Source organism: Pelobates fuscus, chromosome 4 (assembly GCF_036172605.1).
Source record: "Pelobates fuscus isolate aPelFus1 chromosome 4, aPelFus1.pri, whole genome shotgun sequence".
NCBI classification, from domain to species: domain Eukaryota; kingdom Metazoa; phylum Chordata; class Amphibia; order Anura; family Pelobatidae; genus Pelobates; species Pelobates fuscus.
In genome coordinates, this window is record NC_086320.1 from 370,411,245 (window position 1) to 370,483,333 (window position 72,089).

The window sequence follows — 72,089 nt, forward strand, 5'->3', positions numbered from 1 at the left end:
ACCGAACTGTCCGCCGGCGAACAGTTCCCGGCGAACTTAGCGTGTTCGCGTTCGCCACCGCGGGCGAACACATGGGCGGTTCGATCCGCCCCCTATTCGTCATCATTGGGCAAACTTTGACCCTGTGCCTCTCGGTCAGCAGACACATTCCAGCCAATCAGCAGCACTCCCTCCCTTCCACACCCTCCAACCTCCCTCCCAGCATCCATTTTCGATTCATTCTGAAGCTGCATGCTTAGTGAGAAGAGGGAAAGTTTAGCTGCTGCTGATTAGATAGGGAAATTGATAGCTAGGCTAGGGTATTCAGTGTCCACTACAATCCTGAAGGACTCATCTAATCTCTGCTGTAAGGACAGCACCCCAAAAAGCCCTTTTTAGGGCTATAACATCAGGCTGCTTTTTTTTTTTTTTTTTCCTGTGTAATGTAATTGCAGGTGCCTGCCTGCCAGCTTCTGTGTGAGGTTCACATTGGATACTGTGCCTACTTGCCCAGTGCCACCACTCATATCTGTTTTAACAATTGGTTAAGCTTTAGATTTAAAATAAATAATTTGTTTTCACTGTAATAGAAGAGCAGTTGCCTGCCTGCCAGCTTCTGTGTCAAGTTGGATGCCTTGCCCATTTGCACAGTCAGTGCCACCACTCATATCTGTTTTAACAATTGGTTAAGCTTTAGATTTTAAATAAATAATTTGTTTTCACTGTAATAGAAGAGCAGTTGCCTGCCTGCCAGCTTCTGTGTCAGGTTGGATGCCTTGCCCATTTGCACAGTCAGTGCCACCACTCATATCTGTTTTAACAATAGCTTAAGCTTTAGATTTTAAAGAAATCATTTTTTTTCACTGTAATAGAAGATCAGTTAGTTGTCTGCAAGCGTCTGGGTGTCAGGCCTACTTCAGCGTGTGCTCTGCAGACCTGTGCCAGCGTGCTTTGACAGTTGCCAATCATATCTGGTGTCTCTTTAGCGTGCTTTTACAAAGAAAAAAGGTTTCCAGTGTAAGCTAATAGCAGCCAGTCAGTGTCCTTCAAGCGGCTCTGTCAGGCCTTCCTTCAGCGTGTGCCCTGCACAACCCTGCCAGCGTACTTTGACAATTGCCACTCATATCTGGTGTCTCTATAGCGTGCTTTTACAAAGAAAAAAGGTTTCCAGTGTAAGCTAATAGCAGCCACTCAGTGTCCTTCAAGCGGCTCTGTCAGGCCTTCCTTCAGCGTGTGCCCTGCACAACCCTGCCAGTGTACTTTGACAATTGCCACTCATATCTGGTGTCTCTATAGTGTGCTTTTTCAAAGAAAAAAGGTTTCCAGTGTAAGCTAATAGCAGCCAGTCAGTGTCCTTCAAGCGGCTCTGTCAGGCCTTCCTTCAGCGTGTGCCCTGCACAACCCTGCCAGCGTACTTTGACAATTGCCACTCATATCTGGTGTCTCTATAGCGTGCTTTTACAACCAAAATTTTGTTTCCACTGTAATAGAAGAGCAGTTGCCTGCCTGCCAGCTTCTGTGTGAGGTTCACAGTGGATACTGTGCCCTCTTGCCCAGTGCCACCACTCATATCTGTTTTTGCAATAGCTTAAGCTTTAGATTTAAAAGAAATATTTTTTTTTCACTGTAATAGAAGAGCAGTTAGTTGTCTGCAAGCGTCTGGGTGTCAGGCCTACTTCAGCGTGTGCTCTGTAGACCTGTTCCAGCGTGCTTTGACAGTTGCCAATCATATTTGGTGTCTCTTTAGCGTGCTTTTACAAAGAAAAAAGGTTTCTAGTGTAAGCTAATAGCAGCCAGTCAGTGTCCTTCAAGCGGCACTGTCAGTCCTTCCTTCAGCGTGTGCTCTCCAGAACTGTTCCAGTGCACATTGCCAATCATATCTGCTGTCTCTATAGCGTGCTTTTAAAACCAAAATTTGTTTTTCACTGTTATAGATTGAATAGCAGTTACTTGTCTTCAAGCGGGTGTCTCAGGCCTACAGTGTGTGCTCTGCAGAACTCTTACAGTTCACATTGCCAATCATATCTGGTCTCACAGTAGCTTGCACTTATAGTACCACTAATGCCAAAAAAAATGACAGGCAGAGGCAGGCCAACCCGCAGGGGCCGTCGTGGTCGTGGTGCTGTGATTCCCTTTTGCCCTAGAATAATGCCCAGTTTTCAGAAGCCACGTACCCTGAACTTGAAAAGTTCTGAGGACATAGTTGACTGGCTAACACAGGACACCCAATCTTGTACAGCCTCCGCTCGGAACATTGACGCACCATCCTCCTCCAGCTTAGCTTCAGGCACCTCTCAAGATACCACTCACCCGCCTGCCGCCACCACCAAAACTAGCACCACAGCCGCTTTACTTGGTATGTCAGAGGAGTTATTCACACACCCGTTTGAAGAAATGAGTGATGCGCAACCATTATTGCTAGAGGATGTAGATAACAGGGATATGTATTAGGCAGGCAGCATTAAACACATGGAGGTACGGTGTGATGATGATGATGTTGTACCCGCTGCTGCTTCCTTTTCTGAGTTGTCAGATACAAGCGAAGCGGTTGATGATGACGATGCGTCCATGGATGTCACGTGGGTGCCCGCTCGGCAAGAAGAAGAACAGGGCGAAAGTTCAGATGGGGAGACAGAGAGGAGGAGGAGACGAGTTGGAAGCAGGGGGGGGTCGTCGCAAGGAGCTAGTGGCACAGTCAGACAGCATGCATTGGCACCCGGGGTCAGCCCGACAGCACGCCAATCAACGCATGCTGTGTCCACCACCAGAATGCCGTCATTGCAGTGCTCAGCAGTGTGGCATTTTTTTTGTGTGTCTGCCTCGGACAACAGCGATGCCATTTGCAACCTGTGCCAAAGGAAACTGAGTCGTGGAAGGTCCAACACCCACCTAGGTACAACTGCTTTGCATAGGCACATGATCTCACATCACAAACGCCTATGGGTTCAACACATGAGTACAAGCAGCACGCCTACTCTAAGCCGCCATCCTCCTCCTGGTCTAGCATCTTCAGCCACGTCAACCACTGCTGTCCTTCTTGCCCCCTCTCAACCATCCGCCACTCCGTCTCCCGCCTTGAGCAGTTCCCGCTCATCTGCCCACAGTCATGTGTCTGTCAAGGACATGTTTGAGCGTAAGAAGCCAATGTCACCAAGTCACCCCCTTGCCCAGCGTCTGACAGCTGGCTTGTCCGAACTATTAGCCCGCCAGCTTTTACCATACAATCTGGTTGAGTCTGAGGCGTTCAAAAAATTTGTAGCTATTGGGACACCGCAGTGGAAGGTACCCGGCCGGAATTTCTTTTCACAAAAGGCAATCCCCAACTTGTACTCGATTGTGCAAAAGGAAGTCATGGCATGTCTGGCACACAGTGTTGGGGCAAGGGTCCATCTGACCACTGATACCTGGTCTGCAAAGCATGGTCAGGGCAGGTATATCACCTACACTGCGCATTGGGTAAACCTGCTGACGGCTGACAAGCAAGGAATGCGTGGCATTGCAGAGGAGTTGGTGACACCGCCACGAATTGCAGGCAGTCCTGCTGCCACCTCCTCTACTCCTCCTACTCCATCCTCTTCCATAACCTCCTCGGCTGAGTCCTCTTGTGCTGCTGCGTCTTGCTCCACATCAACGGCACCCTCCCAGCTCCCCAGGTACTATTCCACATCCCGGATACGGCAGTGTCACGCCGCCTTGGGTTTGACTTGCTTGAAAGCAGAGAGTCACACCAGACAAGCACTCCTGTCCGCCCTGAACGCACAGGTGGAAAAGTGGCTGACTCCGCAGCAACTGGATATCGGCAAAGTGGTGTGTGACAACGGAAAGAATTTGATAGCGGCATTGAAGTTGGGCAAGTTGACACATGTGCCGTGCATGGCACATGTGTGTAATCTGATCGTACAACGCTTTGTGCATAAGTACACAGGCTTACAGGACGTCCTGAAGCAGGTCAGGAAGGTGTGTGGCCATTTCAGGCGTTCCTACACGGCCATGGCTCACTTTGCCGATATCCAGCGGCGAAACAATATGCCAGTGAGGCGCTTGATTTGCGACAGCCCTACACGTTGGAATTCCACACTCCTAATGTTTGACCGCCTGCTCCAACAAGAAAAAGCTGTTAATGAATATTTGTATGACCGGGGTGCTAGGACAGCCTCTGGGAAGCTGGGAATTTTTTTGCCACGTTACTGGACGCTCATGCGCAATGCCTGTAGGCTCATGCGTCCTTTTGAGGAGGTGACAAACCTAGTCAGTCGCAACGAAGGCACCATCAGCGACATCATACCATTTGTTTTCTTCCTGGAGCGTGCCCTGCGAAGAGTGCTAGATCAGGCTGTAGATGAGCGTGAAGAGGAAGAGGAAGAGTTGTGGTCACCATCACCACCAGAAACAGCCTTATCAGCATCGCTTGCTGGACCTGCGGCAACGCTGGAAGAGGATTGTGAGGAAGAGGAGTCAGAGGAGGAGTGTGTATCATGGGCTTTGAGGACAGGTGTCAATCCATACCTGCCAAGTGACCCTATGTAGGGGGAACAGTCCCTATTCTGCTCTGTGTCAGTGTGTATCATGGTCTCTGTGGACGGGGAACAGTCTCTATTCTGCTCTGTGTCAGTGTGTATCATGGTTTCTGTGGATGGTGAACAGTCTCTATTCTGCTCTGTGTCAGTGTGTATCAGGGGCTTTGAGGACAGGTGTCAATCCATACCTGCCAAGTGACCCTATGTAGGGGGGACAGTCTCTATTCTGCTCTGTGTCAGTGTGTATCATGGTCTCTGTGGATGGGGAACAGTCTCTATTCTGCTCTGTGTCAGTATGTATCATGGTCTCTGAGGACAGGTGTCAATCCATATCTGCCAAGTGACCCTATGTAGGGGGAACAGTCTCTATTCCGCTCTGTGTCAGTGTGTATCAGGGATTTGACTATCTTTATTCAGATTCAAAAATTACAATTCCAGGAAAAATGTAACAAACATTTACAAGAACATGTTATGCACATCATAGAAACAACGTGAACCTCTTTAAAGCCACAAACTTAAGACAAAAAGTATGTACACACAATGTGTAAGTGTTTGAAAGAATATTCTGAATCCTTACATGTTTACTTTATCGTTTGTTTGATTTTTGTGAACCATATATAAACTACAAGCAGCGTGAAAACTATAAAAACTCTGGTCTCTGAGGACGGGGAACAGTCTCTATTCTGCTCTGTGTCAGTGTGTATCAGGGCAGGGCTTTGAGGACAGGTGTCAATGTTAGGTGATTTCTGCCCTTTATGGATTAAAAGCAGACTCTGCATCAACTGTGCAATTTTCCATGGGAGTTTTGCCATGGATCCCCCTCCGGCATGCCACAGTCCAGGTGTTAGTCCCATTGAAACAACTTTTCCATCACTATTGTGGCCAGAAAGAGTCCCTGTGGGTTTTAAAATTTGCCTGCCCATTGAAGTCTATGGCGGTTTGCGACAACACTAATACTCAGGGTTATTTACTAAATCAAATTGTCAGTGAATTAGCAGGAAATTCCTGATTTTTCAGCACATTATCTGAGCTATTCTGCTCTAAAATGTCAAATTCTACTGTCATTTTTTTCTGCCAGTTCCCAGTTTAATAATAGACTTTCGTTGTATATTTTATTTATATAGCAATAACAGGTGTACTCAGCACTTTACAGGTTACATTACAGTAGAGGGCAGTACAGTAAGTGCAGTAGGTATACAGTGTATGTATATTTTATTTATATAGCAATAACAGGTGTACTCAGCACTTTACAGGTTACATTACAGTAGAGGGAGGTACAGTAAGTGCAGTAGGTATACAGTGTGTGTATATTATATTTATATAGCGCTAACAGGTGTACTCAGCACTTTACAGGTTACATTACAGTAGAGGGAGATACAGTAAGTGCAGTAGGTATACAGTGTATGTATATTATATTTATATAGCGCTAACAGGTGCACATCAGCACTTTACAGGTTACATTACAGTAGAGGGAGGTACAGTAAGTGCAGTAGGTATACAGTGTGTGTATATTATATTTATATAGCGCTAACAGGTGCACATCAGCACTTTACAGGTTACATTACAGTAGAGGGAGGTACAGTAAGTGCAGTAGGTATTCAGTGTATGCATATTATATTTATATAGCGCTAACAGGTGTACTCAGCACTTTACAGGTTACATTACAGTAGAGGGAGGTACAGTAAGTTCAGTAGGTATACAGTGTATGTATATTTTATTTATATAGCGCAAACAGGTGTACTCAGTACTTTACAGGTTACATTACAGTAGAGGGAGGTACAATAAGTGCAGTAGGTATACAGTGTATGTATATTTTATTTATATAGCACTAACAGGTGTACTCAGCACTTTGCAGGTTACATTACAGTAGAGGGAGGTACAGTAAGTGCAGTAGGTATACAGTGTATGTATATTTTATTTATATAGCACTAACAGGTGTACTTAGCACTTTACAGGTTACATTACAGTAGAGGGAGGTACAGTAAGTGCAGTAGGTATACAGTGTATGTATATTATATTTATATAGTGCTGACAGGTGTACTCTGTACTTTACAGGTTACATTACAGTAGAGGGAGGTACAATAAGTGCAGTAGGTATACAGTGTATGTATATTTTATTTATATAGCACTAACAGGTGTACTCAGCACTTTACAGGTTACATTACAGTAGAGGGAGGTACAGTAAGCGCAGTAGGTATACAGTGTATGTATATTGTATTAATATAGCGCTAACAGGTGTACTCAGTACTTTACAGGTTACATTACAGTAGAGGGAGGTACAGTAAGTGCAGTAGGTATACAGTGTATGTATATTATATTTACATAGCGCTAACAGGTGCACATCAGCACTTTACAGGTTACATTACAGTAGAGGGAGGTACAGTAAGTGCAGTAGGTATACAGTGTATGTATATTGTATTTATATAGTGCTGACAGGTGTACTCAGTAGTTTACAGGTTGCATTACAGTAGAGGGAGGTACAATGAGTGCAGTAGGTATACAGTGTATGTATATTTTATTTATATAGCACTAACAGGTGTACTCAGTACTTTACAGGTTACATTACAGTAGAGGGAGGTACAGTAAGTGCAGTAGGTATACAGTGTATGTATATTATATTTACATAGCGCTAACAGGTGCACATCAGCACTTTACAGGTTACATTACAGTAGAGGGAGGTACAGTAAGTGCAGTAGGTATACAGTGTATGTATATTGTATTTATATAGTGCTGACAGGTGTACTCAGTAGTTTACAGGTTGCATTACAGTAGAGGGAGGTACAATGAGTGCAGTAGGTATACAGTGTATGTATATTTTATTTATATAGCACTAACAGGTGTACTCAGTACTTTACAGGTTACATTACAGTAGAGGGAGGTACAGTAAGTGCAGTAGGTATACAGTGTATGTATATTATATTTACATAGCGCTAACAGGTGCACATCAGCACTTTACAGGTTACATTACAGTAGAGGGAGGTACAGTAAGTGCAGTAGGTATACAGTGTATGTATATTATATTTATATAGTGCTGACAGGTGTACTCAGTACTTTACAGGTTACATTACAGTAGAGGGAGGTATAGTAAGTGCAGTAGGTATACAGTGTATGTATATTATATTTATATAGCGCTAATAGGTGTACTCAGCACTTTACAGGTTACATTACAGTAGAGGGAGTTACAGTAAGTGCAGTAGGTATACAGTGAATGTATATTATATTTATATAGACCTAACAGGTGTACTCAGCACTTTACAGGTTACATTACAGTAGAGGGAGGTACAGTAAGTGCAGTAGGTATACAGTGTATGTATATTATATTTATATAGACCTAAGAGGTGTACTCAGCACTTTACAGGTTACATTACAGTAGAGGGCAGTACAGTAAGTGCAGTAGGTATACAGTGTATGTATATTGTATTTATATAGCGCTAACAGGTGTACTCAGCACTTTACAGGTTACATTACAGTAGAGGGAGGTACAATAAGTGCAGTAGGTATACAGTGTATGTATATTTTATTTATATAGCACTAACAGGTGTACTCAGTACTTTACAGGTTACATTACAGTAGAGGGAGGTACAGTAAGTGCAGTAGGTATACAGTGTATGTATATTATATTTACATAGCGCTAACAGGTGCACATCAGCACTTTACAGGTTACATTACAGTAGAGGAAGGTACAGTAAGTGCAGTAGGTATACAGTGTATGTATATTATATTTATATAGTGCTGACAGGTGTACTCAGTACTTTACAGGTTACATTACAGTAGAGGGCAGTATAGTAAGTGCAGTAGTTATACAGTGTATGTATATTATATTTATATAGCGCTAACAGGTGTACTCAGCACTTTACAGGTTACATTACAGTAGAGGGAGGTACAGTAAGTGCAGTAGGTATACAGTGTATGTATATTTTATTTATATAGCGCTAACAGGTGTACTCAGCACTTTACAGGTTACATTACAGTAGAGGGAGGTACAGTAAGTGCAGTAGGTATACAGTGTATGTATATTTTATTTATATAGCACTAACAGGTGTACTCAGTACTTTACAGGTTACATTACAGTAGAGGGAGGTACAGTAAGTGCAGTAGGTATACAGTGTATGTATATTTTATTTATATAGCGTTAACAGGTGTACTCAGCACTTTACAGGTTACATTACAGTAGAGGGAGGTACAGTAAGTGCAGTAGGTATACAGTGTATGTATATTTTATTTATATAGCGCTAACAGGTGTACTCAGCACTTTACAGGTTACATTACAGTAGAGGGAGGTACAGTAAGTGCAGTAGGTATACAGTGTATGTATATTTTATTTATATAGCGCTAACAGGTGTACTCAGCACTTTACAGGTTACATTACAGTAGAGGGAGGTACAGTAAGTGCAGTAGGTATACAGTGTATGCATATTATATTTACATAGCGCTAACAGGTGTACATCAGCACTTTACAGGTTATATTACAGTAGAGGGAGGTACAGTAAGTGCAGTAGGTATACAGTGTATGTAAATTGTATTTACATAGCGCTAACAGGTGTACTCAGCACTTTACAGGTTACATTACAGTAGAGGGAGGTACAGTAAGTGCAGTAGGTATACAGTGTATGGATATTTTATTTACATTGCGCGAACAGGTGCACTCAGCACTTTACAGGTTACATTACAGTAGAAGGAGGTACAGTAAGTGCAGTAGGTATACAGTGTATGCATATTATATTTATATAGCGCTAACAGGTGCACTCAGCACTTTACAGGTTATATTACAGTAGAGGGAGGTACAGTAAGTGTAGTAGGTATTCAGTGTATGTATATTATATTTACATAGCGCTAACAGGTGTACATCAGCACTTTACAGGTTACATTACAGTAGAGGGAGGTACAGTAAGTGCAGTAGGTATACAGTGTATGTATATTTTATTTATATAGGGCTAACAGGTGTACTCAGCACTTTACAGGTTACATTACAGTGAAGGGAGGTACAGTAAGTACAGTAGGTATACAGTGTATGTATATTTTATTTATATAGCGCTAACAGGTGTACATCAGCACTTTAGAGGTTACATTACAGTAGAGGGAGGTACAGTAAGTGCAGTAGGTATTCAGTGTATGTATATTTTATTTACATAGCACTAACAGGTGCACTCAGCACTCAACAGGTTATATTACAGTAGAGGGAGGTACAGTAAGTGCAGTAGGTATACAGTGTATGTATATTATTTATATAGCACGAACAGGTGTACTCAGTACATAACAGGATACATTACATAAGAGGGAGGTACAGTGAGTGCAGTAGGTATACAGCGTATGTATATTTTATTTATATAGCGCTAACAGGTGCACTCAGCACTTTACAGGTTACATTACAGTAGAAGGAGGTACAGTAAGTGCAGTAGGTATACAGTGTATGTATATTATATTTATATAGCGCTAACAGGTGCACTCAGCACTTTACAGGTTATATTACAGTAGAGGGAGGTACAGTAAGTGTAGTAGGTATACAGTGTATGTATATTATATTTACATAGCGCTAACAGGTGTACATCAGCACTTTACAGGTTACATTACATTAGAGGGAGGTACAGTAAGTGCAGTAGGTATACAGTGTATGTATATTTTATTTATATAGACCTAACAGGTGTACTTAGCACTTTACAGGTTACATTACAGTAGAGGGAGGTACAGTAAGTGCAGTAGGTATACAGTGTATGTATATTTTATTTATATAGCGCTAACAGGTGTACTCAGCACTTTACAGGTTACATTACAGTAGAGGGAGGTACAGTAAGTGTGGTAGGTATACAGTGTATGTATATTTTATTTATATAGTGCTAACAGGTGTACTCAGCACTTTACTGGTTACATTACAGTAGAGGGAGGTACAGTAAGTGCAGTAGGTATACAGTGTATGTATATTTTATTTATATAGCGCTAACAGGTGTACTCACCACGTTACAGGTTACATTACAGTAGAGGGAGGTACAGTAAGTGCAGTAGGTATACAGTGTATGGATATTTTATTTATATAGCGCTAACAGGTGCACTCAGCACTTTACAGGTTACATTACAGTAGAAGGAGGTACAGTAAGTGCAGTAGGTATACAGTGTATGTATATTTTATTTATATAGTGCTAACAGGTGTACTCAGCACTTTACTGGTTACATTACAGTAGAGGGAGGTACAGTAAGTGCAGTAGGTATACAGTGTATGTATATTATATTTATATAGCGCTAACAGGTGCACTCAGCACTTTACAGGTTATATTACAGTAGAGGGAGGTACAGTAAGTGTAGTAGGTATTCAGTGTATGTATATTATATTTACATAGCGCTAACAGGTGTACATCAGCACTTCCCAGGTTACATTACAGTAGAGGGAGGTACAGTAAGTGCAGTAGGTATACAATGTATGTATATTTTATTTATATAGACCTAACAGGTTTACTTAGCACTTTACAGGTTACATTACAGTAGAGGGAGGTACAGTAAGTGCAGTAGGTATACAGTGTATGTATATTTTATTTATATAGCGCTAACAGGTGTACTCAGCACTTTACTGGTTACATTACAGTAGAGGGAGGTACAGTAAGTGCAGTAGGTATACAGTGTATGGATATTTTATTTATATAGCGCTAACAGGTGTACATCAGCACTTTACAGGTTACATTACAGTAGAGGGAGGTACAGTAAGTGCAGTAGGTATACAGTGTATGGATATTTTATTTATATAGCGCTAACAGGTGCACTCAGCACTTTACAGGTTACATTACAGTAGAAGGAGGTACAGTAAGTGCAGTAGGTATACAGTGTATGTATATTATATTTATATAGCGCTAACAGGTGCACTCAGCACTTTACAGGTTATATTACAGTAGAGGGAGGTACAGTAAGTGTAGTAGGTATTCAGTGTATGTATATTATATTTACATAGCGCTAACAGGTGTACATCAGCACTTTACAGGTTACATTACAGTAGAGGGAGGTACAGTAAGTGCAGTAGGTATACAATGTATGTATATTTTATTTATATAGACCTAACAGGTGTACTTAGCACTTTACAGGTTACATTACAGTAGAGGGAGGTACAGTAAGTGCAGTAGGTATACAGTGTATGTATATTTTATTTATATAGCGCTAACAGGTGTACTCAGCACTTTACAGGTTACATTACAGTAGAGGGAGGTACAGTAAGTGTGGTAGGTATACAGTGTATGTATATTTTATTTATATAGCGCTAACAGGTGTACTCAGCACTTTACAGGTTACATTACAGTAGAGGGAGGTACAGTAAGTGTGGTAGGTATACAGTGTATGTATATTTTATTTATATAGCGCTAACAGGTGCACTCAGCACTCAACAGGTTATATTACAGTAGAGGGAGGTACAGTAAGTGCAGTAGGTATACAGTGTATGTATATTATTTATATAGCACGAACAGGTGTACTCAGTACATAACAGGATACATTACATAAGAGGGAGGTACAGTGAGTGCAGTAGGTATACAGTGTATGTATATTTTATTTATATAGCGCTAACAGGTGCACTCAGCACTTTGCAGGTTATATTACAGTAGAGGGAGGTACAGTAAGTGTAGTAGGTATTCAGTGTATGTATATTATATTTACATAGCGCTAACAGGTGTACATCAGCACTATACAGGTTACATTACAGTAGAGGGAGGTACAGTAAGTGCTGTAGGTATACAGTGTATGTATATTTTATTTATATAGCGCTAACAGGTATACTCAGCACTTTACATGTTACATTACAGGAGAGGGAGGTACAGTAAGTGCAGTAGGTATACAGTGTATGTATATTTTATTTATATAGCACTAGCAGGTGTACTCAGCACTTTACAGGATACATTACAATAGAGGGAGGTACAGTAAGTGCAGTAGGTATACAGTGTATGTATATTTTATTTATATAGCACTAACAGGTGTACTCAGCACTTTACATGTTAAATTACAGTAGAGGGAGATACAGTAAGTGCAGTAGGTATACAGTGTATGTATATTTTATTTATATAGCGCTAACAGGTGTACTCAGCACTTTACTCTTTGGGAGAGAGCTGAGACTTCCATAACACTTCTTCCCAATGTCAGAGTGGCTTAATTGACGCCCTTGCTGGAGCATTATCTATAGGTGAAGTCTGTTATTTGATCAGTTCTGTTCTGTTTCCCCTATCGGATAGTAAAAAGGAAACAAAATGACTGGGTCGGCTGAGCTCTGAGAGTGGGAGACACATAATCCTCAGCCTGGGAGGACTACTATATCTGCCTCTGGAGCTGTATGGGCTAAATTATGTTTTACTTTGCAGAGCAACTTTAAGGTTAAAATGCTATCAGGAGACAAGATGTTAAAATAATCATTTTATTGTACATTCGTACAAAGTGTCAGTTAAACAACCACAGCACAAAAAAAAAAAAAAGAAACCTGCCGACAGCCTTTTGCAACAGTTGCTTGATTTGCATTCGACTTCAAAGAACAATTGTCTCCTGAACATCTCAGTGAGAAATCATGATGTTTGTAATTACAAAGATAACAATCAATGTTTCCCCCCTTCAAATTCCTTCACTTTGAACATTATCTGATTTTATGGGGAAGTTTATAGACTTTGAGTTAAAAAAAATGCCTCAGTTTTTTAAGATTTAGATGTATTTTGGTGGATAATCTCTGCCCGCTGGTGAGTAGACTGGCTGTTCAGATGATGGTTTTAAGCTGGTAAATCCTCTATGACTATATATGAATAAACACGGAAATGAATGTGTGGATTTTGCTCAGCCTCTAACATGACTTCAGGTAAACCATACAGTTCTAGTTTATAGCATTATTGTGAACACTGATATTCTGTGATGCTGAAGCAATTCGATATCAATATAAAATATAAACCTTATTATATGCAGCTCTTATCGATGCTTGAAAAATCACCTACTATCAAACTCACAGAAACAAATGGAAGTGAAGTTTGCAATCGGTGATTAAATGTACCCAGTAATATGCACTCTGTAATAAGTATCAAAAAATACTAAGCAATATTTCGCACTATAGTATGCAGAGTAGAATGTCACTCAGTAGAATGCTACATAATTGCCAAATAGCTTGTTCCATTAATAAGTCCAAAAAATGGGATGACCTTCTGGAAAACTACAGATCTGCAAAGGAGAAAAATTACAATAGCGCAGTATGTCTATCAAACCGTGGACTCCCTTCATCTTCCCCCTGGTGAGTATTGCCCTCACCTGTTCTCGGGACAATCACTCTTTTCTTATGGTATAATCAATTTTAACTGTATACCTCTACTCTTGTTCCTCTGATGTAACTACGGCTTGCAATAGAGTATTATAGTAACCAGCACCACCGATCTAGATCTGCTCACCTTTTATGTGGACATGCAGTCTACCAAAAAGAATAGCACAGATTGAGAACCAGTATGCACAATCAACTTCTTTATTCACTTCACAAAATATGTATAAAAATCCAGAATTCACGATCCTCGAATGACATCCTTTGCACATTCGCAATCGACTGGCATCCCGAGAGAATGTTTGCGTGTGTTTTCTTTTGTGCTTTGTTCATGCTTTGTTTGGGTCTCATCCGGGAGAAGCTACACTTTCATTTGTTTGTATAGCAATATGGTGGCAACGTGAGTTTTCTACAGAGACACTATCTAGGTTGTTCACTGAAGTGAGAATTCAAAGTAAATTTCAAATTCAAGGAAAAAATAACCAAAGTGGAAAAATTCTCTAAGTCAGCTATTCTTCCATTTCACTTTGGCTTTAAATTTGAAACTCACTTTAAAGGGACACTATTGTCACCAAAACCACTACAGCTTAATGTAGTTGTTCTGGTGTCTATAGCCTGTCCTTGCAGGCATTTCAATGTAAACGCTGCATTTTCAGAGAAAAGACAGCGTTTACATTGCTGCCCAGGAACACCTCTAGTGAAAGTCACTCAGACAGCCACTAGAAGTGCTTACTAGTCTTGTGCTGTACAATATGCAGCACCTGCGGTCAGAACATGGAGACACTGAACGTTCCCCATAGAGATTCATTGATTTAATACATCTTTATGATGAGATGCTGATTGGCACAGCACAGAGTTTTGCCGTACCTGTGCAATAGCCTCCCAATGCTTTCCTGTGGGAAAACATGGGATTGGCTGAGATCATCAAGACTGATTATCTCAGCCATGGAGGCGGAGCTATAGTGTTCTTTTAAAGTCTCATTTTAGTGAATTATTTGACACTGTATTATCCCAGGAGCAAATTCTGGACCTCGAAGATGACTCTACTTGTTTCTCATGGTAGACCATGACAACCTGTGGACAATTACTCACCAATTATCATGTACAAACATACCTTTATCTTACCAGATTTATCAGCAGCTATCTTTATTCGTTTTCCTGCCACCTTCGACACAAATTCTTTCTGCACATGTTAAGTCCATACTACGTCCTCCCTGAGAGTTCTCCTAAAGAGAGAATTAAATAAATAAACTTTCTATGTGGCTCATTAAAAATAATACAATATTTATACATTTTGAATTTTTTTTCTGAATAATTTTACAGGTTTATCTTGAAATAAAAAGCACAATAAACTGGAAATAAGATACTGTAAATAATGCTACATGTACGATTGTCAAGTGACCTGACATTCACTGTTCTTTTTCTGAGTACATCAGAGGTCAGATAAATCTCGTTTCATCATAACAGTATTTGGAACATGTTCAGATTTATTACTCAACTTATTTTAATTAAAGTCCATTAAGCACTTTGTTTTTTTAATTCTAAATAAGAGAGGTATTGTTCACATGGCACATCTAGCGCAGTAAGCCTAGCTGGATTATCTTGATGGCTAATAGCACACAACTCACTGATTTGGCAAGCGATCAGGATTTTCTTTTGTGTTTCTTTTTGCATTCGACAAGCTACAATAGTTTCAGAAAAATATTAGAACTGCAATAATGAATCGATGATTCAATCTTCTTAACAATAAAGGGGTACCATATTTTTATTATGTGTGCCTGGGTTCTGTTGCGTGGAGGAGGTGGTTAAAGGGACACTATAGTCACCAGAACAACTACAGCTTAATGTAGTAGTTCTGGTGAGTATAATAGCTCCCTACAGGAATTTTCATGTAAACGCTGCCTTTTCAGAGAGGAGGTGCTGATTGGCCAAAATGGCATTTGGCCCCGTCCCGGTGCCGATTCTAGCCAATCCAATGCTTTCCCCATGGGAATTGGCTAAAATCGACTATTTTGATGATGTCACCAAGGAGCCAGGGCCAGCACCGGCAGACCCGTGGAGAGCTGAAAATAAGGTGAGTTTTAACCCATTCTGAGGGGGATAAAGGGGGTCAAGCAACCTTAATGGCGGGTTTTCACTGTAGGGTCAGGAAAACATGTTTGTGTTCCTGACCCTATAGTGATCCTTTAAGAGTTATATGTTTAAACATCCTTCAAAGTGCATCATTATTGCTTCATTATGTGCTAGATCTTAGGGCAATGCTGATTGAGTTACCTTGTTGTTGGGAGTGAGCTGATGGGAACGTGAATTATCTCACAAGATGGTCTTCCATAGACCCATGGTTAGCATTTTTGCTCATATAGGAGAGTACACATGTGATATGGACTTTTGTCAGATGAAACCACCAGAAGCTAGATGTGGTGCTGAAAAAAAAATATTGGAAGCATCAAGATAGGAGAACTTCCAGGCATCACCACGGAATTCATTTGGGAAATGCGAAGACCCCTCAATTCCATACTAATATTCGTAATAACTTGCTTTCTCCTAGCCTGTTTAATGGAACAGGAGACTTAAAGTCTAATTATTTAAGTGTAACGTTAAAGCACCAACTATGAAATATCATCCTCCTCTTTCATGGTGTGATAATGCAGCACTTTACAGACAAGTAACTTTTGTTAAACATTATAAAGAGCAATTTCAACCGTTTTAACACGCTTTTCTCTAGGAAATATATTCAATCTTCTCTTTTGTGTCTTACTGTGTTGTATCTATTATCTCTCTGTGCATAGTATTATTATTTTGACTGTACAGAAAGGATAATTTCAGTCTAGGTCACCTGGGTTAGTGGGCTCATTAAATAATAGGGAACTATCAATACCCCCAGCAATCAATCTAATCACTCGATTTATGCATTGAAAGGAAAGTCTGATTGTCATATCTCCTTTATAAAGCCTCCTCATTTGTATGTGTAGCCAGGTATCAAACAAGTATAATATTCCCACGTTCTGAAAAAACACACATCTCTAAGATGAAAAGAAATGAAATGAAATAAGCCAGCACATTGTCTGTATATGAAATCCTTATCAACTATCTATTTAAACAGAGAGAAAAAAAAATCATTATAGTTTCCTCTGCTTTTATTATATTCAGTTATTTTCTAAAAAAATACGAAAAGTTGTGTAGGCGTCCTTCTAGTGTGTGTGAATTTATTTATATTCTTTTACATTTTCTAAAAAAATTATGATACAGTATTTTTTCTTTTTTCATCCAACGAAGAATCGTTATAAATTGGATACTGGATTTACAGGATTTAAAGTGTCACTCTACAGTCCGCTGTAGAGGTTATGGTGCCAACCCACCCCTGGCTTCATTCAAGGTGTCGTCCACATATGGGCTGAATTGGTATTGCTAATGAGAAAATGTAACTTCTACAATAACAGTATGGCAGAATGGGGACTAGTTACATGCTTAGGGAACCCCAGTTTCTATCAAACAGCTCAAATAGTTTTTGACTTAAAACCAGGAGATGGTGCCATGGGCATGCTAGCACCATAACCACTGTAGAGAAAGTATAAAGATCATGTCCCAAGTAGATCACGGACCAGGCTCTGCTCAAATGAATACCATAAACATTGTCGAGCACTCACCTCTGTCTTTTGATCCTTTATTTTAAGGTGACAAAGTAAAACCTTTTTGTTTGGCACCTTAAAATAAAGGATTACAAAACAAAAGTTTGTGTTAAATATTGTAAAAAAAAAAATCTAGCACCATAACCACTGTAGTTGTCGTAGTTTGGCCCTTTAAGCCAGAATAGACAAGTTGGGCATAGAGCAGTATCGCCGAGTTGGATGTTGGATGTAGTATATAATTGCTTTTAATTATTATGGGAATAGCGTTGATGGGTAACGGCAGATGATGCCTTGAGAATCAACTTATACAATATATTGCAAAACTTCAAAATCCTCCTGGTTTAATTTTTTTTAATCACAATTTGCTATTTACTGTACACACCCCTCCTAGGATCATTAATTAAGGTACAAACGAAGTCCAAATTAACAACATTTTGTTAAAATTACTGTAACGGATCGCCTGGCACCCCGACTGGGTACCTCCGTTAAAGGATGCTCCTAGCGTTTCCTGAGGACTCCAAGCACTCTGGCAGACACCACAATCACTGTATCGGAGAAGCATATGAATCCTCTCAAGCCTCTGAATGCTGTAGACAGTTGAATAGGAACCATACGAATAGGTTTGCACTCCTAGCAGTCAAACTGGAACAGCATGCAATAAATCCTCCCCCAAGAATGAGACGACACTTAATTTTGAGGGTTAAAACAGGAACTCCCCGTACTGGCCCATACAGCCTCTTTTATTCCCAACCCCCAAACACATTACAGCCCACAGGGTTTTGCAGAACAACCAATAAACACATTACAACTCATACAATGCAAGTACAGCGGGCAATAAGACACAATGGGACAATAGAAACACACCCAGCATATTCCTCTCCTCTGTTTAGGAGATAATTGAGTCAATTACTGTATCTACTCAATTATCTCCAAGCTGAAAAGTTACACTTTTTATACATTTTTATAACTTTGTGAGTTAACATCGTACATAGATAAAACTTATATTATTTTAACCAGTATAACTTGGGGACAAACATATCCAAAATTCACTTGAATAGGTTCAGGGGTTTAACAGTTAGGTTGAAGGCCTTTGTTTTAACTTGCAAGCATGGCTTTTCCTTTTCAAAACAGTTCCCACTGGTTTGGCAGTGTCCCTGGGACAACACCCTGCTGGAGAACAATGGATCCGGGGGAGGGGAAGAGGAAGTGTCCAAAAAGTTTCAGTATTTCCCTTCACTGTTGTTAAAAGGCCAGCACAGTACAATAAAGTACAATATGTCCAAATGCAGTTCTTTAAAGGGTCCCATCTTCCCGGGACCATAATCACTGGGCAGGAGGCGAGCAAGCAGTCCCCTCCAGGAAACTGGGGCAGACTCTGGTGCAGGGTCCAGTCCGCTACAATTACAAACTTTCTAATGAGCTTAGAATTTTCATAATTCCTAAAGGCAAATTAAATTGAAATTTAAGTATTTCACCTAACAAAACTCTCACATACTAATCCTATATGTAATATTTATCAAATGTCAAATTTTAATTGTATCTAAACAAATGCGGTAGAAGGTAAATTTGCAATTTAAATTCACCCGTTCGAAATTCCGAATACATAGTGTGAATAATAGATAATATTAATAAATTAATAATATCAAATAAATTAACTAGCTTTAACAAACTTGTTTTAGATTAGTGGGGTGTTTTGGAATCTACTATGGAATTAAAGCTCTCTCTCATGGAATTAGCTATAAAATTCTGGAGACTGTATCTCCAGAAGGATATTGATACTTTAGAGAGAGTTCAGAGAAGGGCTACTAAACTGCTTTATCGATTGCAGGATAAAACTTACCAGGAAAGGTTAAAGGATCTTAACTAGTGATGTACCGAACGGTTCGCTTGCGAATAGTTCCTGGCGAACATAGCGTGTTCGCGTTCGCCATGGCGGTGCGAACATATGCGCGGTTCGATCCGCCCCCTATTCGTCATCATTGAGTAAACTTTGACCCTGTGCCTCACCGTCAGCAGACACATTACAGCCAATCAGCAGCAGATCCTCCCTTCCAGACCCTCCCACCTCCTGTACAGCATCCATTTTAGATTAATTCTGAAGCTGCATTCTTAGATAGAGGAGGGAAAGTGTAGCTGCTGTTCATTTGATAGGGAAATTGATAGCTAGGCTAGTGTATTCAGTGTCCACTACAGTCCTGAAGGACTCATCTGATCTCTGCTGTAAGGACAGCACCCCAAAAAGCCCTTCTTAGGGCTAGAACATCAGTCTGCTTTTTTTCCTGTGTAATCTAATTGCTGTTGCCTGCCTGCCAGCTTCTGTGTCAGGCTCACAGTGGATACTGTACCCACTTGCCCAGTGCCACCCCTCATATCTGGTGTCACAATAGCTTGCATTTAAAAAAAAAAATTTTTTCACTGTAATAGATTGAATAGCAGTTAGTTGTCTGCAAGCATCTGTGTGTCAGGCCTACAGCGTGTACTCTGCAAACCTCTGCCAGTGCACAGTGCCACTCATATCTGGTGTCACAATAGCGTGCATTTAAAAACATTTTTTTTCACTGTTATAGATTGAATAGCAGTTAGTTGTCTTCAAGCGTGTGTGTCAGGCTTACAGCGTCTACTCTGCCAACCTCTGCCAGTGCACAGTGCCACTCATATCTGGTGTCACAATAGCGTGCATTTAAAAACCCCAAAACTTTTTTTTTTACTGTTATAGATTGAATAGCAGTTAGTTGTCTTCAAGCGGGTGTCAGGCCTACAGCGTGTACTCTGCCAACCTCTGCCAGTGCACAGTGCCACTCATATCTGGTGTCACAATAGCGTGCATTTAAAAACAAAAAAAATTATCACTGTTATAGATTGAATAGCAGTTAGTTGTCTTCAAGCGGGTGTGTCAGGCCTACAGCGTGTACTCTGCCAACCTCTGCCAGTGCACAGTGCCACTCATATCTGGTGACACAATAGCGTGCATTTAAAACCAAAAAACTTTTTTTACTGTTATAGATTGAATAGCAGTTAGTTATCTTCAAGCGGGTGTAAGGCCTACAGCGTGTACTCTGCCAACCTCTGCCAGTGCACAGTGCCACTCATATCTGGTGTCACAATAGCGTGCATTTAAAAACCCAAAAACTTTTTTTACTGCTATAGATTGAATAGCAGTTAGTTGTCTTCAAGCGGGTGTCAGGCCTACAGCGTGTACTCTGCCAACCTCTGCCAGTGCACAGTGCCACTCATATCTGGTGTCACAATAGATTGCATTTAAAAAACAAAAAACTTTTTTCACTGTTATAGATTGAATAGCAGTTAGTTGTCTTCAAGCGGGTGTGTCAGGCCTACAGCGTGTACTCTGCCAACCTCTGCCAGTGCACAGTGCCACTCATATCTGGTGACACAATGGCGTGCATTTAAAACCAAAAAACTTTTTTTCACTGTTATAGATTGAATAGCAGTTAGTTGTCTGCAAGCGTCTGTGTGTCAGGCCAACAGTGTGTACTCTGCCAACCTCTGTCAGTGCACAGTGCCACTCATATCTGGTGTCACAATAGCGTGCATTTAAAAACAAAAAAAAATTCTCACTGTTATAGATTGAATAGCAGTTAGTTGTCTTCAAGCGGGTGTGTCAGGCCTACAGCTTCTACTCTGCCAACCTCTGCCAGTGGACAGTGCCACTCATATCTGGTGTCACAATAGCGTGCATTTTAAAACAAAAAAGTTTTTGACTGTAATCTAATAGCAGTCAGTGTCCTTCAAGCGGGTGTCAGGCCTACAGCGTGTACTCTGCCAACCTCTGCCAGTGCACAGTGCCACTCATATCTGGTGTCACAATAGCGTGCATTTAAAAACCGAAAAACTTTTTTTTACTGTTATAGATTGAATAGCAGTTAGTTGTCTTCAAGCGGGTGTGTCAGGCCTACAGCGTGTACTCTGCCAACCTCTTCCAGTGCACAGTGCCACTCATATCTGGTGACACAATAGCATGCATTTAAAACCCAAAAACTTTTTTTACTGTTATAGTGATACCGGAGAAACTGACGGAAGCCAAGCACAGAGAGATGGACACAGGTTTCTTCAGGAAGGAAGAGATTCTTTATTCGGTTCACCGATCGGGACTCAGAGGGACTAATGTCACCAAAATACAACAAGTTCTGAGCCCCGGACAATAGTGCAGGCTCCTTATATAGGCACATAACTCCTCCCATATTAAGCTCCACCCGCACATTCTCTTGACCAATCAATACAAATAAGAATTAACTTCCTGCTTGACCGCATGGCCTGTCCAGCACAATGGAGGAGGGGAATACTACATCCTGTATTCTTGCACATGCTCCGTACACTACTGATCGTATCTTGCCTCGTGCAACCAACTGATCGATACGTCAGCATATGCACGTACACATGCCACGTGGTAATCTCGGCCTACTAAATTTATTTTTTTTACCGAGATTCCACCACATTCCCCCCTTTGATGCCTCTTGATATTTCACAATTACTTGAGGCATCACTTAACCTTGGTTTGCATACACCGCAAGTTACCATGAACCAGACCAGACTTATCTATGATGTGAATCTTCAACACTCATCTTCCTGCATTGATTCTCCCTGATCTAGAGCCTTATATTTAGAAATTGCCATTATCTGTGCAGCAGCCTTCCTCTCTGCTATATTTTCTATCAGGCTTTGCACAGACCTAACTACTAAGGGTATAAGACATGGCAAGAGTAGACACAACATTAAAATCAGTAGGACTCCACCTACCAATGCCTTAAACCCTCCAAACCACTCATACCAGCTACCAAACCAACTACTTGGATTGTACCCTTTCCATACCTGAGTAGGCACATGCGCTAGTTTAACCATATGGCTAGTAAGCTCAGCTATTGCTTGCCCTTCGTCATCTATTTGAAGACAGCAATTGCTCAGGTTAAACTTCCCACATACACCTCCCTCTACTGCCAATAGGTAATCCAAGGCTAATCTATTTTGGTATACTGCTGTCCTCATCCTGGTATTATGCTTCGCTAGAAGATTGAGCGCTTGTGAGGTCTCATTAGTAATAATCTCAACCACTGCCTGTAATCTTATAATACGGTTGAGCATATAAATTGGGGTTCTATAACCAAAAGTACCATCCTCTGCCCATGTGGCTGGCCCATAGTAATCTATAATACGCTGGGGAGGCCATTCATCATCTTCCCAGGCGCCTATCTCTATGGGTCCCCTTTTCTTCCTATGATTCACATCATACACTTTAACACCTAAAGTCTCACCTGTTTCGATAGGTAACAAGAAGAAGGATGGTTTGAGCATACCCAACACACATGCCCCTTCCCAGTCCTGTGGCAACTCCGAATAGGCTTTCTTACCACAGATCCAGTACAAATTTGCTGGGGCTCTCCAATTAGATGTGATGGATAGATCAAACCACACATCCTTTAAATTGGCATATCTTGAAAACGGGTTAGATGGTTCTGAGACATTTGAAGCCGACCACCAAGTTGTATTCTTTGTATCATCATCATAAGCTTTTTGCCCTAGACAAGTTAATTCTCCTACAGAAGTATTATACATCATTCCAGGTCTTTAATCTCCACTCAGATTTACCTCTAACACTCATATGATAATCGGCTTGTGAAGATATTAATTGGTAACTGCCTCAGAACCGGACATTACCTCCTTTGCTTCCCAAGGCCATTGGTCTCCCATGTTAGTACCTCCACACACATAGCAGTTGGTAACATTAAGACTACCGGCAATACTTTCAGCTAAATCAATGAACAGGTTTTTAGCATTATGGGGGATCTTATTATCTATACTCATTTCTTCATAGAAGGAATGATATACCTGATGAGTCTGGGAGGTTACCGTATCAGTCTCTATCCCTATAAACAATACTGTCCCAGGGTCTAAACCCGTCCCATATATTTGAAACCCAAATAAATTACCATATTTATCTAAGAACTTGTCAGGGTTATTTATAAGTATATGGATTGGATTGCATTCCATAGACTTACAGTATGGATTGGTAGGCAACTTAGTCACAATCATGTCCTTGTCTGCTGTCTGTCCCCAAGTTGCCCACCCCACACAAGACCAATATGGGCAAAAGTTATAATCTCTATTTGGGCATCTAGGACTCACATACTTATTTTTACTACTGGGACAAATATATTTATCGTTAGACCCATACGTTCTCTCCCATCTAAGATCCCCACATACATTCCACGGCTTTCTACCACTTGATATCGCTTTACACGCATCAAATAGCAGAACACCTGAAGAATATACGGATTCTAATACTGTTTTGTTAATTAGGGTCCCCTGAGGATCTCCATTCCTGAGAGTCAACCAAATTGTACGGGGTTGATACTCTGGACTGAAGCACTTAGGTTCTCCTACTCCTAAATGGCACACACTACATTCTATATTTAAGTATCTACATCTTGATACATCTCCTTTACACTCGTATTGCGAATGCCAAATTAGGGTCTGGGAAATATGGTTACCTGTTCTTGTAGTCTTAATGCATACCTCACAGCTAGGAGTGTCGGTACCTCTACCTTCCTGAATATAAAAATACACATATAAAAACATTATTAGAAACACATCTTTCGTCGTCATCCTCAGTCTTCGTCCGTGCGATGGCACCTCAGCTTCCAGGATGTAAGGGCTGCAGGGAATGGAGTTCTGCTCGTCTTCACAGGGGTCCCTTCGAGACTTTTCCTGACTTATACACTATACGTCGGTGAGCGGACAGGCTTTATTATGGCCTTCTCACTCACTTACCAATCTCTGAAACAATAAAATTTGTAATCCACAAGGTTCCTCGTCACTCCGACTGAGTCGTGCGCTTTAACCGGATCTTGCAGGGATTCTCTGGATCTGCTGTAGCTTGCCAAGAATCGACTGCTGCTGGTTTAACCCTGGAGTGATGTATCCACGGAGTCACTTCGGCTACTTTTATCGCTGTAGGGGTAGACAAAAGAACAACATAAGGACCTCTCCACTTGGGCCCTAACGGTACATTATTCCACTCTTTAATCCACACTTGGTCTCCTGGGTGGTAACTATGAACTGGGGGATAAATATTCACAGGTAATCTATCTTGTACCCATTTCTGTACCTCCTCCATAGTCTTACCCAACTCTACAACCTGCTGCCGGGTAATTCCTTCTCCCAACTGACTCAAATCCCCCCTTAAGTTACCAAGTACGGGAGGTGGTCGCCCATACATGATCTCAAAAGGAGAGAGGCCCATCCTTCTGGTAGGTGTACTGCGGATTCGCAATAGAGCTATGGGCAAGAGAACGTTCCACTTAAGTTGGGTTTCCTGACACATTTTAGCCAACTGGTTCTTAATAGTTCTATTCATTCTCTCTACCTTACCAGAACTCTGGGGTCTATATGCCGTATGAAGCCTCCACTTTATACCAAGCATATGAGTCAGTTGTTGTAGGCACTGATGAACAAAAGCTGGACCATTGTCCGATCCTATAGAGCAGGGTAGTCCATATCGGGGTATTATTTCTCGTAGCAGGAATCTCACAACTTCTCCTGCTTTCTCTGTACGAGTAGGACATGCTTCTACCCAGCCTGAATAGGTGCACACAACTACCAGTAGGTAGCGATGTCCACCAGATTTAGGCATTACTGTATAGTCAATTTGTAGATCGGACATGGGGAGTCCCCCCATAAACTGAACTCCTGGTGGCTTTACTGGTCCTTGCCTTGCATTATTTTTAGCACACGTTACACATCTTCGTACAATGGCCTGAGTCAAGTTGGACAATCTTGGTATATAGAAATATTTTCTGAGAGATTCTTCAGTACTGTCTCTCCCAGAATGTGTCCCGTTATGATAGTTTTGGACAATTTCTACCGCTAGTGATGCAGGAATGACTATTCTTCCATCTTCTAACTGATACCATTTGTTCTCCAAATACTTTCCAGGTTCAGTCTTTAACCACTCCTCTTCTTGAGCTGTATAAACTGGAGTCCATTGAGACAGTGGAGTTGGTATAAGAGCAGCTATATGCTCCACATATTCCTGTCTTTCTGATTCAGCGGCACGCTTAGCTGCACTATCTGCCATCCGATTCCCTTTGGTTACATCACCATCTCCTCTCAGATGCGCTCGACAATGTATAATACCGACTTCTTTCGGCTCCCACACTGCTTCCAATAGTTGTAGGATTTCAGCTGCGTACTTGATTTCTTTGCCTTCTGAATTCAATAGTCCTCTTTCTTTATACAAAGCTCCGTGGGCATGAGTGGTTAAAAACGAATACTTGGAGTCCGTGTAGATGTTCACTCTTAAACCTTCAGCCAATTGTAACGCTCGTGTCAGTGCTATCAATTCTGCCTTTTGTGCTGATGTTCCTTTTGCCAGTGGCCGAGCTTCTATCACCTTATCTATCGTTGTTACTGCATATCCTGCATAGCGGATCCCTTCTTTCACATAACTACTGCCGTCGGTGTAATATTGAACATCGGGGTTCTGGATGGGAAAATCACGAAGATCTGGTCTACTTGAAAATACTTCATCCATCACTTCCAAACAATCATGTTGACTTTCAATAGGTTGTGGCAAAAGGGTAGCTGGATTTAAGGTATTTACAGTCTCTAAATGCACTCTTGGGTTTTCACACAACATTGCTTGATACTTGGTCATACGGCTGTTACTAAACCAATGATTTCCTTTGTAATCCAACAACGTCTGTACTGCATGTGGGACTCGTACATAAAGTTCTTGACCCAGAGTGAGTTTATCGGCTTCAGCTACCAGCAGGGCGGCTGCAGCTACTGCTCTTAGACAAGGTGGAAGTCCGCTGGCCACCGCATCCAGTTGCTTAGACATGTAGGCAACAGGTCTTTGCCATGATCCCAAGTACTGTGTCAATACTCCCACAGCCATTCTTCTTTGCTCATGTACATGCAGGTAGAATGGTCGTGTGTGATCAGGCAGACCTAATGCTGGGGCACTCATCAAAGCCTTCTTCACATCTTCAAATGCCGTTTGCTGTTCTTGAGTCCATAAGAAGGGGTCGTGCTCTGTACCCTTGATAGCTGCATACAGAGGTTTTGCCAGTATCGCGTAACTGGGAATCCATATCCTACAGAAGCCTGCTGCCCCCAAGAATTCTCGCACTTGTCTTCTATTCTTGGGTATCGGTATTTGGCACACAGCTTCTTTTCTCTCTGGCCCCATAATTCTTTGACCTTCAGAGATATGGAATCCCAGATATTTGACAGTTGGCAAACACAACTGAGCCTTCTTTCTAGACACCTTGTATCCTGCCTTCCAGCGAATGTGTAGTAGATCGTGCTTGCTGACATATTTCCTTTGTAACTGCTGCTATCAACAAGTCATCTACATATTGTAACAATACACACTCTCCTGGGATGGACTCAAAATCCAGTAAATCTTGACTTAGAGCTGAACCAAATAGGGTAGGTGAATTTTTAAACCCTTGGGGCAGTCTTGTCCAAGTCATTTGGCGTTTTGAGCCCGTCACAGCGTTTTCCCATTGGAAAGCGAAGATACATTGGCTTTCTGCGGCAATTCGGAGGCAAAAGAAGGCATCTTTGAGGTCTAAGACTGTAAAATAAGTTGCCCCGCCCGGAATTAAAGCAAGCAGGTTATATGGATTGGGCACAACTGGATGTATGCTAACAACCGCATCATTGACTGCTCTTAAGTCCTGCACAGGTCGATACTCATCTGTACTGGGCTTTTGAACAGGCAGCAATGGGATGTTCCAGGGGGAAGTACAGAATTTTAGGATACCATACCGTATGAACTTATCCAGATAAGATTGGATGTTCTTCTTAGCCTTCTGCGGGATGATATTGCCGTAGGCTCACTGGATACACCCCAAGTTTTAGTTCGATTTTAATAGGTGGAATATTGCGGGCCAGTCCTGGTGGGTTGTTCTCTGCCCAAACTCCTGGTATGTTGAATAAGGATTCATCACTCCTAGGGTTTTGGCTAGTCAACGCTGTATAAAGTCGCCACTCTTCTTCCTTTGGTACAGATAATGTCATAATACCTGAAGGTCCATTAAACTTTAAGGATGTTGTTCCATTTGGTAGGAACGTAATCTGCGCTTGTAATTTGGATAGCATATCACGTCCCAGCAATTGGACTGGACATTCAGGCATGTAAAGGAATTGATGTTTTACTACGTGGCCTCCCAATGTACAGAGTCGACTTTTAAGAACCGGTTTTGCAGCACTTCTTCCAGTTGCTCCTATTACAGTAATAGTTCTTCCAGATGGAGGAGCAACTAGGTTAGTCACCACCGAATGTTCAGCACCAGTGTCGATCATGAACGCACTCCTTTTTCCCCCTATTGATACATCGACCATAGGCTCCGCTCGACCAAGGGGGATGGAGCCCGGTCGGTATCAATAGTCCTCCATGACCGTGTCAGCCAATCCTACAAAGTCCCTACCTTCTCTATCGCGGGACCTTTGCGCTGCTGGATAGTACCTGTCTTCTCTTACACTTCCTCTGTTCCCATTACTTCCTCTATTACCATTGCTCCCTCCGGGGCCTCCTCTACCTCTCGCTCTGCCTCTAAAGTTTCCATAACCTGCCCTGGGTGGGTCTCTCTCATACTGCTCTCTTTGCGGACACTCACTTCTCCAATGCCCTTCTTCCTTGCAATATGCACACTGATTCCTACTCAGGGGCTCCCTATTCCACCTACTATCGCCTCTATCTGTTCCCCGTCTATCTACGCCTGCGATTGCTACCGCTAGCATATCTGCCTTTCTACGCATCTTGCGCTCTTCCTCTTTCTTTGTCTCTGTTTCCCTATTCATGTACACCTTATTTGCTACCTCCATTAGTTGGGTGATAGACATACCTGCAAACCCTTCTAACTTTTGTAGCTTGCGCTTAATATCTCCGTAAGCTTGGCTCACAAAGGCGGAGTTTACCATTTGGGAATTATCAGCGTCTTCCGGATTAAAGGACAAGCGGTATGCCTCCAATAATCGGTCATAAAAGACACTGGGCGCTTCATCACTTTTCTGAATCACCTCAACTGTCTTCGACATATTAATGGCTTTCTTCCCTCCGGCTTTCATGCCAGCAATTATAGCGTCTCTATAGGCTTTTAGTTGAACCATATCTGCGCCATTAACATTCCAGTCAGGATCGGTATTAGGATAATGTGTTGCGGCCCATGCTGCTGGATTGGCTTGATTTAAAGCACGGGCTTCATCCTCTAGCGCTTTAATGGCCGCTTGGTTAATCCTAGTCCTTTCCTCATTATTGAACAATGTCATTAATAACTGCTGGCAATCAGCCCATGTCGGATTATGTGTCTGAACTATCGAGGTGAACAGATCGGTCATAGCTTGTGGTTTCTCAGTGTACGAGGAATTGTGGGTCTTCCAATTCAAGAGATCGGTAGTCGTGAACGGGACATATACGAAGACTGGGTCAGCATATACCATTTGACCTGCGGCATCGAGATAGGCTGACCCAGGATTCAGACGAAGAGGCATCTGGGTCGTTGGGTACCGGTCAGTTGTCGGGTTGGTATAGGGCTACGTGAAGGGGCATCGGTTAGAGGTTCCAGTCGGGGGGTGGTAAGGCATGAGGATGTGGGAGCTTGATTTTGGGAAAGGTCGGTGAATAGAATATTCTGAGCCGAGCTAGAAGAAGCTTGACCGGAAGTTTGAAGTGGCGCCAAATCAGGATATTCAGATCTAACGGGGGTTGGTTCCGGAAGGGAAGGTTTAATACGAGGGGGGGTGGATTCTGCACTGGAGGAGGAAGCGGAAGTGGATGGGGGCAATGGGGGAAGGGGTGTAGAGCTTCCTGTACTCGTATCACTTCCTCCTAAAGGGAAGTAAGGGGGCGGCAAAGGGATCTCAGACTCAGGGGGCGTGTCCAAAATGGGCCTAACCATAGTCCTAGTGGACAAACAAGTCCTGGCCACCATGAGGCGACATTGCTCCTCGTGGCATATCCGAATCCATCTTGGCGAGTCGTTTACGGCCTGTCTCCAACAATCAATATATGGAAACTGTCCGTAAAGTTCAGGCCTACCTGATACAGCCACGTGCACACGTTGTACCAGAGTTGGATCCAAACTGCCACGTGGCGGCCATGCCGCAACCAAAGTAGGCCACTCCCTAGTGCACAAAGTGACCAAACGTACAGGGGACATTTTAACCCCAAAATCACAGGTTTTAAATACCTTTTTGAAATTCTTTACCATACAACCTAAGGGATCCAAGATCGTTGACTCCGACGCGCCCATACTTATCAATGGAGCGTCGTTGACAACGAATACTATGCACACGTTCTATTCAACAGTCACACCCGTTTCTTCCGGCAACAGCACCACGTGGTACGGTTACCAAGTGAAACGTACACAATAACACAATAAACACTCAAGGAATTCCCGTACACACACAGCTGTTACACCAGTCACTAAATAATCAATATTATGCCCTTTGGCGAAACTATACAGTCACCCACGCTATAATTCTCTATATATGAATTACCCGTCTATAACACACCCCAGTAACATCGTCTTTTACAAATAGCGGTTACAGTACGGTTAGCATAGGTCAAAGCACAATTTAAGGTCACAATACAATTATTAGTGGTTATGGTGTTAAACATGCAATAGACGACAATGATTAGTACTTATATACAGTGTCAGTAAATATACAGGGTTATGGTACCGTGCACTATGATACAGCAACACACTATTAACACTCGCTAGACGGCTGAGCTCGCGCTATCTAACAAGATATACACTTTACTAACAATCTTTAACACATATACAATTCCAACTAAACTATTGGCCAGTACCTTGAATGGACTACCTAAAACTATCTACATCCGTTTTGGTTAGCCACACTGCCCAAGCACCACATATAGCGAACTAGAGGGCGGAATTTACAACAGAACCCTTTTAGTCTTTCTACTCTATCAATAGTCTAGTGGGTTCCAAATTTACACGCCTTCCCACTTAGCCAAGATAGGTTGAGATCTAGCGGACCGAATTTACACAGGCGCCGCTTAGTCTCCCGGTCCCTCCGATCTAGCGAACAAAATATACACCCTAGAACGCTAGTCTAGACAAGACACCGGTGTCCGGCTAGGGCTATTTACACAGGACCCCGCCTGACTTCAAACCAAATCAAACGGTCTTACTAAAGAGCGTTCGATTGAGCGGTGCGCCTTCGCTCCTTCCCTCCGACAGAGGGGGCAGATTCCATACACAGATTTAAACCCCTTATGGGCCTACCGCACAATCGGTATACCCCTAGTGGGTCCGCCGTCTAAAACAGCGGTCGTCTTACCTCCTCGTTCCTGAACCTGAGTTCACACTCATCGACGGGGACACCCCAGCACTTCTTACGTAGAGGCCGATGATCTCCTGGACAACAGACCAGTGGAGCCGAGACGAAGGAAGGTCCACGCAGAAGTTCAGGGGTGCAGCCGTAGAGAACGTGGGCAAAGATAGACCGTCTCACGCCTCTGCCTCTCAGCTACCGTTGAACGATGAGCTTCCCGGCCAATGCACCAAATGATACCGGAGAAACTGACGGAAGCCAAGCACAGAGAGATGGACACAGGTTTCTTCAGGAAGGAAGAGATTCTTTATTCGGTTCACCGATCGGGACTCAGAGGGACTAATGTCACCAAAATACAACAAGTTCTGAGCCCCGGACAATAGTGCAGGCTCCTTATATAGGCACATAACTCCTCCCATATTAAGCTCCACCCGCACATTCTCTTGACCAATCAATACAAATAAGAATTAACTTCCTGCTTGACCGCATGGCCTGTCCAGCACAATGGAGGAGGGGAATACTACATCCTGTATTCTTGCACATGCTCCGTACACTACTGATCGTATCTTGCCTCGTGCAACCAACTGATCGATACGTCAGCATATGCACGTACACATGCCACGTGGTAATCTCGGCCTACTAAATTTATTTTTTTTACCGAGATTCCACCACAATAGATTGAATAGCAGTTAAGCGTGTACTCTGCCAACCTCTGTCAGTGCACAGTGCCACTCATATCTGGTGTCACAATAGCGTGCATTTAAAACCAAAAAACTTTTTTTACTGTTATAGATTGAATAGCAGTTAGTTGTCTTCAAGCGGGTGTCAGGCCTACAGCGTGTACTCTGCCAACCTCTGCCAGTGCACAGTGCCACTCATATCTGGTGTCGCAATAGATTGCATTTAAAAACCAAAAAACTTTTTTCACTGTTATAGATTGAATAGCAGTTAGTTGTCTTCAAGCGGGTGTCAGGCCTACAGAGTGTACTCTGCCAACCTCTGCCAGTGCACAGTGCCACTCATATCTGGTGTCACAATAGCGTGCATTTAAAAACCCCAAAACTTTTTTTTACTGTTATAGATTGAATAGCAGTTAGTTGTCTTCAAGCAGGTGTGTCAGGCCTACAGCGTGTACTCTGCCAACCTCTGCCACTGCACAGTGCCACTTATATCTGGTGTCACAATAGCGTGCATTTAAAACCAAAAAACTTTTTTTACTGTTATAGATTGAATAGCAGTTAGTTGTCTTCAAGCGGGTGTCAGGCCTACAGCGTGTACTCTGCCAACCTCTGCCAGTGCACAGTGCCACTCATATCTGGTGTCACAATAGCTTGCATTTAAAAACAAAAAAGTTTTTGACTGTAATATAATAGCAGTCAGTGTCCTTCATAAGTGTGTGTCAGACCTACAGCGTGTACTCTGCCAACCTCTGCCAGTGCACAGTGCCACTCTTATCTGGTGTCGCAATAGATTGCATTTAAAAACCCCAAAACTTTTTTCACTGTTATAGATTGAATAGCAGTTAGTTGTCTTCAAGCGGGTGTGTCAGGCCTACAGCGTGTACTCTGCCAACCTCTGCCAGTGCACAGTGCCACTCATATCTGGTGTCACAATAGTGTGCATTTAAAAACCCCAAAACTTTTTTTTTTACTGTTATAGATTGAATAGCAGTTAGTTGTCTTCAAGCGGGTGTCAGGCCTACAGCGTGTACTCTGCCAACCTCTGCCAGTGCACAGTGCCACTCATATCTGGTGTCACAATAGCGTGCATTTAAAAACCCCAAAACTTTTTTCACTGTTATAGATTGAATAGCAGTTAGTTGTCTTCAAGCGGATGTGTCAGGCCTACAGCGTCTACTCTGCCAACCTCTGCCAGTGCACAGTGCCACTCTTATCTGGTGTCGCAATAGATTGCATTTAAAAACCCAAAAACTTTTTTCACTGTTATAGATTGAATAGCAGTTAGTTGTCTGCAAGCGGATGTGTCAGGCCTACAGCGTCTACTCTGCCAACCTCTGTCAGTGCACAGTGCCACTCATATCTGGTCTCACAGTAGCTTGCACGCATAGTACCACTAATCCAAAAAAAAATGACAGGCAGAGGCAGGCCACCCCGCAGGGGCCATCGTGGTCGTGGTGCTGTGATTCCCTTTTGCCCTAGAATAATTACCAGTTTTCAGAGGCCACTTACCCTGAACTTGAAAAGTTCTGAGGACATAGTTGACTGGCTAACACAGGACACCCAATCTTCTACAACTTCCGCTCAGAACCTTGACGAACCATCCTCCTCCAGCTTAGCTTCGGGCACCTCTCAAGATACCACTCACCCGCCTGCCGACACCACCAACACTATCACCACAGCCGCTTCACTTTATCTGTCAGAGGAGTTATTTACACATCCGTTTGAAGAAATAAATGATGCGCAACCATTATTGCCAGAGGATGTAGATAACAGGGATATGTCTCAGTCAGGCAGCATTACACACATGGACGTACGGTGTGATCATGATGATGTTGAACCCGCTACTGCTTCCTTTGCTGAGTTGTCAGATGCAAGTGAAGCGGTTGATGATGACTATGCGTCCATGGATGTCACGTGGGTGCCCGCTCGGCAAGAAGAAGAACAGGGTGAAAGTTCAGATGGGGAGATAGAGAGGAGGAGGAGACGAGTTGGAAGCAGGGGGAGGTCGTCGCAAGGAGCTAGTGGCACAGTCAGACAGCATGCCTCGGCACCCGGGGTCAGCCCGACAGCACGCCAATCAATGCATGCTGTGTCCACCACCATAATGCCGTCATTGCAGAGCTCAGCAGTGTGGAATCTTTTTGGTGTGTCTGCCTCTGACAACAGTGATGCCATTTGCAACCTGTGCCAAAATAAACTGAGTCGTGGGAAGTCCAACACCCACCTAGGTACAACTGCTTTGCGTAGGCACATGATCGCACATCACAAACGCCTATGGGATCAACACTTGAGTACAAGCAGCACGCAAACTCAAAGCTGCCATCCTCCTCCTGGTTCAGCATCTTCAGCCACATCAACCACTGCTGTCCTCCTTGCCCCCTCTCAACCATCCGCCACTCCATCTCTCACCTTGAGCAGTTCCCGCTCATCTGCCCACAGTCATGTGTCTGTCAAGGACATGTTTGAGCGTAAGAAGCCAATGTCAGAAAGTAACCCTCTTGCCCGGCGTCTGACAGCTGGCTTTTGTCTGAAATATTAGCCCGCCAGCTTTTACCATACAAGCTGGTGGAGTCTGAGGCATTCAAAAAATTTGTAGCTATTGGGACACCGCAGTGGAAGGTACCCGGATGAAATTTCTATTCACAAAAGGCAATCCCCAACCTGTACTCGATTGTGCAAAAGGAAGTAATGGCATGTCTGGCACACAATGTTGGGGCAAGGGTCCATCTGACCACTGATACCTGGTCTGCAAAGCATGGTCAGGGCAGGTATATCACCTACACTGCGCATTGGGTAAACCTGCTGACGGCTGCCAAGCATGGAATGTGTGGCTCTGCAGAGGAGTTGGTGACACCGCCACGACTTGCAGGCAGGCCTGCTGCCACCTCCTCTACTCCTCCTACTCCATCCTCTTCCATAACCTCCTCGGCTGAGTCCTCTTCTGCTGCTGCTTCTTGCTCCACATCAACGGCACCCCCCCAGCTCCCCAGGTACTATTCCACATCCCGGATACGGCAGTGTCACGCCGTCTTGGGTTTGATTGCTTGAAAGCAGAGAGTCACACCGAACAAGCACTCCTGTCCGCCCTGAACGCACAGGTGGAAAAGTGGCTGACTCCGCACCAACTGGAGATCGGCAAAGTGGTTTGTGACAACGGAACAAATTTGTTGGCGGCATTGAAGTTGGACAAGTTGACACATGTGCCGTGCATGGCACATGTGTGTAATCTGATTGTATAACGCTTTGTGCATAAATACACAGGCTTACAGGACGTCCTGAATCAGGCCAGGAAGGTGTGTGGCCATTTCAGGCATTCCTACCCAGCTATGGGGCACTTTGCAGATATCCAGCGGCGAAACAACATGCCAGTGAGGCGCTTGATTTGCGACAGCCCGACACGTTGGAATTCAACACTCCTAATGTTCGACCGCCTGCTCCAACAAGAAAAAGCTGTTAATGAATATTTGTATGACCTGGAAGAGGATTGTGAGGAAGAGGAGTCAGAGGAGGAATGTGGCTTTGAGGAGGAGGAGGAAGACCAACCACAACAGGCATCCCACGGTGCTCGTTGTCACCTATCTGGTACCCGTGGTGTTGTACGTGGCTGGGGGAAGAACATACCTTCATTGAGATCACTGAGGAGGAGGAATGGGAAATGAGTAGCTTGGCATCCAACCTTGTGCAAATGGGGTCTTTCATGCTGTCATGCCTGTTGATGGACCCTCGTATAAAAAGGCTGAAGGAGAACGACCTGTACTGGGTGTTCACTCTACTAGACCCCCGGTAAAAGCAGAAAGTGGCTGAAATGTTACCAAATTACAACAAGTCGGAAAGGATGCAGCATTTGCAAAATAAATTAAAAAGTATGCTTTACACAGCATATAAGGGTGATGTCACAGCACAATGGGAATCTAACAGGGGAAGAGGTGAAAGTAATCCTCCTCCTCCCATGACCACGCCGGCAAGGACAGGATGCTTTACAGACGTGTTGTTGATGGAGGACATGCAGAGCTTTTTAAGTCCTACGCATCGCCAAAGCCCTTCGGGATCCACCCTCAGAGAACGACTCGACCGACAGGTAGCAGACTACCTCGCCTTAACTGCAGATATCGACACTTTGAGTAGCGATGAACCCCTTCACTACTGGGTGTGCAGACTTGACCTGTGGCCTGAGCTATCCCAATTTGCGATAGATCTTCTGGCCTGCCCCACTTCAAGTGTCCTGTCAGAAAGGACCTTCAGTGCAGCAGGAGGTATTGTCACTGAGAAGAGAAGTCGCCTAGGTCAAAAAAGTCTAGATTACCTCACCTTTATTAAGATGAATGAGGGATGGATCCCGAAGGGACTGACAGTGGGCGATACATTCGACTGAAAAAGGCCTGATGAGATGAGCTGCCTTGGGCTAAAAATGGTCCACACGCTGCTGTATTTTAGCTCTGAATGCCGGTTGACTTGCGTGACTTATCTGCCAGCAACTAGGGTTCAAGCCGCAATGTTTTAGGGCACTTTCTGCCTGGGAAACAAACATCAATTTTTCTGGCCGCTGCTACAGCAGCGGCTGCAACAATACCTAATTTTTCAGGCATGTGTACATGCCTAATTTTTCGGTCCTCTGGTACTGCACTGTGGCTTCAAAAAACAAACCAAAAAAAAGGCACATAACAGGGATTAAACTGATAGGAATAGTACTACTTAACACACCACTCCTATCTGGTGGCACATTAGATTGCACGCGCAGTGCCCCAAATTTGAAGTAGGAGGACCGACCAAGCATCTTTTTTCATCTCCCGGTTCCTAAAATCAATGCCATATACACGTCCCCTGATAGTGCGCCAGCTCGTTATTCTCTTGGGCGCCAGCTCGTTATTCTCTTTTTCACTTCATTTGGGACACTTTACTGCACTATGGGCACTTAGACCCACTCTTTGTCTTGCACAGTGTTATTCCTAGCCAGCATCTGTGATGGGAAATCAGGCAGTCATCTAAACGTTTAGATTGAGCTTTAGCTTAGAACACCCTTGAAGGTGTTTAAGGAAATTAGGGTTAGTTTAGAGGATTCTTCTTAGACCTCTCTGAGTCTTTATAGCTAGTGATGTACCGAACTGTCCGCGGCGGGCGGACACATGCGCAGTTCGATCCGCCCCCTATTCGTCATCATTGGGCAAACTTTGACCCTGTGCCTCTCGGTCAGCAGACACATTCCAGCCAATCAGCAGCACTCCCTCCCTTCCACACCCTCCAACCTCCCTCCCAGCATCCATTTTCGATTCATTCTGAAGCTGCATGCTTAGTGAGAGGAGGGAAAGTTTAGCTGCTGCTGATTAGATAGGGAAATTGATAGCTAGGCTAGGGTATTCAGTGTCCACTACCAGGGCTGCCATCAGAAATTTTGGGGCCCCTGACAAAGCACAAAGTCTGGGCCCCCCCCCCTCCCGGGCCCGCCCACGCCCTACCTAGTTCGCTGACAATGATGCAGGACTGAATGTGGTGTGTATGGTGGAAGTAAATTAGAATGTGTGTAATGGATGTAGTGTTTGTGTGTATTAGATACTGTTTGTGCAGTGAATGCAGAGTGTGTGTTTGTGTAGCGGATGCAGTGTGTATAGTGAACATAGAGTGTGTTTGAGTAGTGGATGTAGTGTGTGTTTGTGTAGTGGATGTAGTGTTTGTATGTACTATATGAAATGTGTTTAGTGGATGCAGTGTCTGTAGTGGATGTAGTGTGTGTATTAGACGCAGTGTCTGTGTATAGTGAATGCAGAGTGTTTAAATTTATGGTGGATGTAGTGTGTGTACAGAGTGTGTGTTAGTGTGTAATAAATGCAGAGTGTGTGTTAGGGTGTAATAAATGCAGAGTGTGTGTTAGGGTGTAATAAATGCAGAGTGTGTGTTAGGGTGTAATAAATGCAGAGTGTGTGTTAGGGTGTAGTGAATGCAGAGTGTGTCAGTGTAATGAATGTAGTGTGTGTAAATTTGTAGTGAATGCAGAGTGTGTGTTAATGTGTAGCGGATGCAGAGTGTGTGTTAATGTGTAGCGGATGCAGAGTGTGTGTTAGTGTAGTGAATGCAGAGTGTTAATGTGTAGTGAATGCAGAGAGTGTGTTAGTGTGTAGCGGATGCAGAGTGTGTGTTAGTGTAGTGAATGCAGAGTGTGTGTCAGTATAGTGGATGCAGTGAGTGTGTTAGTGTGTAGTGTATGCAGAGTGCATGTTGTATTAGTGAATGCAGTGTGTGTATTGTATTAGTGTATGCAGTGTGTGTGTGTTAGTGTATGCAGTGTGTGTATGCAGTGTGTGTTAGTGTATGCAGTGTGTGTGTGTTGTATTCGTGTATGCAGTGTGTGTTGTGTCAGTGTTTGCAGAGTGTGTGTTGTGTCAGTGTTTGCAGAGTGTGTCTTGTGTCAGTGTATGCAGAGTGTGTCTTGTGTCAGTGTATGCAGAGTGTGTTGTGTCAGTGTATGCAGAGTGTGTTGTGTCAGTGTATGCAGAGTGTGTTGTGTCAGTGTATGCAGAGTGTGTTGTGTCAGTGTATGCAGAGTGTGTTGTATTAGTGTATGCAGTGTGTGTTGTGTTAGTGTATGCAGTGTGTGTGTGCAGGGCCGTCTTTAATAACGACTGGACCCGCTTGCTTGGGCCCCCTGGGCCCTGCCGCCGTCGCCCCTCACTCCCTGGTATGCAATCACGGCATCCATCCCAATACAGTGGCGGCATTAAATAGAATGAATTTTATTGGGACACCCAATTGCAAGATTGGACTAAAGGTAGAACCCCATCTGTCGTGCAACTCTAACAATGCTTTGACAGGTGGGGCTCTACCAATTTCCCATGCTTGCAGGGTTGTATTTAGCACTGTTTTGTGTGTTTGAATGTAAGCATGTGTTTGTATGAAGTATGTTTGTGTTAATGTGTTTGTATGTGGTACTGGAGTTTGAATGAAAGTGTGCATTTATGTGTAGTGTTTGTTTTTGAATGTAGGAGTGTGCTTGTATGCGGTGTTGAAGTTTGAATGGAGGGGTGTATTTGTATATAAAGCTGCGGCTCAGATGCACAGGTACATAGTCTGACACACAAGCAGATACACAGATACATACACTGACTACATACAGATAAGCAGGCACATACACTGACAGACATACTGACACACAGGTACATATATTGACACACACAGACACATACACTGGTAGACGTACTGACAGACACACAGGCTTATATACAGACATACTGACACACACACTGATCAACAGACTGACACACATACACTGACAGAAATACTGACACACATCCAGGCACATATACTGACACACACAGACACATACAGAGACTGACACATGCATGCACATGCACTGACAGACATACTGACACACACACATAGACATACTGACACACACACAAATATTTTGACACACAGACAGACCTACTGACACACACAGATATATTGACACACAGACAAACAGACATACTGACACACAGACACACAGACAAACAGACATACTGACACACAGACAAACAGACATACTGACACACAGACAAACAGACATACTGACACACAGACAAACAGACATATACAGACACACAGACAGATATATTGACACACAGACAAACAGACATACTGACACACAGACATACTGACACACAGACATACTGACACACAGACATACTGACACACAGACATACTGACACACATGTAAAATGTACATTTTTAAACCCACCCTCCAGTTTCGTACCTTTTGCTGGAGGGTGGATTCTATGGGGTCCAGTGTGGTGCCTGAGGATGATGGGAGTGAGGATCCCCCATCCTCACTCCCTCCCAGCCGGCTGCCGGAAAGCAAGGGGCCCGGTCGTGGGGGGAAAGAGCGCCCGACCGGGCCCCTGCTGATACAAGCCCTCCGGGTGGCCCTAAGTGCATGGACCACCCGGTGGGACTCAGAAGACGGGGGGAAATTTTTTACATAATTTTTTAATTTAATTAAATGGTTTCTGCCCCCTCCCTGCTTACCTTGTCCAGGGAGGGGGGAGATTCCATGATCCCTGGTGGTCCGGTGGGTGGGCCCCCGGCTCCCCTTTACCGCAGAGGGGGCCCAGGCAGCACACAGCTTCTCTTCTCTCCTCTGTTCCAATAACTCTCGCGAGACCCGCGGAGCGTTGCCATGGCAACCGGGTCTCGCAAGAGTTATTACAAGAGAGAAGAAGCTGTGTGCTGCCTGGGCCCCCTCTGCGGTAACAGGGAGCTGGGGGGCCCGCGGCTGCACACATAGATAGCGATATTCGCTATCTATGTGTGCAGGGAAGGAAAGTGGGGCCCAGGACTGCCAGAGCAGTCCGGGCCCCCCAGGGCCGCCGGGCCCGTGACAACTGTCACGGTTGTCACCCCCTGATGGCGGCCCTGTCCACTACAATCCTGAAGGACTCATCTGATCTCTGCTGTAAGGACAGCACCCCAAAAAGCCCTTTTTAGGGCTAGAACATCAGGCTGCTTTTTTTTTTTTTTTTTTCCTGTGTAATGTAATTGCAGGTGCCTGCCTGCCAGCTTCTGTGTGAGGTTCACATTGGATACTGTGCCCACTTGCCCAGTGCCACCACTCATATCTGTTTTTACAATAGCTTAAGCTTTAGATTTAAAAGAAATAATTTTTTTTCACTGTAATAGAAGAGCAGTTAGTTGTCTGCAAGCGTCTGGGTGTCAGGCCTACTTCAGCGTGTGCTCTGCACACCTGTGCCAGCGTGCTTTGACAGTTGCGGCTGCAACAATACCAAATTTTTCAGGCATGTGTACATGCCTAATTTTTAGGCCCACTGGTGCAGCACTGTGGCTTCAAAAACCAAACCAAAAAAAAATCCTCCAAGATGGCACCAATATACCAGTGGTCTAAGCATCTTCCCACCTTGGCCTAAAAAGGGGAGGTGATTCAACAATTAAAAATCTCTGCCATTTACACGTGCACTGATAGGAGACGCGGAAGGTATTAAACTGATATGAACAATACTAAACTCACCACTCCTATCTGGTGGCACATTAGCTTGCCCGCGCAGTGCCCCAAATTTCAAGTAAAAGGACCGACCAAGCATCTTCTTCCATCTCCCTGTTACATAAATCAATGCCATATCCATAGAAATTGTACATAATATCCAGGATAGTTTTACAGGGCCAAATCATGTCGCCTGTTGAAAGAGGTGACCTTGCTCGGGTCCCAGGTGTGCGGTTCCTAAAATGGCTGCCATATACATGTCCACTGATAGGAGACGCGGAAGGTATTAAACTGATATGAACATTTACTAAACTCACCACTCCGAGTGCTGTTATTTATTTAATTTTTTTGTGGTGAGGCTTTACAGGACAGAGTGCTTCTCCACGGGACATGTTAACTCACGGGCAGCTGGCTCATCAAGGAACCAGAGCAGCTTGAACGAGGTGACCTTGCTCGGGTCCCAGGTGTGCGGTTCCTAAAATGGCTGCCATATACACGTCCACTGATAGGAGACGCGGAAGGTATTAAACTGATATGAACAATACTCCACTCCTATCAGTAGGTCCGTCCCATTGTGATTTATGCCCCCCACCCACCGCGCAGGGATGGGGGCCGGGGGGGAGGAAAGTAGGCCCCCCCATTGTGATTTATGGCCCCCTCCCACCGCGCAGGGGTGGGGGCCGAGGGGGGGAGGACAGTAGGTCCCCCCATTGTGATTTATGGCCCCCACCCACCGCGCAGGGGTTGGGGAGGACAGTAGCTCCCCCCAGTGTGTATCATGGGCTTTGAGGACAGGTGTCAATCCATACCTGCCAAGTGACCCTATGTAGGGGTAACAGTCCCTATTCTGCTCTGTGTCAGTGTGTATCATGGTCTCTGTGGACGGGGAACAGTCTCTATTCTGCTCTGTGTCAGTGTGTATCATGGTCTCTGTGGACGGGGAACAGTCTCTATTCTGCTCTGTGTCAGTGTGTATCATGGACTCTGTGGACAGGGAACAGTCTCTATTCTGCTCTGTGTCAGTGTGTATCAGGGGCTTTGAGGACAGGTGTCAATCCATACCTGCCAAGTGACCCTATGTAGGGGGAACAGTCCCTATTCTGCTCTGTGTCAGTGTGTATCATGGTCTCTGTGGACGGGGAACAGTCTCTATTCTGCTCTGTGTCAGTGTGTATCATGGTCTCTGTGGACAGGGAACAGTCTCTATTCTGCTCTGTGTCAGTGTGTATCAGGGGCTTTGAGGACAGGTGTCAATCCATACCTGCCAAGTGACCCTATGTAGGGGGAATAGTCTCTATTCTGCTCTGTGTCAGTGTGTATCATGGTCTCTGTGGACGGGGAACAGTCTCTATTCTGCTCTGTGTCAGTGTGTATCATGGTCTCTGTGGACAGGGAACAGTCTCTATTCTGCTCTGTGTCAGTGTGTATCGGGGTTTTGAGGACAAGTGTCAATCCATATCTGCCAAGTGACCCTATGTAGGAGGAACATTCCCTATTCTGCTCTGTGTCAGTGTGTATCAGGGGTTTTGAGGACAGGTGTCAATCCATATCTGCCAAGTGACCCTATGTAGGGGGAACAGTCCCTATTCTGCTCTGTGTCAGTGTGTATCAGGGGTTTTGAGGACAGGTGTCAATCCTTATCTGCCAAGTGACCCTATGTAGGAGGAACAGTCTCTATTCTGCTCTGTGTCAGTGTGTATCAGGGGTTTTGAGGACAGGTGTCAATCCATATCTGCCAATTGACCCTATGTAGGAGGAACAGTCTCTATTCTGCTCTGTGTCAGTGTGTATCAGGGGTTATGAGGACAGGTGTCAATCCATATCTGCCAAGTGACCCTATGTAGGGGGAACAGTCTCTATTCTGCTCTGTGTCAGTGTGTATCAGGCATCATTAGGATAGGTGTCAATCCATATCTGCCAAGTGACCCTATGTAGGGGGAACAGTCCCTATTCTGCTCTGTGTCAGTGTGTATCAGGGGTTTTGAGGACAGGTGTCAATCCATATCTGCCAAGTGACCCTATGTAGGAGGAACATTCCCTATTCTGCACTGTGTCAGTGTGTATCAGGGGTTTTGAGGACAGGTGTCAATCCATATCTGCCAAGTGACCCTATGTAGGGGGAACAGTCCCTATTCTGCTCTGTGTCAGTGTGTATCAGGGGTTTTGAGGACAGGTGTCAATCCTTATCTGCCAAGTGACCCTATGTAGGAGGAACAGTCTCTATTCTGCTCTGTGTCAGTGTGTATCAGGGGTTTTGAGGACAGGTGTCAATCCCTATCTGCCAAGTGACCCTATGTAGGAGGAACAGTCTCTATTCTGCTCTGTGTCAGTGTGTATCAGGGGTTATGAGGACAGGTGTCAATCCATATCTGCCAAGTGACCCTATGTAGGGGGAACAGTCTCTATTCTGCTCTGTGTCAGTGTGTATCAGGTATCATTAGGATAGGTGTCAATCCATATCTGCCAAGTGACCCTATGTAGGGGGAACAGTCCCTATTCTGCTCTGTGTCCGTGTGCATCAGGGGCTCTGAGGACAGGTGTCAATCCATATGTCAAGGTGTCAATATGTCATATGTCAGGTGTCAATCCATATCCATTGTGATTTAGGAATGTTAGGTGATTTATGCCCTTTATAGATTAAAACCAGACTCTGCATCAACTGTGTAATTTTCCATGGGAGTTTTGCCATGGATCCCCCTCCGGCATGCCACAGTCCAGGTGTTAGACCCCTTGAAACAACTTTTCCATCACTATTGTGGCCAGAAAGAGTCCCTGTGGGTTTTAAAATTCGCCTGCCCATTGAAGTCTATGGCGGTTCGCCCGGTTCGCCGGTTCGCGAACATTTGCGGAAGTTCGCGTTCGCCGTTTGCGAACCGAAAATTTTATGTTCGCGACATCACTAATCTTAACATGTACAGCTTGGAGAAAAGACGAGACAGGGGGGATATGATAGAAACATTTAAATACATAAAGGGAATCAACACAGTAAAGGAGGAGACTATATTTAAAAAAAGAAAAACTACCACAACAAGAGGACATGTCTTAAATTAGAGGGACAAAGGTTTAAAAATAATATTAGGAAGTATTACTTTACTGAGAGGGTAGTGGATGCATGGAATAGCCTTCCAGCTGAAGTGGTAGAGGTTAACAAAGTGAAGGAGTTTAAGCATGTGTGGGATATGCATAAGGCTATCCTAACTATAAGATAAGGCCAGGGACTAATGGAAGTGCTAGATGGGCCGAATGGTTCTTATCTGCCGTCACATTCTAGGTTTCTATGTAAATTGGTGCTAATGACAGCTTTTTGTAATACAAGATTCTACAAGACTTGACAGCTAACTGTTTACAATTTCTGTCCAACTGAATTGTACAAATTTGATTGGACCAAATTCGTATGCAGACCTCAGCCAACCATATTGTATTTGGACATTCCATTGATTATTCCAATTGTTTGGTTCCAGATAGGAGCCGTCTGGTTGTATCTAGACGGGCTGAAATCCTGTCTACATTGACTGTAATTTAATGGTTTTATTGCAAAGATTGCATTATATTGGTAAATCATGAAAACAATGTTCAAATTATTTTGTTTTGAACACCCCCAGATTGTGCTGGTTTTTTTTGCTAACCCAGACCAGGGGCATTCTGACTTTACCGAATGACCCTAATAAAGTTAAATTAATTTTATCAGCTGAAGGCTACACAGTAGCGGATTTCTTTTCTGATTTAATAGGAATAAAATATAGATATGTATCCACGAAAAAATTATTTGTAGGGAACTAAGTTGTGAAATTAAGGCCATTAGAGTTTTGTTTGTAAAAGTATCCAGATTATGGTACAGAATTTATAAACTCATTTGATTTGCCTTAAATTATACTACCTGGTGTTCTGCACACAGCTATCGCTTTTCTAAATGGAGTTAGGAAAAGTGTGGGATACAAAATTGATTTTTTCACACATAGTTATTAAAATAAGAATGTATTAGTTGTTTATTTTGAGATTTGTTCTTACTTTAAGCTTCCTGATGCTGATATAGAAGCAGGAATTAATAGAAATGGTCAGAGAAAACAATTTCTGCCAAGCACGTGTTAATTTACTGCAAATCGAGATTCAGCGAGTTTCAAATCTAACAGTAAGTTTAAAAAAAAAAAAAGCAAATTCAGCTGAAATATGAGGCTAACAGCAGAAAGAAAACAAAAGAATGATAAAAGCAAAACTGCGTTTCATAATACAAATGGAACAATTACACACATTAATAATCTAAATCAGTATGATATACACATCACCATCCAGCTCTCTAGGGCTTTTTTAGCTAATGCACACTTAAGTTACAGAGTTAACTTGATGCATTGCTTTTAAGCCGATATCTAAGATCACATCCCAGCAACCCCTGGGCTTTATCATTAGAAATGGGCTTCAAAGACGTAAGGCGAGCCTCGCTAATGTCTAGTAGAGTAACCACAATGAACATAGGTGGTCAGGGCTGGGGGGACATATAAGCTCATGGGGGCTCTGGAGTTCTTACATTATTTACTAACAGTAACAGATTTCTGCGTGTTTTGCACTTATTTCTCAAATATATTCACTAAAGTGAGACCCGTGGAAAATATAAGAGCAAGTTTCTAATTTAAGGTCATATTTTTACTTTTGCAGCTAATTTTTTTTTTTCATCCCAAAAATGTGCAATTTGGAGAAGTAACACTTCGGTCCTCGTATGAGAAGGGGAAGTTAAGCACTTTCCAGGATATTTAATACATTTCAGTGCATTAAATTCAAGGCAAAATTCAAGCTAAAATAGCTTAACTTTGACTATCAATCATTTTGGGCTTCAATTTAATTAGTTGGAATCAACGTCAGAAATTATTCTAATCTATGGGAAAAAAAAAACATTTACAAAGGGTTTACCTAAAAAAAATCCCATAGAATCCCCTTAATGATAGAAATACAAATGGTAGAGTTTTAGATCATGATTAAATGTTCAATTAAATTACTTGCAATATTTGTCATCATGATACCTGTACGAGAACATACCTTATCTACTATCAACCTGATTTTACGAAACTGAACATTTACTGTTCATGTCTCTCTCTCCTAGTAAAACCATAAAAAAAAACATTTTAAAATCTCATAATGTTAATGAGTGTGTTGTGTTGATTAACCAATTGAACAGATTTTTTTTTAACAGATTGTAATGATTTCTGATGCTGATTCAAACAAATGAATTCAAAGCCATGGCCTCTTTATTGTCATTCAAATTTAGCTCTTGTTTGAATTAATTTGAATCTGCATCAGAAATTATTACATTTTGTTAGAAAAAAAACTTTTCAAATGATTTATCTATTGAAGTCAACATTAAAGCCTGTGGGAATTTTTGCAGATAAATAATTTAAAACGTTGTATGTTTTGTTTTGTTTTTTCTAACAGATTACACTATTTTTGAAGAGTTGGGGAGGTAAGGCAACTATAAGACTGATATTTCATGAGTTCATATTTTTAATTCTAGCTCTGCTGGGTATGGAGAAATAAAATTGTGTTCTTCTCCCATTACATGATTATAAACGGACGAGTTTGAACTTATTAGTAGGGTCCTCTTTAACCTATTGTTCCTGTAACATTCTGCGATTGTTTCATTTATTGTTACATTTCCCCCTTTAGAATATTGTAAAGTGTTGCAGAATTTGTTAGAGATATATAAATGCCAATAATGATAATAATAATAAACTGTGACTATTTATGTGATTCTATATTTTTAATCTTACTATTGCATCGAAGGAAAGAAATCTAACAGTCACTTAGCAACTAAGTGTCGACATACACACGTTCGGCTTTCTCACCATTTTTAGAATTGAAATATGCAATGACCTATTCCTGCAAAGATGGCATTTAATAAGTGACAAGTACAAAATGTCTTGTAGGTCTCCGGACACCAATGGAGGACTCGCGTACGGCACACTGTATCTAATGGTGATGAGTGCTCTACTTGAGGCTGTCACGGACCCCACCTCGTGTAATGCAGCACTCTCTGTATGGACTGCAAGCTTTGTTTACACATCCTTTCAATGATCTTTTTAACCACTTAGATGCCATGAATAGGACATCAAAGGGAACAGCTAACCCCTGTCCAAAATGTTGAAAGATGAATGAATTATGTTCCAGTAAATTTAGGAAATTCTTCATGTTTCGAATGTTTGCCTTTGATCAGAGAATGTGACAGTTTATCAAAAAGATAGAGTAGAATGTAAATGAAACTAGCTGTCTATCTCCTTGTAGATCTCTATTTATTATATATGTTATCTGTCTGTCCATTTATCAAATTTAGAAAAAAAGATGTATGTTAGATTTATAAAACAAATGATACAATACTGAGAGACACAAGTAGCCCTCTATTAAAAATATTAATCACAATAAATTGGCTTTTGGAGTTGTATGTTGCATTATGTGTAGAAATATGCGACTTTGTGATGTTTTAATGGCCATAGTTAATACATTTTACTTATTGTTCTGCTGGTTGAAAGGTGTAAAAGTTAAAAGTGTATAGTTGGTGACATCACCGATCATCTCTCAGCTATAAATAACAGTGTCGCATTCTTTCATTGTGAATAAACTTGCTATACTTAAAGGAACACAATAGTGTTAGTAATACATAGTAATGCATTGAATCAATGCTCTCTATGGGGAGCGTTCATCGCCTCCATGCAGCACTGGCACAGGAAGCACCTCTAGTGGCTGTCTGAGTGACTGCCACTGGATGTGCTACTAGGCATCATTTAAACACTGCCTTTTTTCTCACAAGGTGGTGTTTACTGTGCTCAGCCTCCAGGCAGAGGCAATAGACACCAGCTGTGGACATTAAGCTGTAGTGGTTCTGAGAACTATGGTGTTTATTTAATCTTTAAAAGTGTTAAATGTCCTTCAGAACCAAAACATTTGCATCAAACTTTCAATAGAGGTCTATATACATCATTGCTGTTAAAGAACCTTCCATTTTCAAAACGTCAGATTGAAAAGATAAGAGAAAACGGACAATGATGGAATAGATATAAAAAAAACTCTGAGAAACGTCATAATGCAGATCAGAATGAAACTGATAACCGCCAGAGTGAATATTCCTGAGACTAGGAAACAAGGAGGGAAAAATATTTATTATGAAACAAGGGAGGGTTGATGCTTTCTGTCATGACTTCCTGGAATTTTATTACAAGACACAGAGGCTCATATTAGGCAAGTGTAAAGCTTGTTTATAAGTGGAAAAGATAAATGTTCTGTCAGTTAAAGAGAAATTCTTTACAGGCGGATTCTCCGGACCGATCCGCTGATCTCATGACGTCTTCTAGTCGACACTCAAGGAAAAAGCTTTAGACGCTATGGTCTCATGGAAGAATAAGCCCTGTACATGGAACTGCTCACACCTGCACGTCCCAACAACTATTTTACCTCCAAAGTAATGGGGCACGTGCGCATGCATGCCAGTATGGTAGAGTGCACAACAGTGCAGCCAAATCAGAACGGGTCATTTACTGAGCGCTGCTCTAGTGTTTTAAACTCCCTGAAATAACATCTAAATGCAGCAAAATGCAGAATATCATGCGCTCGCAGTGTGCACTTTCCATCGTCGCGTCTGACACTGGCTGACGAAGGCTGGCTGATTGAAAGGACTGATTACAGTTTATGTGTCGCACAAGAAAATCATGTGACTTGACATGTCTGGTTCAATAAATGTGGTAACATATCATAACATATCAAAAATGATTTTTTTCCTGATTTGTTGTACTTTCAAGGTATGCAATCATTGACAGTATAGTTTATGTATATTTGTGCATCACAGTAATTTAACGCTGTGTTACGTTTGGCGTTGTGTTTGCTCCCACTGGCTTTCATTCTGCACAGCTTTTACACAGAAGTAAAAAAATAGATGGGGGAAATCATATTCTCGGGTGTATTTTAACAAACACCCAGTAAATACAGTATTTTTGTCTACAGTATCAAAGGCCTAATGTCACACGACAATTAAGGACCAGATTACAATATATTATATATTAGGAAATCTCTGGAAATTGAGAAGTAATGGTGCCAATGGGAGAAGCACTCTTCACTTACTGAGTTAGGTTTATCTGGACATTTAGAGCTGCTCTTCCTGTCTAGAAACAGAACCAAAGGCCGCTGTGTCTGTGCCCCACACTGTGACCAAGGAACACTCTAGCTGAGTATTTAGTTGACCCGTAGATTGAATATACTCTGGTCCATTTTTATGTGGGGTAGGGAGCTTGAAAGTTTTTTTTTTCAACCATTGCTAAAAAATGTATGTTCTAGTTATATAACCCCAGTTCTTTCTATGTGCACATTTGGGTACTATAGTGCTTAAAATGCATAGTTGTATTTCTAGCACTATGGCTCCCTCACGCACTACCCCCCGCCCCCCATGGCTCCACCACCCAAAGTGCAAGGGTTAATAAACCCTCTGCCCTTTCTGGCGTCACTCAAAGGGCTGGAGGGGTGAGTGGGAGAAGGGCTATTGGCTGATTGACAGGGCAAATTCGCCTCAACACCTTGGGCTACCCCGACTCATACCTCTCCTCTTCTTTGACCCACCTACGGCTCAACAGAACCCCACATATAATTTTCCAAACCCTACATAACTCCAAAATGTTAGTCGCCCATACTACATGACCCTCAAACACCTACCATACCACCACTTATTACTTACTACTAATTCACTACGTAGAGCCTTTCACCCTAGCCTGCAAAATACTCTATATCTACTCATAAACCAATCCTCACAAGCAGGACACATTCCAGGATAAAGTTATTGTTTATATATAAAATAAAATAAAAAGTGCGTCTATTCCTTGATGTCTATGTTATTTTTTTGCTTGAACTAATGACATGTTTTCAGTTGTTCATACCTTTTTATACCTGCACTACAAAAATAAAGAATTATATTAAATATATATATATTTGAGAAAATATTGTTTGCTTTTTTTTTTTTTTTACAAATTTAATGTTAAATGGAAATCTGAAATATTAGATCCTCTCCCAGTGAAAATAAATCATATAATTCTACTGGAATTTTTGGCTTTTCATCCTTATTTACATTTGTTTTGTAAATATTCAAATATATTGGTCGTATTTTTTTATTCACACTCATTATTACGTAAGAAAGTTTAAAAAAAAAAAAGTGAATTCTTTACGGGAAGCTTTGATGATCAGTTTTAGGCTAAATATATTTTATCTGCTTCTTTGAAGTTTTTGAAGTTTTTTTCAAAAGCTTAAGTGGTGACATGAGCCAAGTGGATGTCCGTGCGACGACTAACGACAGCCTCGATAAATTACAGCTGGTGACAGTTTTTGTCACCTTAAGAAGTCTCTTGTATTACAAAAGTTACGTTTTTACTTTTATTTATAAACTCGGCAAACAGCAATTGTTATCCACTACTGAAAAGAAAATAATTGTCCAGTTAAACAATTGGAATCTCATAGAAAGATATTTAATAAAAAAAAGTCTAGAACAAACTCCTCAAAGAAAAAAACATTCTAGATAACAGACATGAAGTTCAGATCCCCTTTCCCCATGTTTTAGCTATGCACCATTTCAAGGGTTAAAACACATAACAGTTCTTTAAAGTAAAAATTTGAAGAAAATAACGAAACTAAATAATCAATCTGTATGAATACTTATTAATCCAGTGATTAAATCCAAATTGTGCTTTTGTAGTGTCGCATTTCACCATTTCCCTCTTGTACAACACACTTGGCCTACACAGAACTTTCTATTAGTGTGTGCACACATTTTTATTGAATGTATAACCATCAAAAAGGTTGAATCTATTTAACAAACTAAAACATAACTAAAGTAATTTTTAGTAGTTTAGCACTTATACCAAACATTTATAATAAAAAATGTAAAACTTAAAGGACCTTAGTCACACAGACCATCTCAATGAAGTGGTCTGGGTGTTGTAAACCTGTGATGTCAAACATTTTTGAATTTCTACAGTTTTGTAGAAACTGCAAGGTTTTTATTACAGGGTTAACATACCCCTAGTGCGGCTTCCCAAACTTTTATGGACCGAGACCCACTTTTGAAAACAGTAATTTTTCAAGACCCACTTGCTTTTAATGCATATTTTAAAAATGAATACATTTGGCACATCATGGCAGCTTTAGAGGCAGAAATTTAGCGCACCATGGCAATCCGTTTTAGATGCATAAAATTGGCACATCCTGGCAATCAGTTTTAGATATATAAAATTGCAACATCTTGGCAGCTTTAGATGCATAAAATCGGCATACTGTAGCAATCAGCTTTAGATGCATAAAATTGGCATATCATGGCAGTTTTGGATACATAAAATTGGCACACCATGGCAATCAGCTTTAGAAGCATCAAATAGGCACACCATGGCAATCAGTTTTAGATGCATACAATTGGCACAGCATGGCAATCAGCTTTAGAAGCATAAACTACGCACATCATGGCAATCAGTTTTAGATGCATACAATTGGCACATAATGGAAATAAATCAGTTTTAGATGCATAAAATTGGCACACCATGGAAATCCACGTTAGAGGCATACAATTGGCACACTATGGCAACCAGTTTTACATGCATAAAATTGCAACATCTTGGCAGCTTTAGATGCATAAAATTGGCATACTGTGGCAATCAGCTTTAGATGCATAAAATTGGCATACCATGGCAATCAGCTTTAAAAGCATAAACTAGGCACATCATGGCAATCAGTTTTAGATGCATACAATTGGCATATCATGGCAGCTTTAGATACATATAATTGGCACATAATGGAAATCAGTTTTAGATGCATAAAACTGGCACACCATGGCAATCCATTTTAGAGGCATTCACCTGGCACACCATGGCAATTGGTTTTAGAGGCATAAAATTGTCACATCATGGCAATCCGCTTTAGATAGATACAATTGTCACCCTATGGCAATTAGTTTTAGAGGCATAAACTAGGCACATCATGGCAATCAGTTTTAGATGAATAAAAGTGGCACATAATGGAAATCAGTTTTAGATACATAAAATTGGCACACTATTGCAATCAGCTTTAAAGGCATACAACTGGCACACCATGGCAAATAGATTGAGAGGGATATAATTGGCACACCATGGCAACCAGTTTTAGATGCATAAACCTGGCATATCATGGTAGATTTTTGGGGAATCAATTTGGTATATCTTGGCAATTTTAGAGGCAGACAATTGGCATATCATGGCAGATTTAGAGGCATCATTTGGTATATCATGGAAGTTTTAGAGGCATCATTCTGGGATTTGGCAGTTTTAGATGCTTCATTTTGATATATCATGGCAGTTTTAGAGGCAGGAACTTAGCATATCATGGCAATTGGTTTTAGAGGCATACAACTAGTTACCCACAGACTTAGGCAGAATCAGAAGTGCGGTGTCCCTCTCTTTCATCCAGGCATCTCACGTTGAGTATCCCAGTGGTACATCCCCATCTGTTAGAGAAATCCAACAATGCTATGCCAGCTGAGGATCTACCATTTGACCACCGTTGCAGGGTTGTATTTGTGAGCAGTATTTGAGTGTTTGAATGTAAGCATGTTTTTGTATGAAGTATATGTGTCAGGGCTCGAGTCCTGCAGGAATGCATGGGAACGGCGTTCCTGCACTTTTTCCAAAGCAGGAACGCCGTTCCCGCTAGTGATCCTGCAGGACCTGCCCTGCTACCTGCACACAGGGGCCATCACACGCTGTGTTCCCTCTCCAGCTCTAACTCTCGCGAGACCCGCGGCTGTCAGAGCGTTGCCACAGGTTACCATGGCAACGCTTCACACTGGCGAGTCTCGCGAGAGTTAGAGCTGGAGAGGGAACACAGCGTGTGATGGCCCCTGTGTGCAGCGGCTGCCTCCCTCCACCGGACCACCGGGCGATGTCCCCCCTCCCTAACAAGGTAAGAAGCAGGGAGGGGGGATAAAATAAAAAAATATATACACATAAAGTTAAAAAAAAATCCCCCCCATTATCCAGCACACACACACACATCATCCAGCACACACACATCATCACACACACACATCATCCAGCACACACACACACATCATCCAGCACACACACACACACACACACGATCCAGCACGCACACACACACACACCATCCAGCACACACACACACACATACCATCCAGTGCACACACACACACATCATCCAGCGCACACACACACACACACATCATCCAGCGCACACACACACACACATCATCCAGCACACACACACACACGCACACATCATCCAGCACACACACACACACCATCCAGCACACACACATCCTCCAGCACACACACACACACACACACACACCTCATCCAGCACACACACACATCATCCAGCACACACACACATCATCCAGCACACACACACACACCTCATCCAGCACACACACACACACATCATCCAGCACACACACACACACCATCCAGCACACACACACACACTGCATTTATTATACAAAATCTGAACTTACTACAAACACACTACATTCACTATACGCACTCTGCATTCATTATACACACTCTGCATTCACTACAAACACACTACATACACTGCATTCATTATACACACTCTGCACTCACTACAAACACACTACATTTACTATACACACTCTGCATTCATTATACACACTCTGCGTTCATTATACACACTCTGCGTTCATTATACACACTCTGCATTCATTATACACACTCTGCATTCACTACAAACACACTTCATACACTGCATTCATTATACACACTCTGCACTCACTATAAACACACTGCATTCATTATACACACTTTGCACTCACTACAAACTACATTCATTATACACACTCTGCACTCACTACAAACACACTACATTCATTATACACACTGCATTCACTCCAAACACACTCTGCACTCACTACAAACACACTGCATTAATTATACACACTCTGCACTCACTACAAACACACTGCATTCATTATACACACTCTGCACTCACTACAAACACACTCTGCACTCACTACAAACACACTGCATTCATTATACACACTCTGCACTCACTACAAACACATTGCATTCATTATACACACTTTGCACTCACTACAAACTACATTCATTATACACACTCTGCACTCACTACAAACACACTACATTCATTATACACACTGCACTCACTACAAACACACGCTGCACTCACTACAAACACACTGCATTCATTATACACACTCTGCACTCACTACAAACACACTGCATTCATTATACACACTCTGCACTCACTACAAACACACTACATACACTGCATTCACTATACACACTACATTCACTATACACACTGCATTCACTATACACACTCTGCATTCACTACAAACACACTACATACACTGCATTCATTATACACACTGTATTCATTATACACACTTTGTACTCACTACAAACACACTACATTCATTATACGCACTGCACTCACAACAAACACACTCTGCACTCACTACAAACACACTGCATTTATTATACACACTCTGCACTCACTACAAACACACTGCATTTATTATACACACTCTGCACTCACTACAAACACATTGCATTCATTATACATACTACATTCATTATACACACTCTGCATTCACTACAAACCAGGGCCGGACTGGGAAAAAAATTAGGCCCGGGCATTTTTCAATCAGAGCGGCCCCCTAAGTAGGGGGCGGGGCCAGAGAGGGTGTGTTTTGTCATCACTAATGACAAGCACGCCCCCTCTCAAAGTGAGCATGTTAGTTCAATGCGCAGAGCCCCGCTGAAGAGCTCTGGCATTAGAAAAAAGCCCTGAATTTGTTCTGCGCAGCGCAAGCAAATTTAATAACATGCTTGCGCTGTGTTTGCTTTTAAATTGTCTCTGGTTTCTCCACAAGTGGGATACCAGAGGACAAAAGGGCCAGTAAAGTGCATGGTGCATATGTTTGGAGCCTGCTTGTGGGATTGCGTGTGTGTAGAGTGTGGTGTGGTATTGTGTAAATAGGTCAATTTCATTTGTGCGAGTGTGTGCTTACGGGCTGTAGTGTGTGTGTATAGGTGACGTGTGTGTAGAGGTTGTAGAGAGGGTGTGTTTCGAGAATGTTGTATGTGTTTGCTGACAAGGAATGTAGTGTGTGTATAGGAGATTGTGTGTGTGTGTGTGTGTGTGTAGAGGATTAAGAGTGCATATAGGGTAAGGGATCTAGCGTTTATCTGGAGCGTAATGTATGTAGTGGTGCAGTGTGAGGGGTGCTGTAGTGTGTGTGTGTATGTATATATATATATATATATGTGTGTGTGTGTGTGTGCTGTATATGTGTGGGAGTGTGCTGTGTGTGTGAGCGAGGATGCTGTCTGTCTGAGGGTGCTGTGTGTGAGTGAGGGTGCTGTGTGTGTCTAAAGGTGCTGTTTGCTGTGTGTCTGAGGGAGCTGTGTGTGTCTGGGGGTGCGCTGTGTCTGGGGGTGCGCTGTGTCTGGGGGTGCGCTGTGTCGGGGGGTGCGCTGTGTCGGGGGTGCGCTGTGTCGGGGGGTGCGCTGTGTCGGGGGGTGCTGTGTGTGTCTGGGGGTGCTGTGTGTGTCTGGGGGTGCTGTGTGTGTCTGGGGGTGCTGTGTGTGTGTCTGGGGGTGCTGTGTGTGTGTCTAGGGGTGCTGTGTGTGTGTATGGGGGTGCTGTGTGTGTGTCTGGGGGTGCTGTGTGTGTGTCTGGGGGTGCTGTGTGTGTCTGGGGGGCTGTTAGTGTGAGTGTATTTTGTATTTAAATGTAAATATATATTTTTTATTAATAATAAAAAATTTAAAAGTTATACCCCCCCCCCCCTTCTTACCTTTAGGGGGTGGGAAGCCGGGTTTCCATGGGGGGGTGCCTGATCGCTGGTGGTCCTAGTGGAGGTGGGGCAGATTGCTAAATATTCCCCCTCCCTTATCACATCATGCCTGGGAGGGGGGATCCTTTTTGCAGCGTCCTTCCCTGGTGGTCCTAGTGGTGAGAGTGAACTCTAGCCTGGAGGCTAGAGTTCACTCTCGCGAGATCTGAGCGTTGCCGCGGTAACCGCGGCAACACTCAGACCTCGCAAGAGGACCCGGCGGAGCTGCTGGCTAGAGCTCCGCCGGTGTTCTCTCCTGCCTCCCTCCCTCCCCTGCCGGCGGCCGCATCTCAGTGTGTCTGGGCCGGTGAGGGAGATCTTTGATCTCCCCACCGGCCCATGGAGACACACAGCAGGGCCGGCGCTCGGATAGCGCTGGCCCTGCAGCGGCCGGCCGGGGAGATCCTGTGATCTCCCCTGCCGGCCTCGGCCCCGCGGCCATCGCGGCCCACCGGGCATTTGCCCGGTATGCCCGATGGCCAGTCCGGGCCTGCTACAAACACACTACATACACTGCATTCACTATACACACTACATTCACTATACACACTGCATTCACTATACACACTCTGCATTCACTACAAACACACTACATACACTGCATTCATTATACGCACTGCATTCATTATACACACTTTGTACTCACTACAAACACACTACATTCATTATACACACTGCACTCACAACAAACACACTCTGCACTCACTACAAACACACTGCATTTATTATACACACTCTGCACTCACTACAAACACACTGCATTCATTATACACACTCTGCACTCACTACAAACACACTCTGCACTCACTACAAACACACTGCATTCATTATACACACTCTGCACTCACTACAAACCCACTGCATTCATTATACACACTTTACACTCACTACAAACTACATTCATTATACACACTCTGCACTCACTACAAACACACTACATTCATTATACACACTGCACTCACTACAAACACACTCTGTACTCACTACAAACACACAACATTCATTATACACACTCTGCACTCACTGCAAACACACTACATTCATTATACACATTACATTCATTATACACATTACATTCATTATACACACTCTGCATTCACTACAAACACACTGCATTCACTATACACACTGCATTCACTATACACACTCTGCATTCAATACAAACACACTACATACACTGCTTTCATTTTACACACTGCATTCATTATACACACTTTGCACTCACTACAAGCACACTACATTCATTATACACACTGCACTCACTACAAACACACTCTGCACTCACTACAAACACACTGCATTCATTATACACACTCTGCACTCACTACAAACACACTGCATTCATTATACACACTCTGCACTCACTACAAACACACTACATACACTGCATTCACTATACACACTACATTCACTATACACACTGCATTCACTATACACACTCTGCATTCACTACAAACACACTACATACACTGCATTCATTATACACACTGTATTCATTATACACACTTTGTACTCACTACAAACACACTACATTCATTATACACACTGCACTCACAACAAACACACTCTGCACTCACTACAAACACACTGCATTTATTATACACACTCTGCACTCACTACAAACACACTGCATTCATTATACACACTCTGCACTCACTACAAACACACTGCATTCATTATGCACACTCTACACTCACTACAAACCCACTGCATTCAGTATACACACTTTGCACTCACTACAAACTACATTCATTATACACACTCTGCACTCACTACAAACACACTACATTCATTATACACACTGCACTCACTACAAACACACTCTGCACTCACTACAAACACACATCATTCATTATACACACTCTGCACTCACTACAAACACACTACATTCATTATACACACTACATTCATTATACACAATCTGCATTCACTACAAACACACTACATACACTGCATTCACTATACACACTACATTCACTATGCACACTGCATTCACTATACACACTCTGCATTCACTACAAACACACTACATACACTGCTTTCATTTTACACACTGCATTCATTATACACACTTTGCACTCACTACAAGCACACTACATTCATTATACACACTGCACTCACTACAAACACACTGCATTCATTATACACACTCTGCACTCACTACAAACACACTACATTCATTATACACACTCTGCACTCACTACAAACACACTACATTCATTATACACACTGCACTCACTACAAACACACTACATTCACTATACTCACTACAAACATGTTACATTCACTATACACACTCTGCACTCACTACAAACACACTACATTCACTATACACAATTTTCACTCACTACACACTACATTCATTATACACACTGCACTCACTACACACACTGCATTCATTATACACATTCTGCACTCACTACAAACACACTACATTTATTATACACACTGCACTCACTACAAACACATCATTATACACACTCTGCACTCTCCACAAACACGCTACATTTATTATACACAATCTGCACTCACTACAAACACACTACATTCATTATACACACACTGCACTCACAACAAATACACTACATTCATTATACACACTCTGCACTCACTATAGACACACTAAATGTATTATACACACTGCACTCACTACAAACACACTACATTCATTATACACACTGCACTCACTACAAACACACTACATTCATTATTCATACTCTGCATTCACTACAAACACACTACATTGTTTGTGTCTGAATGCAGGGGTATTTGTATGAAGTTATGGATTTTAAATACAGGTGTGCTTTTGTGTATAGTGTTGGTGTTTGAATGAAGGGGTGTTTGCATATAATTTTAGTGTTTTAATACAGGGGTGTGTTTGTTGCGTTTGACTGCATTGCATTTGTAGTGGATGCAGTGTGTGTATATTGTGTATATACAAATATATACAATGTGTGTTTGAATGTAAGCATGTTTTTGTATGGAGTATGTGTGTGAATGTACGTGTTTAAATGCAGGTATGCATTTGTGTGTAGTGTATACACTTACACAAACACTTAAACACATACACACATTCATACAGAGACACAAACATGCATGCAAATACACAGACACACCAATACACAGACTGACACAGCAATACACACACAATGATACATGTTACACACACTGACACAGATACACAGACACTCAGATACACACTGACACAACACACACACGGTCACACAAATACGCAGAAACACACACACTGACACTAAAGGACACACAGACACAGAAGCTGAAAGTGACCTTGTGGGGAGGAGAAGAGGGTGACAGTGTGGTGGAAGGGTGAGGGTAACAGTGTGGGAGTGATGGAGGTGAGGGTGACTGTGTGTGAAGGAGGTATGGGTGACAGTCTAGGGGGGAGAAGAAGGCTGACAGTGTGGGGGGAGGTGAGGGTGACAGTGGAGGTAGGAGGTTAAGGTGACAGTGTGGGGAAGGGTGAGGGTGTCAGTGTGGTAGGGAGGTGATGGTTACAGTGTGGGAAGGAGGTGTGGGTGACAGTGTGGGGGGGAGCGTGAGGGTGATAGTGTGGGAGAGAGGTGAGGGTGACAGTTTGGGGGGGGAAGGGTGACTGTGTGGGAGGGAGGTAAGGGTGAAAGTGTGAAATATGATTGGGTCCAGTTGAGCTATTTTTGCGACAAGTTTTTCAGTTTTCCACTGTGGCGGCCACCCGGATTGGGACACGGGTCTCGCCACCAAGGATGTCCTCTTTTGCTTTGCTGGATCTCTGCTGCGTCGGATTCAGTTATTTAACTGCCAAGTGAGTATAGCTTGCCAAGTTATTAAAGCTCTTGAGTGATTAAAGCCTTTCCCCCACAGACATTAGCGGAGACTTAATGCTGGGAGTCAACTGGTTTAATGGGTCAAGGAACAGGTAATTTATACACAGACCCCCAGCAGGGTGTCTCCATACAGTTACATACAAACTCCTCCCCGGCATCCCTGAGTCTGAGAGATAATAGAGTGTATTTTGCATAAACTAATTATCTCTCAGGCACAGAGGTACAATGTAAAAAATACAAAACACCCCAAAGCAGATACAATATTACAAGGGACCCCCTCAAGTCCTATATCCCCGGATAGCCTGGATCTGAGTGCCCAACATATCCAAAAGGCGCTCAGATCCCACGAAAACAGCCGAATCGCCACCGGGGCAAAGTTTTGATTGACCACACACGTGGCGCCTGCCCAAAATAGTTCCAGGAGAAAGGTGGTGGCAGTTGGTCTCTTTCGGGGGTCCAACACAGACATCTACATATGTCTGTTTTAGTAATAAAAATCAGGATTCTTTTGTATGCAGTATTTCATTCCCGTCTAGACTCCTGCAAAATTATCTTTATCCATTTTTGTATCGATTCCATGATCTATTATCTTCAATCCCTTGAAGATACATTAAGGTATGCTGATTTTTTTAAAACTTTATATAATTATATAGTAATAGTACCAGATGCATCTTATTCTAATAGTATGATAGGAATGTCATGAAGGAATTCTTGCCAATGATTGTCACCGTCTTTGTAACATACTTTGTTCTGAGGTCTAGTAAAGGTCAGTGCAGGACTATGATGTCATGTCATGTCATGTGCTCCACATCAGCCCTCATATAATATTCAATAAAAGGAGACCTGATCTCTTGCCACATCCCATGAGCTAGCTATAGCCCACTTGGCCATCTTAATATAAGTGTGTGGTCCAACATTACGGATGTTTATGAAGAAAAAAAATCACAAAATAAAACTGTTGCAGAGTTATACTGTACCTAAAATTTGGCTTAACACTTGAAATATTCTTCCTTAAAACTTAAACATTACTGAACATTTGTCTGTTAAAGCGAACTAATATCAACTTTGCCCTCAATCTGTTAATTTGGCTGGCGTCAGTATTAAATCACCTACATCTGTCACGAAAGTTAATGCTTGCCCTTATCCCGGTAATAAAAAAGTGCTTGCATCTTCCTGTGTAATAAGCAGCCTTTGAGTGCTAAAAGGGTAGGAACAGTTTGTCGAGCGTTCAATGTATAATACAAGTACTTTAAAATATATAGCAAACAACGTCCATTATAAGGCTATTCTTAGTGTTGGACTGGATCAACTGCTTAGGGGAACTTTGTGCTTCCATTAATAAAAAATGCCCTGTCAAACAAAAAGCTTAAATAGCTGAAGTGGACTTAAGGCTTAGTCAGCACGATTTTAAGCTTGGCTAAGGAACTTGACACATTTAATAGTAAAGTTTGATGGCGTGTTGCTCCTTACGGAATGATGTCAGTTTGTGACAAACAAAATGCGTGACCCAACTGGTTTGACAATCACAAAGGAATGATAACATGCAGATGGTTAAGTCGACTTCCCTCATTCATGAAATCACCAACTCTTTCCATGAAGTGCGGAATATATGCAGTAATTCATGGTATTTTACCGTGCTTTGGTGGATACGCTTCCACTAACCTACCTCACACGTCCTCATCCCTATTAATCCTCCCTCCTCCTCTCTCTCACTTTTATCTTTCAGTCGTTTCATACCGCTGTTCTACTTCTTGCTTCATTCTCAGATTTGTAATGACAAGATATACACGTAGTCATACTTAGAATTATATGTTAACACTTTTGATACTGCACGTTTTCACATCTGTGCGCACACAACTGTAATTTAATATTGTTGCACTTTGCAAAATGTGAGATTTAACAATTAACGAGACAATTATAAAAACTTACAGGAACGATAGGTTGAAGAGGACCCTGCTCAAACAAGCTTAAAGTTCATAGGAGGTGGGGTATAAAACACATTAGGACAGGGAATAGCAATCAAAATAGATGGGAGTGAAGCAGAGCTGGAGGAGAGAGTAAAGTGCTGCCCTATAGGAGAGAGCAAGAGACAGGTATGTGAGGTAGAGGTTACTCTGGGACCATTAACTCTGGGTTTAAGGCACATCTTAAATGATTGAACATTAGGGGAGAGTCTGATGGCGGTAGGCAGGCTATTCCATAGGAAAGGAGCCGCCCGCGAGAAGTCCTGCAAGCGTGAGTTGGCTGTACGGGTGCGTGTAGCGGACAGGAGAAGTTCACGGGCAGAGCGGAGACACCGAGAAAGGGCATACCTTTATATCTGTGAAGAGACATAATAGGGGCTAGGATTGTTTCATGCTTTATAGATATGGGTTAGAACTTTGAATTGACTCCTATAGGATAAAGGAAGCCAATGTAAGGACTGACAGAGGGGTGAGGTGTGAGAGGAACACACAAGAAGTGGTTATTTAATTTAGGATAGGACTCTTTGTTGAGAGGGATTAGACAATGGAGAGAGGTAGCATGTTTACAAAATACAGGTAAGTTTCTTACTGATAGCCACCTGGGGCACAGAATAACAAAGGTAAAGTAAATTATTAGTCCTGCAAGTAAAAAATTAAATGCAACTTAATAATACTTAATACTTAATATTTATTAACGGGTAAAAATTATGTTCTATTTCCTACTTATTGGCTTAATAATTCCATTTCATAACACAAACCAAGATATATAATAGTGGTGAATACTTTTAACATACATTCTACATATTTCATTTTGCGCTATTGTTTTTTGCTGTCTTTGGTAAATACAGTAATATATGCCTCCAATATCATGGTACAACTTTTGTTTTCTCTAATTGGAGAGGAAATATAAGAAGCATTTGTAGAAGAGAACAACTTAAATGTCAACATGAAGAGGGACCTGTTATATGTTGGGGATGTGTGGCTGCCGGTGGAACTATTGAAAAAGCAGAAGGAGAAATTGATTCTAATGTCCCACATTCAGTGAGAAAACTGAAGTTGAAAGAGGTTGGGCAATTAAACTTAACAATAATCCAAACTAAATTCAAAATCACAGACGAAACTACTTTAAGAACAAAATATTAAAGTTTCGGAATGGCTTTCGCAGTCCCCAAATTTGAACACTATCAATACATTTGTGGGTTGACAAAACATACAAACACACATTGCATGAGCGACAGGCTAAGAATGTTCCTGAGCTAGAAGCATGTTGTAAGGGAGGGAGAGGAAATATTATATATAAGACAGGAATAAAAAGACTGTTAGGTGGCACTAGCTACGAGAAGTGTTTGGAGGCTGTGGTATCTGCCAAGGGTGATCTTACTAATTGCTGCCGGACAGGGTGCCCAAACTTTTGCATATGTCCCATTTCTGACTTTATTTATTCTGTCAGGTACATTTAGTGAATACATAGTAACTTTGCCTTAAAATATGCAGAAATATCTAGAGGGAGCGTGATGTTCTTGTCACTTAGAAAATCAACAAAACTTGTTATTGTTGTCAGAGTTCCTCAGCTGTCTACGCAGTCTCTGTATATTGATTTCTAACATTCTAATATTCCAAGCCTGGCTGTCACGCCACATCAAATGGAATCCGATGTTATAGGAAGGAATTCTTATTCTAAATGGTGTATAATATCCTTACTAACTGAATTTCACCTGTAAGACAGCTTTACATTGTGTCGTCATTTCGGCAAAAAGAAATGGCATTTCCCCACCTTCTGTCACAGTAACACGACTTGTCTCACCCCACACCACGCAACATTTCTCTAGAAAGCTACACAGCAATTATTTATGTATTTACAAAATATTTTACCAGGATGGATACATTGAGATTTCGCTCGTTTTCAAGCATGTCCTGACAATGACGGCCTAGTGAGTACTGAAGAATAGAAGGGACATTGTGAGGTCCTAATGGACATTTAATGTAATTGATAGGTTTTTGGTCTCATTTAATATGCCAATTTTTTTTCATGATAACATTTTAGTAACTTATGCAACAAAAAAAAAATAAACATTTGAAGAAAAGTGCATCATAAGTCTGTCTCTTTGGCAACAGCTCTACAATTCTAAGAAATTACAACTTTACCAGTGAACATATACAATATCTCACAAAAGTGAGTACACGCCTAACATTTTTGTAAATATTTTATTATATCTTTTCATGTGACAACACTGAAGAAATGACACTCTGTTAAAATGTAAAGTAGTAATTGTACAGCCTGTATAACAGTGTAAATTTGCTGTCCCCTCAAAATAACTCAACACACAGCCATTAATGTCTAAACCCGTGGCAACAAAAGTGAGTACACCCCAAGTGGAAATGTCCAAATTGGGCCCAATTAGCCATTTTCCCTCCCCGGTGTCATGTGACTCGTTAGTGTTACAAGGTCTCAGGTGTGAATGGGGAGCAGGTGTGTTAAATTTGGTGTTATCGCTCTCACACTCTCTCATACTGGTCACTGGAAGTTCAACATGGCACCTCATGGCAAAGAACTCTCTGAGGATCTGAAAAAAAGAATTGTTACTCTACATAAAAATGGCATAGGCTTTAAGAAGATTGCCAAGACCCTGAAACTGAGCTGCAGCATGGTGGGCAAGACCAAACAGCTTTTTTGCAGGACAGGTTCCACTCAGACCAGGCCTCGCCATGGTCGAGCATAGATGTTGAGTGCACATGCTCAGCATCTTTGGGAAATAGACGTATGAGTGCTGCCAGTATTGCTGCAAAGATTGGGGGGTCAGTCTGTCAGTGCTCAGACCGCACACTGCTTAAAATTGGTCTGCATGGCTGTCGTCCCGGAAGGAAGCCTCATCTAAAGATGATGCACAAGAAAGCCCACAGACAGTTTGCTGAAGACAAGCAGACTAAGGACATGGATTACTGAAACCATGTCCTTTGGTCCGATGAGACCAAGATAAACTTATTTGGTTCAGATGGTGTCAAGCATGTCTCCAGACCGAAACCCTATTGAGCATCTTTGGGTATCCTCAAACGGAAGGTGGGGGAGCACAAGGTCTCTAACATCCACCAGCTCCGTGATGTCATCAAGGAGGAGTGGAAGAGGACTCCAGTGGCAACCTGGGAACTCCATGCCCATGAGGGTTAAGGCAGTGCTGGAAAATAATGGTGACCACACAAAAATATTGACACTTTGGGCCCAATTTGGACATTTCCACTTAGGGGTGTACTCACTTTTGTTGCCAACGGTTTAGACATTAATGGCTGTGTGTTGAGTTATTTTGATTTACCCTGTTATACAGGCTGTACACTTACTACTTTATATTGTAGCAGAGGGTCATTTCTTCAGTGTTGTCACATGAAAATATATAATTAAATATTTACAAAAATGTGAGATACTGTATATATATATATACAGTATCTCACATTTTATATATACAGTATCTCACTAACGAGTCACATGACACCGGGGAGGGAAAATGGCTAATATATATATATACAGCTAAAAAAAAAAACTTTAAGCTGTCCCCCTCTACCCATAGGTCTGGCACCAGAAGGAGGCAGGGTAGTGATGGGTAATGAAGCTGGATTGTAGCCATTAAAATGCATCCAAGCTTGCACCCCCTATATAGAATGTGAGGGGCTGGGGGGGAGGGGGGGGGGGTATATTTATAGACCTAATGTTCTGACTTCTAAATAAAAGCATTTGATAAAATCCCACATCCTCACTAACAAGCTGCCAAGGTGCCAAGCTGCCATTACACTAAACATGTCAGTACTACAATAAACATTAATGTGTAGTTTCCAGATGCTTCACTGTCTAAACATGGTGCATATCTATGCTTAAAAATTTGATTGGTGTCTCCAGAAAACAATGGAGCCCTAATGTTAAAGAGTAATGCCACTCACTCACTAGCAGAGTCTGTTAGAATTCTCTAACCTTAATAACAAAACGTTGACAATAATCTTTACCCTCCCCCTCCCCCAAACACCCATCCTCGTAACTATTAAGTGCTTTATGTGAAGTAGAATATCTGTTGTATGAGTTGCTCAAAACCTCACACATTGTAATTTATAAAATGAGGTAAGATCCATAAACATGTGGAAGCCAGAGACAAATCTTGAAAGTCAAGTTATTAAGATTGCCACAGGCCATGTTATTTCTTCATTTGGCTATCCTGCCCATATGGGCTTCATCCTGATTTGAGAAACATTGGCTAATATTTACTATATAATAACTCTAACTGGTTATGCTAACTTTTCTTAGATAATATACATGCTTCCAGCCTTGGATGCATGCAGAGACAGATTTTGACAAAGATCACTGTAAATATCTAGCATAAATGCCAAGTGATGTCAGGGGTTAAAGATAATGTGATCTCATAAATTCAGACTCTTTTCTCTTCTTCCAAGGGTTGACAGTGAGGGTTTTCTCTCCCAATTTTACCATTATGAAAGGCGCTTGCTATGGGTGCTCAGTATCACCCTTGCTCTTTTTCCAAATATAGAAACCCTAAAAATTGCCATCAAACATTATTCAGATATATTCAGGTCTAACCCTGCTGGCAGGTTTATTTAAATGAAAACTCTTCACTCATTACTTTACATACATGACTGCCAAACCTCTATAGAACCCGTATGGTGAGGAATATTAGCAAGACCTAACATTAGGGTTAGTATTTGGGTGACTGCATGAAAAAGCATTCACATTAGAATTGGAGTGAAGGTAAGATTTGCGTTTGGGTTACTGTTTGGGTGAGGGTAAGGCAGTCTTTGGTTTGGTATTTGAGTGAAGGTAAGAGTTAGAGTTAGGGTTAGCATTTGAGTGATGGTAAGATTTGTTGTTAGGGTTAGTATTTGGGTGAGGGTAAGAGTTAGCATTCGGGTCGGTATTTGGGCGAGGGTAAGAATTAGCTTTGGGTGAGGCTAAGGGTTAGCTTTAGGACTAGTATTTGGATGAGGGTAAGAGTTAGAGGTAGTGTTAGGATTTGGGTGAGAGTAAGAGTTAGGTTAGGGCGGGAGTTGTGGTTAAGATCTACCCTGCCCAGTAGGAGTTAGGGATCTCTGCTGTCTTGATTAATTCAGGTATTACCTGATAATGATATTGCAGCAGACGAGCTGGTAGAGCAGAGTAGTGATGGTGCTGTTTTTTCAGCTCCTTCCCAATCTAAACATATATAAAGCAAAAAAATTAATAGCACTCCGGGTCTTTTTTTTTTTAAATTAAAATAACTTTTATTGTAAACATTTTATTTTATAAACAAAACTTTCTTCAGGACAAATGTGCTAACAGCGTACTTATATATACAAATTAGAGCATGAACATTTATTTTGCCACTTAGTCCACTTGTGAACACATGTCCTGTGCACCCCTCACCTGGTTATGGCCATGCCTCCAGAATCTCTTGTGTCATTTATGTTTATCAGTATCTTTCTGTTCATACCACATTTTATGTTTGTCATCATTTTGGGTGGCTTTTAAAAAAGCCAGTACAAACATAGCACTACTGTTGCCATGAGAACTGGCCGAGTCTTAACACTGGAGGACCAGTCTGGCCAGAACTGGGTGTGGGGTGTACAGAGCACGCGTTTACAAGTTGGCCATGAGCCAAAATGGGAATTCACATTAGGTGGTGAGTACTTTGCTCTCATGTCTGCTATTTGTGTAAATATGTGCGTTTTTAACATGTACATTAGTCCTGATGAAAGTTTTATTCGTAAACCAAAACACACAAAAAAAAAAAAGATAAAATTTTTTGAAAAAGAAGTCCTTGGTTGCAAGTCTACCCGGGATATTATATTTCATTAATTATTTTTGCCTTCTGGAATTCTATATGGAGGCTGCAGGATGTTAAACGCGTATCGAACGCCAAGCCCTGGGTAAACTGGACGGACTGATGTTCTTAGTTTCCTGTTACAATGTATTTCATTTATTTGACTGCAATATTGTATAGCATATGGTTCTAATAGTCTTGTTATTTAACAGTGTTATTACGGAGCATAATAAACAGAAATTGCTCTTTTTGTATTGAGCTCTGGGTTCTGAAAGGAGGATTCTTGTCTCCTCTCTTTCTCTAGTCTTTGCCAGAAGAGTAAGTCGATAGAACTCTAACAAAGACATAAGTGGTTTGTCTACTGTTTGTGGTCGGTGTATGAGGAGCCACAACAGATGAGTTGGCTTCCCAAAGACATTGAGTTATTTAGAATATTCTTTTGAACATTGTTTAATCTTGCCTTCCTTCTTCCACAAAACAAGATGAATTAAAATGTGTTTTTTCTGTATGCATTTTTAAAGGGAACAACGAATTGCAACATTTGGAATCCTTGCTGAGATGTTCTGGCTCTGCTAATGGGATCATTAATTTAATCTACAAGGGTTTTACAATATGGTTTCGCTATTTTAGTTTCAGACTGTAGAAAGGACTCGGTGTCTAGCCTTCTCCTATCAAAGCGTTAAAACAAAACATTATTTATTAAATTATTTTAAGTGTTGCACACAGACTACAAAATATAAAATGTTTCTACAAACCCATTCTGCCCTCAGAACAGTTTGAATTAGTTTCTGCCTGGATTCGACTGCTGAGTGCTTTTTTTTCTGGGATCTCAATACATTTATGAGGGATTTATTTATAAATTTTGTGTGCCGGGGCTTTCCTTTTCTGAGCCCATTACTACTGCTAGACTGTGGCACCTGAGTGCCCCAAGATATTAAACAGTGTATGCTGTGTCTGTTAAATATTGGCATACATTTACACACAGGTCAAAATATCTTTTTTTAATTGTCATTCAAAATATTGTGCAAACAAGATAAACTCAAATTGTGTGCAGTTTTAAGAAATCTGATGCGATTTTCTAGCAATGTAACGTCTGAAGATTCCATCAGGATATAAAATAATGCCAGTTTGTTAGTATAATGTCCAAATACAGCATGTGCATTTACACCAGGGAGCTATTGCAGCCTGGAAAGAAAGTTGGTTGTTGGCATAGGGCAAACCATCTTTGAAGCAAAGGGGAAGGTAAGTGGCTTAGTTGTGCTTTGTATTGGACCTAGCCCACATACACATATTGTTTGGAGGGAAGGCACTAAAGGGGTCCTGTCATTTTTTTTATTCTGATTTTACTTTCCTTATGCCGCCCCTATCTTAATGACTATACGCCCCTCTTGCCATTTTCCTAAATATCTTTATATTACATTATATTATATAAGTATTTTCTTTTCTTCCTTTACGCCAGATCTCAATACCTGGGTGCAGCCATTTTGTTTTCTTTTGCGCATGATATCTGCTGATTGGTCGGATTCATTTTACTGATGCACTGTGGGTAAATTTGTTTGGCATCTGAAACAGACACAAAACAAAATGCAGTCCGCACTCAGGAGTAAACCCTTATAATCCACAGAAAAATACACAGTAACAATGAAAAATCGCACATTTACTGATATAACAATTGCAGCGAGGTATGGCAGAAAATAGTCATGGCAGCACTCCAAAAAGCTGAATATAAGAGCAGGAATTGGGTAATGCAAACAGCATATGATAATCACAAGATGGAGATACAGATATCCAGGCAAGGACAACACATTTGCAAAAAATAGGAACACTTAAGGAATGAGATATTAAGTAGCTTGTGATACCTGCTACTGCCAGACGTGAGGAAGACCACCTACACTGCCACCCACAAAAAGGTAAGAGTGCGTACCCTGGATGCGTTTCGCACCCCCCTGTTGCTATCTCAACTCTTACCTTTTTGTGGGTGGCAGTGTAGGTGGTCTTCCTCATACTTCATTCCTTAAGTGTTCCTATTTTTTGCAAGTGTGTTGTCCTTGCCTGGATATCTGTATCTCCATCTCTGTTTGCATTACCCAATATTCCTGCTCTTAAATCCAGCCTTTGTGTAGTGCTGCCATGACTATTTTCTGCCATACATCGCTGCAATTGTTATATCAATAAATGTGCAAATTTCCATTATTTCCGTGAATTTTTCTGTGGATTATAGGGTTTACTCCTAATTGCGGACTGCATTTTGTTTTGTGTAACTTGCTGCATATGTGGGACATTCCAGCACCAGAATTAACCCGATGAAGACCTTGATCTCAGGATTATTTCACCTGACATTTAAGACATTTTACTTGGAGTTGAGGTATAGTCTGTGGGTGGGTTTCATACCACACCCACATATTTTTTGCTACATCTGAAACAGAACCTTGCTTTAAGCTCTGCCCTTTGTCAAGTTTTGTCAGCTTTTAAAACATTTTAATCTTCATTTATGTTGTTTTTCAATATTAGTTCAGAAAGTCAATACAATATACATTTTTGAAAAGTTTTACAATGCAATTAGGCAATAAAGTATACAGTACATCAATCAACAAGAGCATTGTTGGCTAAACTCCAGGCCCTCATCAGTCACCTATGCAAGCAGACTTTAAAAATGGATACATTATCCCACACTCCCACCAGATGTGGACAATAGTGCCTCTCACTTCCCTACACCACCAACATCTACTGGAATGTTCTGGTGATATTTTGTATAGGCAGCATGGCGTTAAATACTATGTAGTAAGCACTTTCTGATCGATTTCTTGGAATCGGGACCCAGGTGAACTTTGATGTGTTAGGGTAATAATAATTTTTGTCCAATGAGGTTCGGTGGACGACCTTTTAAACTCCTCTTCCCATTTAGCTACAAAAGGCAATGGGGCAATTTGAGGACCAGTCAACAGCAACCTGTATAACATAGAGATGCCTCTGTGCGAGGTCTCTCTACGAGAACAGAATTCTTCGAATAGTGTTAGAGGTCTGGTTAGGCCCTCCTTGGTAGTTACGGTGAAGTTTTGTCGACTTGACTGCTATAAATAAGGAAGAATAGTTCCTACATTTTGTTATGTATTTTATGAAAGCTACAGCACTCGGGGAAAAAACTAATTGAGAAATAGGGAACTATATAGTAGCAGATTATATAAAGTTCATGTTTGGTGACAGAGTCATTTTAAGATTTACATTATTTTCAGAGGTATGGTGTAGAAAATGAGTATTTGTTTCAAATCTCCGTTGCACGGAGAGAAATATATGCAACGTCAGCTGTTTTTGTTTGTACTAAAAAAAAGTAACACAGCTTTATCTCGATAATAGCACAAATAGCTCAGATTAGCACAGATTGTAGACAGGAACACAGGAACAATCAGGAAAACAAAAGAATGAGCTAGTTATTTCAAATAGTGTTTTCATTTAACTTCTTAAGTCCCGACGGTATGTCAGTGCTGTTCTGATCCATGGATAGGAAAAGAGTAAATAATAGCAATGAAAGCAATTTTTACAAAAAAGTACTATGAAGACAAAATATACTTTGAATGGGCATTCTAAGCCCACTTGTTTAACGCTTTATTGAGAAGTTGCATTAAAACACAAAGTATATGATACAAAATTAAAACAATATTCACCTGTGACCGTCCTGTGTGTGCAGCAAATCCCCACGATTTGCACCTTCTACAGTGATCGCTCATCAGACTATGATGTGACTACAAACATCTTACATTGGTTGCTGCTACATAGCCAAACAGTCCACTACAGGCCCAGCAGCAAATCAATTTAATTCTCCGTCCATCAAGATATCTCTATATCTCTGCATATATTTTCCAAAGCAAAACTTGTACAAACGACCCTTTTTGCTATTGATGACGTGCAAATTTATGGAAATTATAAAGAACAAAATAATATACTGTTTAAATTCTATGGCAAATTGTAAGATTTTGGCTCATGCTGTGTTTTTCGGCCTCGAACAAACACAATTTGTGAGTGGCTTCGTACATCTACCCTTTGTAAAAAAAAAAAAAAAATTCAAAAAGGAAAATGTACAGAGAATCACTAATCATTTCTTCAAACAGGAAAGGTGGCATTAACCTGCCGTGATTCACAAAATGGTGTGAATTCAACATCTACTTCATAATATACAATCCTAGAAAAAAAAATTCTAATAGAGCATTGTATAAATGTTTTATTCCTTATTTTATTTATTACTATATCTGCCCTTTATAGTATTTAACGGTTTCACTACCAAGATTTCCTGGAAAAGTAGACAAAAGCTTATTTGAAACTTGGGTTGCTTAGCTAGCTCATACATTTAGGATGTAACGTCAATATTCACAGTTCTGGGATTCCAGGAAATATATAATGCACATTTACATTTTTTAGACTTATTATTTTATTTATAATATAAACAATATACCAGTATGTACACAAAACCCAGTGCAAATAGTAAGTAAATGGAATGATACCACCATAAGATGAAATACAGCAGGATAATACCTAAAACATAAAACACAACATAGTGTGAACTGTATAAAAGAATAAAATAATAATAAAACTCACATTTCCCAGAGTCGTACCAGGCTCTGTATAGCAGGCTCAGGGGTGGCACAGAGGCCTTTAATGGGTAGAAGCCAAGCGAGGTATCCAAGAGGGGAAGAAGCATGAGGCGTAGTCAAACAATCGGGAACATGACAGGCAGCAGGCAAGAGTAGTCTATCAATCCGGGATCAGGTCAGGCAGCAGGCAAGGCAAGGGTAGACGATAACGGAGCCAAGGGTCAGGAACCAAGAAGACAAGTAGGGAATTAGGGCATTAAGCAGGTATACAAGAGCAGGGAAAATAACCAAGCACTGACTGGACTGGAAGGTGTGCTTGGTTTAAATAGGGAGCCAGGTTCACATGACCGGCCACCTCCCACCAGTAGGTGGGGCTCGCCGCGGGCTTCGGCAGAAGAGGGGGAGAAGGAGATGCCGCAGTCCTGGAAGAGGAGACTTGGAGAGCGGCGACTGACAACATTCTGCCACGAGGACGCCGTGGGCGCCCAGGAGCAGGTAAGTGACCGGTTCTACCATGACAATAGTATTATAACAATGGGGAAGACAAGATAGGCATTATGGGATAAATATATTTTTATATTGGTTCTAGGTACAAAAATAAATTTACATGTAGACAGGAATGGATAACCATAAAAAAAAAGCTTAAAGCTTGGGCTTGTCACAAGTGGGGTACCTCAGGGATCTGTACTTGGACCCATTCTC